The sequence below is a fragment of the Capra hircus genome, unplaced genomic scaffold (assembly GCF_001704415.2).
Source record: "Capra hircus breed San Clemente unplaced genomic scaffold, ASM170441v1, whole genome shotgun sequence".
NCBI lineage: Eukaryota > Metazoa > Chordata > Mammalia > Artiodactyla > Bovidae > Capra > Capra hircus.
The window spans coordinates 174,517-241,037 of record NW_017189818.1 but is presented as its reverse complement, the minus strand read 5'-3'; the positions used below and the strand labels follow the sequence as shown (position 1 = coordinate 241,037).

Sequence of the window (66,521 nt, the reverse complement as noted above, 5' to 3'; positions counted from 1 at the left end):
AGGATGTTGGTGATAGGAAAAACTAGGAATAATTCTAAATTCGGCATCGAGGGCAATGTAAATGGATAAAGTGCAGTGGATCATAGTCATCTAGTAGGTTAAACACAAATGCAGGGGGGACGCGGGGAAGGAAAGAATGACAGCTGTTTAAGTTGATTTCAAAAAGCAGTCCTGATGCTATAACGGCAAAATGGCAGAACAGGACATAGAGTAAGCTAACAAATTGTAAAACTACCCTCTCTGGCACACAAGTCTGCATGTTGTTTGGTGTGCCGTGTTGTGTGTGTGTGTGTGTGTGTATACATAACTAAAAGTATTTTGTAAGAGTCTTGCAAAAGGACAACACAGCAACATCTACCACTAGCTGGGGAGCAGTAAGGGGATTGAAGTGGGGTGAAGAATTGTTTTCCAATGATTTATCATTTGTTCTCCCGTGCACTTGATCCTGTTCCGTAGCTTCCCAGAGCTGAGTGGCCCTGACACACGAGCGGCGTTCGCTTCCTGGGATTCTTGTAAGAACCTTTGACTTCAAAACAAATTTCCGCATCCCCCTAAAGGCCTTATCCACTCTTTCTCACCCTACCTTCCTCTCTTTTTGCATTCAGACTCCTGTTGTAACATGGCGCTTTCCCCTGACACACCCGCTAATTCTTGGATGGTTTCGTTAGAAAAGAATCCTGGACTGTGTCAACACCTCTATAACCCACCATTATCTGATTCCCGCTGAGGCTATACCTGTAAGAGCTTATCACTTACAGAAGAAGGTTTACAGAGCAGAGCAGATTGGGTGCTACATCAGAATTCAGTCCACACTACCGCTATGTCAAGGCAGACCCTGGCAAGTGATTGCCATGCTGCTGCTTAAGTCCTCTCGGAGCCCCACAATGACACTGATGTCAACACGATTAGAAAGGGTTAAGGAAAGGATAAAGCCAAAGACTAATTAAGCAACCCGAAGCACCGCATGCTTAAAAACATTAACGATCACTGTGTTTCAATTTCCGCTCCTTCCTTCCGCCCAAAGAAGAATCCTCGAAGGCCATGTTTTCAAGCCACCTTCTGTGGCTCTCTCCGACGGACTCTGCTGCCTGGTTCCTGCTCCTCACCTTTAGCAAGAAGAGCCTTGCTCATTCAGCTTCCGTGACCACCTTTACCCAACACTTACTCCTGCCTGTGTACGCCCCACCTCTCTGCCCTGTTTCCCATCACCGACCGCACAACGCCTGTGTGTTTACTCTAAAGCTCATACCTTTCACTTTACCTTTGCTCCATACTGCTGCTAGTCTTCAGAACTGACTACATTTCCTGCGCTCGTGCTCAACTAGGCTTGTCATCATTTTTTTTCTCTCATTTCAAAGGGCAAAGAGTTGGTTTTAGTAATTTTTACTATCAGAGGTGAACATGTGCAACATGGTATATTCAAATAGTGCACCAAGTGAGTGGAGTGGAGTGAACTGTGCTCAGTCCGTGTCCCTGAANTTGGGCATGTGTCCTTATACACATGAGATACCAGTGTTTCTCTAGATGTGCCAGGCAGTGAGTTATAGAGAGAATGGCCATTTTCAGTTGTAATACTTTTAGTCTGAGGTTAGTATTGTTGCTTATGACCCACAAGCTGAATGACCCTGAGCAGTTGCAGACCCTCTCAGTTTCCTGTCTGTTTTGCTCACCTATAGAAGGAGATAATAGTACATAGTTCAATCAGGATTGTTTTCATGGCTTACTTGATACTTATATATGGCTTTGTGTGTGTGTGTGTGGTACACATTTAGTTTTATTGTAACAAAGCAACTTGTATACTTTTTTTTTCAAGCTTCCTGTTTTAATTTAAAAAAAGCACATATTGACAGCCACATGTGAGTGCCAAGTGATTAAACAAACAAACAAACAAAAAACATAAACAAAACCAAAAGTGATCTATCGTGCATCTAGGAAAAGCAAACTTCTTGGCTTAAGAGAAATGAGGTGTGGTTGTGTGTGTGTGTGTGTGTGTGTGTGTGGTGTATGTGGGGATTTTTCAGGAAAACCATTTCAGTCTAGGGTAGGGGTGGGGCGGGACACAGACCATTTCTAGTGACTGGTTTTGTTTCACCAGAAGTAAACAGAGTATTAGGGTAATTTTTTTTTAATAGTAACAATTATACTCAGTAAAAAATCTTTTCACTGAAGAAGGAAAAAATCTTTGTTTACAGTGAGACAAGCTACCCGATCAAATAACCATTTTAATTATTTTTACATAGCTTTGGTTGACTTTATAAATTCTCATGTTCACACACAAGTTAGATTTTTGTTTACCAAACTTCCTTGATGACAAGGGTCATCTCTGGCACCTGTTAAACTTTCCACACTCACATGCTTCATTCCAGACTCCCAGGAAAGCTGAGCAGCTAACAGGTGTCCATGACTCTTGTCGTCAACAGAAGCACTCAGTTCAGGGGCGGGACTAGAGTCCTCTGCTTTGCCCATTCCTGCCCACCCATCCTCGAATATTTTTCTATGGGATTAAAAACCTCAAATGTGCTCTAATACTAACTATTCATTTTCTCCTGAACATCAAAAGACTTGTCTCCAGGAATGAACATGAACAGATTGAATCCATTTGTGAAAAGGATCGGGTCTCTGAAGACACTGAATTTAGCCTGACTTTTGTCACGAAACAGCCCTGGGACCTCTGGCAAAGTCCCTTCATTTCTCTGCGCCTTGATTTCCTCTTACAAAGAGTGAGTCCCACCTATCTTCTGGACCCAAATGTCTCCTTTCATACAAAATTCCTGCCCAGTCTCTGAAGGTCTCTCAAAGGCTGGGTGGCTCTAATACCTCTTGAAGTTTTCCAGAACCACTCAAACCTCAAGTAGTTAATCTGTAAATAAATGTAAATGAGGGGACCTCCTATTTGTTATGCAAATAATTACTGGGGCGGGGATGGAGACCCTTAGTTGTTTAAGTTTGGGATTCTTGGGAAGCAGCTGTGAAACTGGTCAAAGCTGCAAATAAGAAGGCTTTCCCATGGAGACTTAACAGCCTTAACTTAGCATCTTCCTGAGCCAAGCTGAGGATTCCAAGCTTTTTTTGCTTTTAAATCTCCAAGCATAGGGTCTTCTAAAATGCTTCACTGTGTGACTTGGATTTTCGCAAGAAACTAGCTTCTGCTTTGGCAGCATCACCTTCATACTTGCTTCTGGCCACTCACCAATCAGTAACTGCCCTCTTGCTTTGCCAACAAGAAAAGATAAAGTGTGTGCATTCGTTTGCTTTCCATTGTTTCTACTTTCTCTTCCTGTTATTATCTCTTATTGAAAAGAGAACACCCCCTCCCCATTCTCAATACTTCAAAAAGACCTGAAATTTTGGCATAGCCTTGTTCGATTGTGTGTTTTCAAAGCAAGTGACCAAAAATTAAAATCTCAAAAATAAAAAAGAAGGTCATGGTCAATGCCAGTGGGACTGTGAGGCAGAAATAGAAAGAAGAGGTAGGGCTTGAAGTGGAAGAACATGGCAGGGGCTAGGGACCTGGCTGCCTGGCACCCCAAAGGAAAGCTGTCAGTTACAATAGGAACCTTGGCTTAAAAGGCTAAGTGGAGTCCAATCCAGCTGTAGTGGGGAATACTATTCAGTACACAGCCATGGATTACTGCAAAGGAAGGGCAGAGAAACGGTGTGTTAGCCATGGATCATTGCCAGTCACTGCCAGCTCTCACTTTCTCACTGGTCTAACACCAAAGTCCCAGTGTGGCTCATGGTCCTGACTGTTATGCTCCGAGCCCGTATCTCTGAACCGACCGAGAGAGCAAGTCTACCACAGTATTGCAAACGCAAGAAGGGAGTTTGTTTATTCCTAGCGCGCTAGGGCCCAAGTCTCATCCCATACAAGGGAATCTGACAAGAGCCGCGAACAAAGGAGTATGGCGGCTTATATACAGGCAGTTCTTTGTCTCAGTTACAGGAGTAGCTGGCATTACATGATTGGCCAGGCAGGATGAGCGCATATCCTGTCTCTTTCTGGTAAACATGACTCAGGTCCTAGAGACCGTCGTTTGGTCCCTAACATTCCCCCCTGTCCTTAGATCATATAGAGGAATCTTCCTCTTGGTCCTGAGACACAGTTTGATATTGTTGTCGAAGCACAAACAGCTGTACGGTATTTATGCGTTCCTTTACAAAGGCTACAAGTCTATTGATAATGCATGGGCCAAAGGTAAGCATTAGTAAAAGTACTAGCAGGGGTCTTAGCAAGGTGGAGATTAAGGTAGTCAGCCAAGGGGATTGTTGAAACCAAGATTTAAACCATCTCTGTTGAGCCTCACGTTCTCGTTTACGTTGGGCTAGTCCTTTTTTCACTTTGGCCATAGATTTTCTAACTATTCCTGTATGATCCGCATAGAAACAGCACTCTTTTCCTAGGGCAGCACAGAGTCCCCCTTGTTGCAGAAAGAGCAGATCTAATCCCCTCCTGTTTTGCAGAACTACTTCAGATAGACAGGTTAGAGATGATTTTAAATGACTAATAGATTGGCTCTAATACGGGTAATGTCTTCATCTATGGCCGCTCTCAGGGAGTTAAATCTTTGGCCTTGCAGGGACAGAGCTGTTATTCCGGTTCCAGCCCCGGCTATTCCAAGACCGAACATAGTTGCTATGGTTATGACGGTAAGAGGTTCCCTCTTAACTTTATAAGTTCTTTTCGGAGGATTTAGAGTTAATTTTTGGGCCCAATAATCCATATATTGCTTTCTCTGGTCGGTACAGAATCTTTGGCATGACAGCCACCATAACACAGAATTCTTTTTTGGGGTCAAAGATTGAGCTATGCAGGCATGGAGTTAGCCCCGTGTGTGAACAGACTTACCATCTCCCCATTTGAGGTATTAACCGTTTAGCTACAGGCAAATCATCAGGCTCGATGACATGCACACAAAGTGGAGACTTTGCTGGTAACACCGTGCCCATGCATAAGCCCTTTTCCCATACCTCTTTCATCGTCAGACCCACCTTTCGGTCCCCCCAATGACATTGAGGAGGATCGGTGCTGTTGGCCAAGTCATAAGAGGCATTGAGGCCTACTGCTTCGTAATAAGGGGGAATTAAGTTGTAACATAACCAACAAGATTTAGTTGCCTCAGGATGGGTCTGATTCAGGGTGGCATAAGCTGCCCTAATCAGCTTCCATAGGGGATCTATTTTAGCGAGCGCTTCTGCTTCAGGACTCACTGCCAAAGATGTTGGCATGGAAGTCGTTAGGCGGGGGGTTACAGCCAGCTTTTTTACTTTGTTGGGCCCGATACTGTGTACAAGAATTGGCTCTAAGACCTGGCTCACTACTATAATCCCTTTCTCATCAACCCCAAACCCTCCTGATTCCCTCGTCTGTAGTCCCCAAGATAGGCCAGAGATCCAGGTCCCCTCTTTTTTGCTTTTTTTCTGGATTGAACCTTATTCTGATTTGTGCATAATTGCAACTTTTACAGCTAAAAGTTGGATCTCCAAGGACCCTAGGGAGGGGCTTGGCGAATGAAAAATTAAGTAAATCTCGATTTTTTTACTTTCCAGCGCCGAGGTCCATCATTAGAAGTAACACAATCCCAAGTTTTACAATAAGAGTCTTGTTCCCCCCCACAGGTCTTCCAGTCATGTCTGGGTGCGCCTGGGCATGCCCAGAACCCTTGTTCTCGGAGATAACCCCTAGCCCAAGGCACATTTACCATCAGCTTAAGGTCAAAGTACGAGTCTGGCCACCATGTGTTTGGTGGATGTATTGCGGTAGTGGAGTTTAGCACCTCTCGTGTTAGTCCATTTTGCAGCTTCCAGGTGATTTTGACGGGTTGATGCGGGTTCACGCTGGCAACTCCGGAGCAGAGTAACTGGGTCATCCACAAGAGGGCCCAGCCGAGTTGTCCTGGTCCTGTTGGCGCCTTCGAAGCTTTGGCCTCAAGGGGTTGGACGGGTGCAGAGATGCTTCTCATTTTTTTTTAGCGTCTTTTTGCTCTGCTGAAGCAGCTGGGCATACGTGGTTGCAATGCACCCAAGGCCCGATACCGTCAACCTTTAGGGCAGTTGGGGTGGTAAGAAGAACAACATAAGGACCCTTTCATTTGGGTTCTAGTGCCTTGGTTTGGTGCCTTTTGACCCATACCCAGTCTCCTGGGCCAATGTCATGTGAGGGAATAGTTCCCTTATTTTGACCCACATGTATTTCCTGGAGCAGTTTCCAGACACGAGAGTGCACCTAGCTTAAGGCCATCAAGGCCTCTTGGAGTTGCCCCAACGTGGGAGGCGGTAGTTTCTTTCCTTTAAATATTGGACATACAGGGGGAGGTCTCCCATACAGAATCTCAAATGGGGTCAGATTAAGTTGATAAGGAGTATTACGCGCACGGAAGAGGGCGAAGGGAAGGAGGGTCATCCAGTCCCCGCCAGTCTCTATAGCCAATTTAGTTAAAGTTTCTTTTAGAGTCCGATTCATTTTTTTTTACTTGCCCTGAGCTCTGTGGACTGTATTTGCAATGTAACTTTTATTTAGTCCCCAGGGCTAGGGCAAGGCTCTGAACTATTTGACTCACAAAGGCAGGTCCATTATCAGAGCCGATGGTCACTGGCAGGCCAAACCTGGGAACTATTTCTTTTAAAATCTTTTTTGCCACTATCATCGCGGTTTCTCCCTTTGTAGGAAAAGCTTTTACCCACCCTGAGAAGGTATCCACTAACACTAACAAGTACCAGTAACCGTACTTGCCTGGCCTTACCTCGGTGAAATTTATTTCCCAGTGTTGCCCTGGTCCTTTTCCCCGATACCTCAGTCCTGCATGTTGTCCTTTTCCTGGCCTCATTTGTTGACACACCTTACAAGCATGCACTATGTTCTTTACAGTTGTCTGGTGCCGGGGAAATCGCAGGCACGCAGTTTGAAAGAGCATCAGAGTCTTTTTCCTCCCAGATGAGTAGACAAGTGCAAATGCTCACATAGTTGCCGTCCCAACTGAGCAGGGAGTATCAAGCAGCCGTCTGAGTCTCGGTACCATCCATCTTTATCTTTTTGAAGGTTGGTGTGTTTTTGGATCCAAGCAAAGTCTGTGGATGAATACTCAGGGGTTGGGGGCAGAGTTCCCATACCTGGAGGTGGAAGTCCGATCGCCAACACAGGGGTGATGAAATCTTTATCAGCTACTTTTTGAGCTGCCAGGTCTGTGGCACGATTCCCTCGTGCCGTGGGGCTGTCACCCTTCTGATGTCCAGGTACGTGTACTATTGACACAGCCCGAGGCATCTGTACAGCCTCTAAAAGTCTACGGATTTCAGGCAAGTTTTTAATTTTTTTTTTTTTTTAGCTGTCAAAAACCCCCGTTCCTGATATATCGGGCCCTGGATGTGTACCGTGCCAAAAGCATAGCGACTGTCAGTGAAAATAGTTATTTTTTTTCCTTTGGCTCTCTCTAATGCTTGAATCAGGGCAATTAACTGCCTTTTGTGCTGAGGTATCCGGGGGAAGGGCCTCTGCCCATATCATCCGTCCAGAGTCATCTACTACTGCGGCTCCCGCCCGTCTCTGTCCATCTTTTACATAACTGCTGCCGTCTGTGAACCATCTTAGCTCACTGTTATCCAGTGGAGTATCGGTTAAGTCCTTTCGCATTGCTGTTACCCCGGCCAGTATCTCATCACAATCATGGAGGGGGCTATTTTCCCCCGGATTGGGCAAAAGAGTGGCCGGATTTAGAGTGCAGGGCGTTTGGAAATGAATCCGTGGGGTGTCAAGTAGCAAGGCCTGGTAGTGCATCAAGCGGGCATTAGAAATCTATTTACCTGGGGGTTGCTTTAAAACTCTCTCTATGGCATGAGGAGTGTAGACCAAGAGTCTCTGTCCATAAGTCAGTTTTTCAGCATCGTGGACTAAGAGCGCGGTGGCCGCGATGATACGGAGGCAAGGTGGCCATCTGGCTGCCACTGGGTCCAGTCTCTTGGAAAGGTAAGCTAGAGGTTGCTTCCATGGTCCCCATCTCTGTGTTAGTACCCCTTTTCCTATCCCCCGCTTTTCATCTACAAATAATTGGAAAGGCTTAGATGGATCAGGGAGGGCAAGGGCAGGAGCCTCTAGCAAGGCTCGCCTGAGCTCTTGGAAGGCCTCTTTCATTGGCTCAGTCCATTTCCAGTCTTTGTTTTCTTTGGTCCCCTCATATAGGGGCCTGGCCTTTTCTGCAAACCCCAAGATCCATAACCGGCAATATCCCACCATTCCCAGAAATTTTCTCACTTGTCTAGGGTTAGCCGGCTCAGGGATCTGGAGGATGGTTTCTTTTATAGCCTGCATTAGCCACCTCTGGCCCTGTTTTATCTTACAACCGAGGTATGTAACCTCTTGCTTGGCGATCTGGGCCTTTTTGGCACTAGCCCGGTAACCTAAAGTCCCCAAGGTTTGGAGAAGGTCACCTTTTGCCTCTTGGCACTCTTTCTCTGTAGCTGCCGCCAGCATAAGGTCATCAACATATTGTAATAAAACAATGGTAGGGTGTTCAACCCGATGCTCACGGAGGTCTTCGTCCAGGGCCTCATTAAATAATGTGGGCGAGTTTTTGAAACCCTGTGGTAAGCGAGTCCATGTCAGCTGCACAGGGGTCTGACCACCATCTTCCTGCCATTTGAAGGCAAAGATCTCTTGGCTTGTGGGGGCAAGAGGCAAACTAAAAAAGGCATCTTTTAAATCTAAAACAGTGTACCAAATGTAGTTTGGAGGCAAGTTGCTTAGCAATGTATAAGGGTTAGGAACCATAGGATGAATATCATTTACCCGTTTGTTGACTTCTCGTAGATCTTGAACCGGTCTAAAATCAGTTCCCCCAGGCTTTTTCACAGGCAACAGGGGAATGTTTCATGGGGACCGGCACCTTTTCAGGACCCCAGTGTCTATGAGGCGTTGTATATGAGGAGTAATTCCTTGTCGAGCCTCCTGACTCATGGGATACTGTCGTACCCTCACCGGGGAAGCACTGGCTTTCAGTTCCACAATGATAGGGGGCCTCTGTTTGGCTAGTCCCATTCCTGCAGTTTCAGCCCAGGCCTGAGGGTATCTTTGAACCCATGGTTGTACTTCGGGGCTTATTGTCGCTGGGGCCTCTGGCAAGTAGAGTCTGTATTTATCTTTTAATGCCAGAGACAAGACCTGAAGAGGATGCCCGGTCCCATGTAAAACCGACACTTGTCCGTGGTCGAAATGAATTTGGGCATTTACTTTAGACAGTAAATCCCTTCCCAACAAGGGCGCTGGACACTCAGGTATCACCAGAAAAGAATGGGTCACCTGGTGGGCCCCCAAGTTCATATGCCGTTTTGTAGTCCATCCATATCGTTTAGTCCCGGTTGCTCCCTGCACCCAGCTACTTTTTTTAGACATGGGTCCATCTTTTTGGTTTAAGACTGAGTATTGGGCTCCCGTGTCCACCATGAAGCCAACCAGTTTCCCCTCCACATTTATAGTTACCCAGGACTCGGGGAGGGGCTTCGAGCCCTGACCCCCCTAGTCGCTATCCTCACCTGCGTAGAGGATATGACGGTCTGGAGAGGGAGTCTCGTTTTGGGGGTTCTTGGGCTCTTCTTTTAGATTTTTTTTTGGGCATTTATCTTTCCAATGTCCAAACTCTTTACAAAATGCACATTGGTTTTTCTCAAGCTTATGCCTTGTCGTTTTTTTTCAGTTTTTGAGTCCACTTTTTCCCCTTCTGGAACCTGTTTTTGTTTTTAACCCCAGCAAAAAATATCTGGGCCAGCTCTTTTTGATTTTTATGGTTTTCTTCAGCTCTAAATTCTCTTTCTTTTCTTCTAATGCGGTCCTCTCTCTCTTCTGGGGTCTCTCTATGATTAAAAACTCTCTCGGCTGCCCTCACTAGATCTTGCAAGGATTGTTCATGTAACCTCTCTATCTTTTGTAATTTTTTTCTAATATCGGGGGCTGCTTGATTTACAAATGCTAACATAACTGCCGCTCGTGACTCATCTGCCTGTGGGTCCATAGGGGTATACTGTCTAAAAGCTTTCATTATCTTTTTAAGGAAGGCTGCTGGGCTCTCATTTGGTTCCTGCCTCACTGAATTTATTTTGGCCAAATTAGTCAGCTTTTTGGCGGCCGCTCTAAGGCCGGCCATAAGAGTCTGACGGTATACCCAGAGACACTCCCTACCTTCAGCACGTTCGAAGTCCCAGTTGGGTCGCACCAAGGGGAACCCCTCCTCAATGAGGTTAGGCTGTATTGTGGGCCTCCCATCCACCCCTGGCACATTCTTTCGAGCTTCTAACAGGATCTGCTCTCACTCTTCTGTAGTGAAAAGCACCTGTAACAGTTGCTGACAATCATCCCAAGTGGGATTATGAGTAAAAAGGATAGACTCTAACAGATCAATAAGACCCTGCGGTTTTTCAGAGAAGGAGGGAGTCTGGGTTTTCCAATTGAACAAATCACTAGTGGAAAAGGGCCAATACTGATATGCCCGCTCTCCACCCTCTCTGGCTGGTCCCGCCCGGACCGGAAATGCGTGAACAGTGGAGGAGGGGACTTCCGGGTCTTCTTCCGCTACATTGGCCATTTCTCTTGTTTTTCCCCGAGTTCCCTGGGCAGGGCCCCCTTCTCTGGGATGAGCTGAAGGCTCGGTTCTCTTCCTGGCTTCTCCCGATGAAACCTGTGAAAGCAAGGGCGGATGTAGATCCGCATACGGGGGTGGGAACAATTCGGTCTCCAGATCTATCAGATTAGGATACAGAGAAGATTCTTGGAATACCGGCTTTGGTCGATTTTCGTCCTTTTTTTTTTCTTTTTCTTTGGAAGCCTTCATTACTAACACCTGTGGGCTTGGTGAGGTTGGAGTTGGGGAAGAGGGACAGGGAGGTTTAGGAGGAGTGAGAACAAAGGGTTTAAGCCATTCTGGCGGGTTCCTCACTAGATCCTGCCAGACCAGAATGTAGGGAGTCTGATCTGGGTGCCTGGCAGGACTAGGAGTAAGCACCCTCTCTTTAACTGCCTGAATAATTTGGGGATTGAAGGTTCCCTCCTGTGGCCATCCGACGTCAAAGGTGGGCCACTCGACAGAACAGAAAGTCACCAGTTTGCTCTTCTTTACCAGTAACGAAAGATTCTGAGCTCTAGACTTGAAATCAGAGAAGTGGTTAATCATAAGAGATAAAGGAGTAGAAGTTGTTTGTCCCATGATCACAGAAAAGTACACTGGGAGCCAACAGAGCACACAAAGAGCAGCGCAGACACCACAAATAGACAAACAGATAACAAACAAAAGGTGGCCACCGACAATGCACTCAATCTTACCTGCAGGATGTTCACAGAGCCAGCTGCCTCCCCAGCACGAAACTAGGCCCCGGCCTTACGCTGACTTAATCCAGTATCAGAGCCAGCTGCCTCCCCAGCACGAAACTAGGCCCTGGCCTTACGCTGACTTGCCTCTGCACTTTACAGCCAGATGCCTCCCCAGTAAGATACTAGGCCTCGGACTTAATCTGGGCTTTTGCAACGTTAGCACCGGTGCTCAGAGCTCTTATCTCCTAACGAGGTTACTTCCTTCTACCAGGAGAGTTGTCCTCCCCGGCGGGACTGAGATCCCGGACGAGCCCCCAGATGTTATGCTCCGAGCCCGTATCTCCGAACCGACCGAGAGAGTAAGTCCACCACAGTATTGCAAACGCAAGAAGGGAGTTTGTTTATTCCTAGCGCGCTAGGGCCCAAGTCTCATCCCACACAAGGGAATCTGACAAGAGCCGTGAACAAAGGAGTATGGCGGCTTATATACAGGCAGTTCTTTGTCTCAGTTACAGGAGTAGCTGGCGTTACATGATTGGCCAGGCAGGATGAGCGCATATCCTGTCTCTTTCTGGTAAACATGACTCAGGTCCTAGAGACCGTCGTTTGGTCCCTAACACTGACAAGGGAGGGCTCTCAACTTCAAAGGGGTTCCCAAAGTCACTATCAGAAAGGCCCCATTATACAAATCCAGGCTAGAAGTTTTCAAATATCAAATCCTTAGAGGCAAAGTTAGGGACCTTCCAAGGCACAACATCTCTTTTCTCTTCTCCGACTGACAGTCTCAACTCTTCTTCTTATTAGGAGACGCATGCAAAATACAGATTGAAACTCATCATCATCAAATTCACCAAACAAATAGACTGGAAGATTCCTCAAAGCCAAACTAAAAACACTGATTCTTGACCCACTCAGTCTGGAAGTTTACGACACAGGATGCTTACACCTGCTACTGACCCTGCCTTGTTGGGATGGTGTGGCATCCTCAGGGAAATTACAGAGGAGATGCAAGACACCTCATAACAATTCCATAAGACACTACACTGGTACTAATAGTCAGGTTTATTCTCCCTCCTGCATATGTAGGGTACTCAGAATTACAGAGAGGGACATGTATGCTATTTTCTTCAGCAGTTGTGTTGTCTGGGAAGGGCTGGGTGCAAATAAACTCATTCCAGGTTCTTAATAGAGTTTGAGTGCAGTCACTTTCGAGTGAATCAAAACTGGAAAGGGCTGGGCTGACCGAAGGATCTCCTTCTGGAACCTTCTGAAGAGAGGCTGTGGTTCCTTTCAGGGGCTTAGCGGTGGTTGGGGAAGCCAACTAAGGGGGAAAGCCCTGCTGACTGGTGCTCACCTAGCCAGGCTGGATGCAAATACCTAGGGGGAACAAACAGCATTCAGAGTTGGAACAGGGAAGCTGGTGGTGCCCTGGAGCAGGCAGAACCCCTGCACATGTTACAGTCAAAGATGGGGTGGGGAGTGGCTGGCTGGGGGTGCTGGGAGGGGCACTGGGATGCAGGATGCAGCTTTAAACCACGTGACTGCTGGCTTCTTGCCCAGAGGCCAGACTCGATCCTCAGACTCTCGGGCTTCTATAGACCTTGGCAGGAAGAAAGGGGAAGGCATGGGTTGTGTGCCCTGCAGACATGTTAAGGGGGAATTAGAGAAAGGGAGGCTGTTTAAAACTGAGCATCATCTTTCCTTTCCAGTGAAACAAAAAGAAAAATTTTAAAATAAACAGGAACAAAATTACAACAGAGAATGTCAATTGCAAATAAGATCCAACAGGTTCTTCTGATTCTCCCATTGAGTGGCAGGGCTCAGGTCTTCGTTAGGAGATAATTTTATTTTAAAACTGTCATCTTAAACTGCAAGGATGTCCATTAAACATCATAAGTAAACATCCCAAACGAGAAGCCATGTTGTTAAAATGCCCACTTAACACACCCAAACATCTCAAAGCCACCCTTTGCTGACCTTCTATAATCCCATTTTTAAAGTTTTTTTCTTTTTTTAAACAAAAGAAAGTAGATACATGTTGGCAAATGCTAACTGTCCATATTCACATAGAGACACAGTGTAACCTCTGAGCCCAATATACAGAGAAAGGAGGAAAAAGCTAGAATTCTATGCACAACTACACAGAGGCCTAGTACCCTCCCACTTCCAGCAGAGCTAAGGGAGCAGGTTTTTCTTTTTTTTCCCACAGAACATGGTGGTGTTGATTCTATACAGTTTTTCTTAAGAAGGGATAACAATGAATTTGGAACAGAAAGGGGTAGAGATTATTTTCCCATTGAATTCTGCTCAAGGTATTTCCTCCCCCAAATAAGTTTTGAACTATCATGTAACAATTGAACCTCCAGTCTATGTCTGATGCAGGATACAGCATGCTTGGGGCTGGTGCAAGGGGATGACCCAGAGAGATGTTATGGGGAGGGGAGTGGGAGGGGGGTTCATGTTTGGGAACGCATGTAAGAATTAAAGATTTTAAAATTTAAAAAATAAAAAACTAAAAAAAAATAAAAAATAAAAGAATTAAAAAAAAGGGAGAAAAGAGACCTCAAAAACAGGGCAACTGAGCACAAGAAGAGAGGAAAAAAAAAAAAAAAGACTGAAACTTGCTCCTAGGGACTGGAGAAAATTTAAAAAGGTTGGAATCCATCAGTGTTCCATTAGTCATCTTCCTCTCCTTCCTCCCCTTCATCATCATCTTCATCTTCTTCACCTTCTTCACCAGTACCTTCCAATCCTTCTTTCTCTTCATCATCCTCGTCATCTTCTTCTCCTTCCCCTTCCTTGTCATCCATGTCAGGAACCAAGTAGTACTGTAATGGATTTGGCCAAATATCATCTTTGATGACCTCTCCTAACTCGTCTGCACCTGCATCAGAATGATCAGTAAACCAGGTGAAGAAGCTTTCTGGTTCCTCATGCTATCTCTTCCTGCTGGCTTTATTCTGTTTGACTTGATCGTTTCGTCAAATCCTTTCCAGATTTTCAGTTGATTTCAGTGGACTTTGAAGATGGATCACCACTCTCATTCAGATGAAATTCTTTGGAGAGAATTTTATTTTCAAAGTAAAGGGTTTTGAAGGGTTTTCATCAAAATAAAAAATCTCATGTATACTATCATGTAAGAATTGAATCGCCAGTCTATGTCTGACGCAGGATACAGCCTGCTTGGGGCTGGTGCATGGGGATGACCCACAGAGATGTTATGGGGAGGGAGGTGGGAGGGGGGTTCATGTTTGGGAACACATGTAAGAATTAAAGATTTAATTATTAAAAAAAAATAAAAAATAAATGTTATGTCTTTCACCAAAAAAAAAAAAAATCTATTCTGTAACCTGATGTAATGTCTTCAAATTCTGTCACTTCAACTCTTGTCGAATAATGCTGCGCCTCTTCACCCTTCTCCCCAAGCAGAGAAGACACTTGTGGAAGGTTAACAAATGTCACCCCAAAATTTGGGGTTTGGGTGATCAATTCCGACCTCCTCTGGAAAAAAAAAAAAACAAAGGTTGGCGGAGTTGGTAATATTTCTGTCCTACTTTCAAAAGTATTAAATTCATTATGTCTCTATTTCATTTTGTACTTCACCAGTGTGTTCAATTGCTTCTTGCTGCTTTTTTTCTGAAATTTCGGGGGCCCCATCGCGGTTGGATTTGAGCTCCTGGGTACTGACTTTGGCTGCAGGCTCTGACCTGGTGCTGCTCCGCGGTCAGGGTAGGGGCGAAGCGGGGATGGGGAGAGAGGGGAAGGCGCAGGGGGCAGCCAGCAGCGTCCCCTTAAAGCCACACGCGCGGGCACTCCAACGATCAGGCCGCTTCCTTCCGGCGCTCTGTTGCTCACTCGCTGTCCCTCCCCATGGCTCGCCCTTGTGGCCTGACGATGAGGGAGGGACTGGGGCTACGTGCAGGGCCGCGGCCCCGGCTCCTGCTTCCAGAGGGGAGGCGGCGCAGGCGGGCAGGCGGCTAGGTTCCCTCACTCGCTCTCCAGCTTGCTGCTCAATCTCTGGAGCTGCCTCCTCCTCCACATTCTCCTCAGGGCGAGAGGGGATGTATGGCTTTAAGAGCAGTACCAGAAGCAGAAGTGAATGTTGCCCACTTTGCTAGCACAGATTCTGCCAGATAACCGCACCAAGTGTCCCTCCAAAGTTTAATATATGCCCCCTCCAGCAGTGCACACAGGCACTGGTTTCTTCATGATCTTGGTAAATTTAGCAAATCTGATGAGAAAAAATGATTTGTGGTTTGAGTATGCATCTCCCAATTATTGATGGTGAGCATTAGAATTCCCTCCCATTTGGATTAAGTCAGGGATCAGGAAACTATGGCCTATGACCCGAATGCAGCCAGGCAGTAAACGGTATCGGAGCAGATTAGTTTACATATTGGTTAGGGCAGCTGTCCTGCCACAAGTCTGGAGGCCAGGCAAACTGCAATGGATCACTTAGCCTACAGAGTAGAAACTATTTCCTGTCTGCCCTGTCACAGAAGAGCTTTCCAAAGCTGCTTTTTGCCTATTTGAGTCTGCTCCTTCACTGAGCGGGTTGTTAGCTACATTTGGGAATGTGAGCTTGCAACTATTCTCTGCCCCAGCAGGCTTCACAGTGACCAGTGCATTTCGTCCCCACAAGCCCAAAACGGACGGGCTGCCACTTCCCTGAAACTAAGGCTTGAGACTGAGGAACCGGAAGAGGCGGGGCCAGAGCCCTGGAACCTATAATTCAGCTCCCCTCCCCCACAACCACCTCTTCATCCGCGATCCTGCCCGAACCACGTGCCCTCCGTCCTCATTGGCCGGAGCCCTCAAAAAACCGGGCACCCGGCACACGCTGATTGGTGGGCTGTGGCACGCATGCACCCTGCTGTTGTTAGGGGTAGGGTCTTGGCTCCCATTCCGAGGGCTTCTAGCAGCTAGGCTGTGAGGGTTGTGGAGTCTGCTCTGTTGAGAAATGAGCTCGTCCGACGATGATGAGGTATGACTGACTGGGAACAGGTCTTGCTCCAGGGCACAGGGAGGGTAGTGGTGGGGACAGGACCAACTTAGTTGGGTTACCAGGGTGGTGCAGGCGACTGTGTGTCCTGGGTAGAGTGGCCCAGATGAGGGCACTCCAAGGTGGTGAGGGCACAGCCGTTTGGAGGTTGGGGGAGGAGGCCTGGGGACCGGGGAGGTCTAGGAGAGCGATTGCTAGAACATGGCTCTGGGTCTCCAGGGGCCGACTTCACTGGACCAGCCGCCCTCAGACCTGGAGCCCTCCGACCTGTCCTCGGACGAGTTCCAGGAGACACCACACATGAAGGTGGGCATCTTCCACAAAGAAGGCCAGCTCAAGGCCGGGGGCTTGGATGCTTCTGGAGGCAGGCCCCGCCCGACAGGCTGCCCTGAGCAGGCGGGGCACTTACCTGTGCTCCATCCAACGCACAATAGCTGCCACCATGCAGAGGCAGTTCACAAGAGTTCAACATCTATTCTTCCAACAAGCCGTCTAAGAAAGCGCCGAGCGTGGGCAGCGGGAAGTGAGGGGGCAGGCCCGGCCACCTGCCCCAGGTCACCCCATGGAAGAAGGGCCCTCAGGAGAAATTGCCGGGTGGCGCCATCTCCAAAGTCATCCTGGGGAGAAAGCCCCAGGCCTGCCTCTCAGAGGGTCCTCTGGCACTAGACAGCTTCCCTCCCATCTCGGGCCTGCCAGTCCTTGGCAGAACTGAGAAGTATTCCTTGGTCCCTCCTGGGGCCAGACAACCCAAGCAAAACACTGGGAAGCCACCAGGGGCCAGCAGGGACTCTGACCTGGTGGTCCAAGGAGATGGCAACCGAGGCAAAGAGCCGGCCCCAAAGAGCCAAGTGAGTAGGCGCCCTTCCCCTCCCCTTCCCCTTCATGCACTCCACCCTGAAGCTTGCAGGGGATCTTTTGCTCTTTGAGATTGTCATTAGGATGCCCAGTGGGGCTGGTGGAGGGAGGGTGCTGGCAGCCAGTGAACACTGACTAATCCCTCAAATGTTGGGTAGCTCCTGATTCCTGCTGCCCTCCTTGCAGTGGCCCTGAGCTTTCTCAGAGCCCCACTACTCACCCTGGCTGACTTCTGGAGAGCATTCTCAAGAGTTTAGCTTTTTACTTATCTGTTCCCTACCTTGACCTTCCCCTACACACACACACACACACACACACACACACACACTCACAGACACACACACACAGACTTCTCAAGAGTTCAGGTTTTTCCTTCTTAAATATTCCCTGCCTCACCATGCCCCTACACACACACACACACACACACACGCACACACAAGTTCTCAAGAGTTTAGGTTTTTACTTCTTATCTATTCCCTACTTTGCCCTGCCCCTACACACACACGCACACACACACACACACACACACACACGTTCTCAGGAGTTTGGGTTTTTACTTCTTATCTATTCCCTACTTTGTGCTGCTCCTACACACACACACACACACACACACACACACACACACACACCCCTCATGAGTCAGGAATGTGTGTTTTAGCTATCTTGCCTGTCCAAGCATCATGGAGGATACAATATCCGGGACCTGGATACCAAGACCTCTCAGGTTCCAGGAAATTCACTGCTTTTGGCCATGGCACAGGAAGTGTCAAGCCCAGAGCATCTCCACCTTCAGGTGAATCTCCAAAGTTTGGTTTCTAGGACACAGGAGAACTCTTCTCAGACACTCCCAGGACCCCAGCCTCGTTCCCAGACCTCTCTGCCTACCCCAACATGTCTCCCATAGGAGACAGTGAAGACAGGGCTGGCTTGAAGCCAGGGCTCCTTGGAAGGCAGGCCCAGAGCTGCTGAGCAGAGCAGGGACAGCTTGACCACGGATGAGGGTACCGCCTTGCTGCATACACTGCTAGGTGCTTCCCGCTTGTCTTCTGAGCTTAGGAGTTGAATTTTATGTTCTCTTTTAGGTTTCTGGAGGCCACTTCGTCTGTCCCAAGAGGAAATGAAGCAGCCACCACCTGGAGCACACAACTTCCCTCAAGTAATGCTCTCTTGTCTAGGAAGCAGGGTAGGTATGTGGGTTAAACACACTTATCTTGTCCCTGCCTCACCTCCAAGGTGGGAGACTACTTCCTTTTCATGGGAGGACTCATCCTAGTGTACCCACGGGCTTTGGGATGTGGGGTCAGTACCAGGGAGGGATCTGGGAATGAAGGGAAAAAGGGTGAGACCATACTAACAATTTCTGTATCCCTTGTCTGCTGGTCTAGTGTCCTGTGCTGCAGAGAGAAATTGACAACCTTAAAGATCAACTTGGTATGAGTGGCCTCTGCCTGGGCAGAGGGAGACCAGAGCATCCTAGTGCAGAATGTGTAGTTTGGGTGGGGGGCTGGGGGTATAGGCTGCTACCCAGGGATCAACATTCTTGTGTAAGGAGGCTCTGCCAGACCCAGCCCTGGAGCCTTCTGTGCATTTTCACCTCTCTCTGCCTACCTATCTACCTATTTCTCCATGAAGACATGTATTGTTTGAACCACATGTGCACTTTGCCAACAAGTCCTAGAGATCTTATTTTAGTTCATTTAGAGATACCACATTTATTTTCTCTAACTGCTGGTAGGCAGAGAATAGACATGTTTTCACAGGATCTGAATGATTCGGATACATTCTGGAGTGTGAGAACTACTTGCACATCTTGTTCTCATTTGGAAAAACATGTCTATTTTTAACCTGAGTGATGGGTGGATGAGTTAGTCGCAGGGCTGGGTATCACTAGGTTTTGGGGGAGGTCCAGTTTCAGGGTTAGGCTTGTCCCACGAGAAAGAGGGGATTTCTGAATCCCTGTGCCTGGAATGCCTAGGTATGCCTTTCTCTGTTTCAGTGGTCTTGCAGCGCTTCACTGAGAAGTTCCAGACCCTTTGAAATGAGTGGGACATGTTCTCTCCTCGCCCAGTCTCTGTGTGAGTGGGCTGAGGGCTCCACCCTGACTCTGCTCCCTGTCACAGGCTGAACACAGCATCCCCTACATGGAAGCAGCTGGTGCTTCTTGAATCCAGAAGCTCCACACTGGGTCCCTTGTTCTCCTTGCCCACTTCTCATCAGAAGGCCCTGCCTTGCTGCCCTACCAGGGTGTCCCTCTTTCCTGAGGGTTAGCACAGCCTTTGCCCCTCATATGCTGCAGTTTTGAATTAAAAAACTTGACAGATTTGGTGGTCTGCCTCCTTTCTGTGGGGAAGCCTGGGTGGGCCCTAGTGGACTGGGTCTGATTGGTGTGTGGCTCTGCTCCTATGTGCACCACACTGTTCTCCTCCCTCTTTTCTGGGCCTTGTGGTGTCGCCACCTCCCTCTCAGCAAGAACCAACTGCCTTCTTCCAAAGCCCAGCCACACTCCTCTCTCTGCACTTAGATCTTACCTTCCTGTTCTCCCCTTGCCTCTGTGGTCATTTGAGCAGCTGCTACACAACACAGTTGACTTTTCCCCCTTCCCAGGGAAGTTGCTCAGTCATGTCCGACTCTGCAAACTGATGGACTGTAGCCTACCCAGCTCCTCCATCCATGGAATTTTCCAGGCAAGAGTACTGGAGTGGGTTGCCATTTCCTTCTCCAGGAGATCTTCCCGACCCAGGGTTTGAACCCAGGTCTCCCACATTGCAGGCAGGTGCTTTACCGTCTGAGCCACCAGGGAAGCCCAGTCCTTTTTCTGGATTCATTATCTGCCATTGGTACTCCAACATCTTAGCCAGCACCACTGTGTCATCATTGTTTCCCCTTTGATCCTTACCTATCACTTCTTGTTCTTTAGTTCAGTAGAGGGTGGAGGCAGAAGTCACAGCACAGCAAGGTGCAGAGCAAAAGTGGGGACAGGAATCCATTTTGCTGACTCTGAGCCAACTTTAGGGAACTGCCTGCAGTTCAGTTCAGTCACTCAGTCATGCCTAACTCTTTGCAACCTTGTGGACTACAGCATGCCAGGCTTCCCTGTCCTTCATTGTCTCCCAGAGCTTGCTCAAACTCAGGTCCAGTGAGTCTGTGATTGCCCACAGGTGGTTAGAAATGGATGGTCAGAGGGTCCATATCTTCCATGCCCCAGCCACCATGACTAGTCTGGGTCCAGGTCCCACTCTGTCCCCCGTCAAGGCCCATATCACCCCAGACTGCCCAATGTTCCCATGCCTGTGGGCCTGAGCCCCTGCACCTGTGTGCCAACCCCAGTGCATCCCCTTTGCTCAGACAGACTCCACTGTTCCATCATACTTCACTTACATAACACGAGCTGAAATATGAAGTGATTATTTCAAACAACAATAGCACTGTATCAAGCATGGCGTGGCGGGGGGGGGGGGTGCGTGTCCTGACAACAGGGCCATGGGAAAAGGTCACACACCCAGGAAGCCAGTCACACCTAATGACATCTAGGGACAAGGGAATCTGGATCTATCTCTAGCTGAGTGGTAATGTGCACAGGTAAAACTTGAAAGACATTTATTTCCAAAAGAAAGAAGGTGAGACTCCATACAGGAAGGTGATCTGAAGTCGACTAGTTGCAGAGAATGGAGGACACACAGTCTCTGGTTCACAGAATCAGATGAAGCCCCCTGGTTAGGAAGAACACAAGCAGTCTCCCTCAGCAATGGGGCAAGGTCATTGGTTGGCCCATCAGACAGCCACTGATGTCTGATCATTAGACAGATGATCAGACCTCTGGAGAAGGCTCACATGTCCTCACATTGTCGTCTGTAGCCACTGGCTATGTTATCTAGAGGTCTCTCCTTACCCATCTATCTCCTGGAGCCACTCCTTAAGTGAGACTCTGAGGGATCGCCCTTCTGGGAGGCCACCCAGTGCTGGTGCAGCAAGGTGGGTACTTTAGGGTCTGATGAGTCACTGGCTTTGTAGGCCCAGCTTGCAGTTTCTTACTTTTCAGCTGGTTCACACACACAGTTAGACAGCTAATTTAGACAGTTTTCAAGTCTGAAGCATTTTGTTTACTGGTCTCCATGCTGGCCTGTGCCCCTCTCTGACAAAGACCATCAACTGTCTTGAGTGAAAGTCCCTCAGTCGTGTCCAACTCTTTGCAACCTCGTGGACTATAGAGTCCATGCAATTCTACAGGCCAGAATACTGGAGTGGGGAGCCTTTCCCTTCTCCAGGGTGTCTTCGCAACCCAGGGATTGAACCCAGGTCTCCCACACTGCACGCGGATTCTTTAGCAGCTGAGCCACCAGGGAAGGCCAACGATACTGGAGTGGGTAGCCTATCCCTTCTCCAGCAGATCTTCCCTACCCAGGAATTGAACCAGGATCTCCTGCATTGCAGGTGGATTCTTTACCTACTGAGCTATCAGCGAATCTAGAGAGTTCTTAAGCCTGAAGCCTTTGTTTACTGGTCTCTGTACTGGCCTGTGCCCCTCTCTGACAATGACCAGGAGCTGTCTTGAGGCCATCTGAAACAGTATGCTTAGATGCAGATGAAACATGTTTAAGTTGGCCTCCACTGCTTGGTTGGCTTGCATAGTCTCATCTCCTCCTCAGGAGGCTGATTCCAAGCCATCATGTCAAATTGCTGGCATTCAACCTTCAGAAGCAGTTAGCTTTCTCCACCTGTAGGGTTCTGATTTATTGGGCTCTCAATCACCAAAGGTTTCAGGTCTCAGGCATCCCAGTTGAGAAGAGCATCACCATTAGAAGAACTGCAGTCCTTTCCAGCTCTGCTTGGAGACCACCCACTGTAGCCTGAGTTCCCCTTTCTTTTGTAAGGGATCTCTGAAACTAGAAAGACCATTAACACATCCCCAATATTTTGATTCTTTCTATCACTTCCTCCAACACTTCAGCCTTGGACAGCCTGTCGTCCACCTCCCAGAGTCCTGTGGGAAGCAGCTGCTTTATCAACCATGCTAGGAATACTGAACATAAAACAAACTGCATCCATTTAAAGTGTATTCCTTGGTGATTTCAGAAAAGCACATCTGCCCATGAAACCAGCACCAGAGTAACATCCAGAATGTTCTCATCATCCCTGTGGTTGTCCTTTCCCATCACACCCAACCTGCAGCAACCTAAGTATGTTTCACTCTAGATGTGTTTGCATTTTATATAAATGGATCATCCAATATATAGTCTTGTGTGTCTGAATATGTACTTTGAGTAAAAGCACTATGAACATTTGTGTCCAAGTTTTTGTGGAGACATATAGTTTTCCCTCATAGCTCAGTTGGTAAAGAATCCACCTGCAATGCAGGAGACTCCAGTTTGATTCCTGGGTTGGGAAGATCCACTGGAGAAGGGAAAGGCTACACACTCCAATATTCTGGCCTGGAGATTTCCATGGACTATACAGTACATGGGGTCGCAAAGAGTAGGACAGAACTGAGCAACTCCACTTTCACTTTCACCACCTACCAAAGAAAGGCTGTTTGCACTGGACAAGGGATGTTTTCTCTCTTTGTTGTATGGTAAAGAATGGGCCTGCCCCAAGGGGTCTCTCAGTGACTTTCCAAACCAGTGGTTAAAATGGGAAACACCTTTTCTAAATATAGTTCATTTTAAATCCTTGCCTTCCCTGTGGGTTGGGAGGAACACACTGAAAACAGGAAAAGATTTCTCCTTCCCAAGGGTGATTACATCATTTGTCTCTAAAAAATGAGAATTGTCCTCACAAGGTCCTAGGAGTCCTTGAAGCTCCTTGGTTTTCATTCTTCCAACAGCACTACCAACCTCTCCTTGCTACCTTCACCTGCCTCATGCCCACAGATTTTGCTCTCCTGCTTCAGGGGATCAAGGCTCCAGTGTGCTTCTGAGTTCCTTCTCAGAATCCTCCTGGTGAGAGGTGGGTGAAAAGGACAGCTTGTTTTCACTGGAAGCCCTGAGACCAGGTAGAGAGGCTGGATGCACATCTGGCTATGAGAAGGTGAGTCTTGGCAGTTTCCAGCCCTAGAATCAAGATAACCTTTATCCACCTTTTCCTGCTGGGCTGGTGAAGTGAAGAAGGCCTTGGAGTAGGACAGCAGCCACTTCCTGGCACACTACAGGAGAGATACTGATGTGTGTTGTAGGAGCTCCAAGAACAGAAGACTCTTGGCACAATGATAAGCAGCTTGGAAGAAAAGCAAGGAAGGTTCCTGGGCAGGGGCTTTAACAGGCATCAGGAGTGCCAGCTAATGTTTCCTCAGGGACTGGGGATTGAGCAAACCCCTTCCCTGACAGAGGAGCAGGTTGGGACTGGCACTGAGAACAGAAGCCCATATATATGGTGGGGCTGCTGAGCTAGCCCTGATCACCCTGTGGCATGTTGGGGGGCTTTGGGTTCTCTTTCAGGGTGTCAGGGCTGTGAGCAAGAGCAGTCTTGTGCTCCCTGCACAGCCAGGCAAACTGGGCCTTCCAGATGATCTTGACCAGGGTTTGCCAAGGCTGAACCTCCAAGTCTCCAACTCAGCAATAAGGCCCTGAAGGCAGCCACATAAAAAGCACAGCATGGAATAAAGTCTGAAGCAACGCTGGCCATGCACCCAAGAGGAGCCTCAAGAGGGTGTCAAGGGCCCCTGGTTTTCTCCTGTGACAGGTCCCAAGTGCAGCTGTGTCTGTGACATCTGACAGTTAATCAGGCTCTCTGAGCAGCTGACACCTCTGACCAGGCTCATGGACCCCATCATGCCAAGCCCAGGTGACACAAGAAGACTTGTAATTGAGTAGACTCATCACTGGGGACTTGACAGGTAGGTGCCAGTACAGACACCCAAGGGGTAGAGGCAAGTTCTGGCAAACCTTTCATCCTCTTATTGTAAGATTCTGATACCTTTCAAACCTACGGTGGGGGAGACATAGAGTGTACTCCAGACCCCAGACATCGGGGGCCACTGGCTCAGCTGACTTTCACGCTCCAGAGACCTCCCCTTTCTGCATCATCCATGGAGGGAGCAGGCCGATTGATAGCTGCTCTTGCCTCCACTGCAGCTACACCTTGCACCCTTCTCTCCTTCTTGGAGGAGCTTTATTAAGATGGCTTTCTACACTTGTTTGTGCTTCTAAATCTTCTCTATAAAACACACAAGAGGCAGGGTATGGGCATCAGGCTGTATGAAAATCCACAAATTTAAATACCATGGCTATTTAAACCAGTACCATATAGATATATAAAAATGTATATCTAGACCTTCTTGCTGTTTCTCATTTTTTAGTATTATGAACAATGCCAAAATGAATATCCTACTATAGTTGTTTTTCTGTACTAGATATATTAGAAGAGGAATTGTTGGGTCAAAGAGTAAGCTCCTTTAAAGAGTTTAACAAATTGTCCCCCCAAAATGTTGCATCCATTCACATCCTAACCAATTGTGTATGAAAGTGATCATTTTCATACATCCCACTGCAAGCAGAATAAATTCAGTCTTTTACATCTTTGCCCATGTAGTCACTCAAGTCACAAGTCCACTTTCCTTTTGATTTTATTTATTTTACTTTACAATATTGTATTGGTTTTGCCATACATTGACATGAACCCGCCATAATGTAACCGAATACGAAGGGCATTTGGCCAATGGTATCTCTTCTTGGAGAATTGCCCATTCATATTGTTTACCAGTGTTTTATTTGGGACAGTAATATTTTTCACACTGATGGGTAATTGCTCTTCACATGTTTGAAATATCAAATATTTGTCATAATTGGAAAATACATTCTCTCTACTTATTTTATCTTTGTATGTGGTCTTTTCTATGTACAAATTTGAACAATTTAAATATGTTTAAGTGATCTTTTTTTTCATTATGCTTTCTGAATTTTGTTTCCAACCAACAGCCCTGCCCATTATAAAATTATGAAAACCTTCATTCAAAGCAACTTCTAAGACTTCATATTTTTTATCTATTGGGTGAGACAAATATTTATGTATTTTGTAAGAAATGACATAGAAATCTAGGATTATTTTCTCTCCAAAGTGTTGGTCAGGTGTCCCAATACCATTTCCTAAATAATCCATATCTCCCCACTGAAGTGAAATGTCATTTTCACCAAATTCTAAATTCCCATCTAGGCTTATTCTTGAAAATTTGTTCAACCAGTTAATATAGGTTGCATGATTCCAGGATGACCTCTCTGAGGAAACTACCTGAAGAAAACTGTAGGGAAGGTAGGGGGCAGAATTAGGAGACAGAAGGACAGAGAAACAGAGACAGACAAACTCTTAGAAAAGAAATCTTTTGCAATACTGAAAGGAAAGCTTACAGAACTATTAGGTGGGTGACATTTTGAATGGATCTCTGGTTCCCTGAATCTTCTCAATAATCTCAGATATCCCCATGGCAACTGTGAGGAAACCACTCTATTAAACTGTGCTCTTACTTTCATGACAGAGACACAGTTGGGATGGAATCCAACTACAAAATTGCAATTTATTAACTCTAAGAATCCTTTTCCAAATTGAGTTTTCTGGGCACCCCACACTTTGGCTACATGCACTAAGGGGACCCTATCAGCAAGGTCAGGTAGAAACTCGAAGGTTCCTTCTAGGTGGGGAGGAGATAAAGTCAAGATCGGAGTTGTGGCTCCCAGGCTCTAGGTTACCTAAGACCATGATGAGTGACTGTTTGTCCTGCAGTCACACTTAAAGATGGCTTCATGGAAGCCTCTACTCAAACCCCAGAGTTTGCTCTCAGAGAACACACAGCCGCATTTGCTCAGTGGTAACAGCTGGGTTCTCTGCTCCCTTCCCTTGCAATGTGAAGGGAGTCACTTGGCCTTCTCGCAACTTGACCAAGTAAGTAATTGCAAATCACCCCCAAACAGCTTGCGTTTCTTGAGTCTGTTGCTTGAAACTCACTTGTGCAGGTCTGCATGACTTGGATCTCTTTGTAAGTGACAAAACATAGCTGTGAGTAAATGAAGTAGGCTCCCTGGAGGGACATGGAGGACCTCATAGTATTGAAGATAGGGGCAGAATAACAAAGCACCAGGAACTTGGGGTCCCGTGCAGTTCCCTATGCATTTTTGGATGAGCTTTTCCATTTATGCAAAAAAAAAATGCTGTTGAGATTTTGATGATGATTGCATTTCTGTAGACCACTTTGTGAATATTGTCATCTTAACAATATTAAGTCTCCCAATCCATGTACATGGAAAATCTTTCCATTTAATTTCAGTTCAGTTCAGTCGCTGAGTCGTGTCCAACTCTGCAACCCAATGTTCCACAGCACGCTAGGCCTCCCTGTCCATCACCAACTACTGGAATTTACTCAGACTCATGTCCATTGAGTTGGTGATGCCATCTAACCATCTCATCCTCTGTCATCCCCTTCTCCTCCTGCCCTCAATCTTTCCCAGAATCAGGGTCTTTTCAAATGACTCAGATCTTCACATCAGGTGGCCAAAGTATTGCAGTTTCAGCTTCAACATCAGTCCTTCCAATGAACACTCAGGACTGATCTCCTTTAGGATGGACTGGTTGGATCTCCTTGCAGCCCAAGGGACTCTCAAGAGTCTTCTCTAACACCACAGTACAAAGCTTCAATTCTTCGGCATTCAGCTTTCTCTATATTCCAACTCTCACATGCATACACGACTACTGGAAAAACCATAGCCTTGAATACACGGACCATTGTTGGCAAAGTAACGTCTCTGCTTTTTAATATACTGTCTAGGTTGGAGAATCCCAGGGACAGAGGAGCCTAGTGGGCTGCCGTCTATGGGGTTGCACAGTCGGATACGACTGAAGCGACTTAGCAGCAGCAGCTAGATTGGTCATAACTTTCCTTCCAAGAAGTAAGTGTCTTTTAATTTCATGGCTGAAGTCACCATCTGCAGTGATTTTGGAGCTCCCCCAAAATAAAGTCAGCCACTGTTTCCAATGATTCGCCATCTATTTGCCATGAAGTGATGGGACGAAATGCCATACATAATCTTAGTTTTCTGAATGTTGAGTTTAGAGCCAACGTTTTCACTCTCCTCTTTCACTTTCATAGGGAGGCTCTTTAGTTCTTCTTCACTTTCTGCCATGAGGGTGGTGTCATTTGTATACCTTTGATTATTAATATTTCTCTCATTTATCTTGATTCCACATTTAGCTTCATTCAGCACAGTGATATAGTCTGCATATAAGTTCAATAAGAAGGGTTACAATATACACCCTTGATGTACTCCTTTCCCGATTTGAACCCAGTTTGTTTTTCCATGTCCAGTTCTAACTGTTGCTTCCTGACCTGCATACAGATTTCTCAAGAGGCAGGTCATGAGGTCTGGTATTCCCATTTCTTTCAGAATTTTCAACAGTTTATTGTGATCAACACAGTGAAAGGCTTTGGCATAGTCAATAAAGCAGAAATAGATGGGGCTTTTTTTTTAGAATTCTCTAGCTTTTTTGATGATCCAGCAGATGGTGGCAATTTGATCTATGGTTCTTCTGCCTTTTCTAAATCAGCTTGAACATCTGGAAGTACATGGTTCATATATTACTGAAGCCTGGCTTGGAGAACTTTGAGACCTCTATGACTAACATCCAAAAAAGATGTCCTTTTCATTATAGGGGTCTGGAATGCAAAGTAGGAAGTCAAGAATCACCTGGAGTAACAGGCAACTTTGGCCTTGCAGGACAGAATGAAGCAGAGGAAAGGCTAATAGAGTTTTGCCAACAGAACACACTGGTCATAGTAAACACCCTCTTCCAACAATACAAGAGAAGACTCTACACGTGGACATCACCAGATGGCCAACACTGAAATCAGATTGATTATATTCTTTGCAGCAAAGAGGGAGAAGCTCTATACAGTCAGCAAATATAAGATGGGGAGCTGACGGTGGCTTGGATCATGAACTACTTACTGCCAAATTCAGACTTAAATTGAAGAAAAAGGGGAAGAACACTAGACTATTCAGGTACGAACTAAATCAAATCCCTTATGATTATACAGTGGAAGTGACAAATAGATTTAAGGGACAAGATCTGATAGACAGAGTTCCTTATGAACTATGGACAGAGGTCTGTGCCACTGTACAGGAGACAGGGATCAAGACCATCTCCAAGAAAAAGAAATGCAAAAAAGCAAAATGGCTCTCTGAGGAGGCCTTACAAATAGCTGTGAAAAGAAGAGAAGTGAAAGGCCAAGGAGAAAAGGAAAGATATATCCATTTGAATGCAGAATTCAAAGAATAGCAAGGAGAGAAAAGAAATCCTTCCTCCGTGATCAGTGAAAGGATATAGAGGAAAAGAACAGAATGGGAAAGACTAGAGATCTCTTCAAGAAAATTAGAGATACCAAGGGAACATTTCATGCAAAGATGGGCTCCATAAAGGACAGAAATGGTATGGACCTAACAGAAGCAAAAGATATTAAGAAGAGGTGGCAAGAATACACAGAAGTACTGTACAAAAAGATCTTCATGACCCAGAAAATCATGATGGTGTGATCACTCACCTAGAGCCAGAAATCCTGGAATGTGAAGTCAAGTGGTCTTAGGAAGAATCAGTACAAACAAAGCTAGTGGAAGTGATGGCATTCCAGTTGTGCTATTTTAAATCCTGAAAGATGATGCTGTGAAACTGCTGCACTCAATATGCCAGCAAATTTGGAAAACTTAGCAGTGGCCATGGGACTGGAAGAGGTCAGTTTTCCTTCCAATCGCAAAGAAAGGCAATGCCAGAGAATGCTGAAACTACCACACAATTGTACTCATCTCACACGCCAGTAAAGTAATGCTCAAAACTCTCCAAGCCAGGCTTCAACAGTACGTGAACTGTGAAGTTCCAGATGTTCAAGCTGGTTTTAGAAAAGGCAGAGGAACCAGAGATCAAATTGCCAACATCCACTGGATCATCAAAAAAGCAAGAGAGTTCCAGAACAAACATCAATTTTTGCTTTATTGACTATGCCAAAGCCTTTGACTGTGTGGATCACAATAAACCGTGGAAAATTCTGAAAGAGATAGGAATCAGACCACCTGACCTGCCTCCTGATAAATCTGTATGCAGGTCAGGAAGCAAAAGTTAGAACTGGACATGGAACAACAGACTGGTTCCAAATAAGAAAAGGAGTATGTCAATGCTGTATATTGCCACCCTGCTTATTTAACTTATATTCAGAGTACATCATGAGAAATGCTGTGCTGGATGAATCACAAGCTGGAATCAAGATTGTCAGGAGAAATATCAATAACCTCAGATATGCAGATGACACTACCCTTATGGCTGAAAGTGAAGAAGAACTAAAGAGCTTCTTGATAAAAGGGAAAGAGGAGAGTGAAAAGGTTGGCTTAAAGTTCTACATTCAGAAAACTAAGATCATGGCCTTGGGCCCCATCATTCATGGCAAATAGATGGGGAAACAGTGCAAACAGTGGCTGACTTTATTTTTTTGGGCTCTAAGATCACTGCATATAGTAACTTCAGCCATGAAATAAAAAGACACTTACTCTTTGGAAGGAAAACTATGAGCAACCTACATAGCATATTAAAAAGCAGAGACATTACTTTGCCAGGAAATGTCCGTCTAGTCAAGGCTATGGTTTTTCCAGTAGTCATGTATGGATGTGAGAGTGGGTCCATAAAGAAGATTGAATGCCTAAGAATTGATGCTTTTGAATTGTGGTGTTGGAGAAGACTGTTGAGAGTCCCTTGGACTGCAAGGAGATCCAACCAGTCCATCCTAGAGGAAATTAGTCCTGAATAGTCATTGGAAGGACTGATGTTGAAGCTGAAACTCCAATACTTTGGCCACCTGATGTGAAGAGCTAACTCATTTAAAAAGATCCTGATGCTGGGAAAGATTAAGGGCAGGAGCAAAAGGGGGACAACAGAGGATGAGATGGTTGGATGACATCACCGACTCAATGGACATGAGTTTGAGTAAACTCTTGTAGTTAGTGATGGACAGGGAAGCCTGGTATGCTGCAGTCCATGGGGTTGCAAAGTTCAGCCACACTGAGCAACTGAAGTTAACTGATTATGTAGAGTTACTTAATTGAATTATGTCTGTGTGTTGATCTCATATCCACAACTCTGATGAATTAAATAAATAGGTCTACTAAGTTCTTTATGTGGATTCTTTTGTTCAGTTCAGTTCAGTTGCACAGTGGTGTCTGGCGCTTTGTGACCCCACGGACTGCAAAATGCCAGTCTCCCCTGTTCACCAACTCCCATGGCTTGCTGAAACTCATGTCCATTGTGTTGGTGATGCCACCCAATCATCTCATCCTCTGTTGCCCCCTTCTCCTCCCACCTTCAATCATTCCTGGTATCAGGGTCTTTTCAAATGAGTTAGTTCTTTCCATCAGGTGTCCAAAGTATTGAAATTTCAGCTTCAGCATCAATCCTTCCAATCAATATTCAGGGTTGATTTCCTTTAGGCTGGACCGGTTGGATATCTTTGCTATCCAAGGATTTTTTAGGATTTTATATATAAGATCAAATCATCTGTTAGTAGAGTTACTCATGATTCTTACATTCCATTTTAGGTGCTCTTTCTTCTTATTTAATTGCAGTGGCTAAAATTTCCAGTCCAATGTTGAGCAGAAATGATGAAAGTCAGCATCCTTGCCTTGTTCCTGATCTTTTTTAAGGCAGGTGTTTACAGTCATAAATTTCCCTCTGAGCACTTCTTTCAAAGTATACCATAAGTTTTGGGGTGTTTTTTTTTTCATTTTCATTCATCTCAAATTATTTTCTAATGTACCTGTAATTTCTTCTTGATTCACTGTTTGTTTCAAGACTATGTTATTTAATTTCCACATATTTGTGAATTTTCAATTTTTCTCTCTGTTACTTGACTTGTGGTTTCCTTTCATTGAGGGTACAGATCACACTATGGATTATTTCAATTTTTTAAGCTTTCCCAAGACTTTTTTTGCCCAACACATGTTCTATTCTGGAGAATATTCCATGTATTCTGCTGTTGTTTGGTGGCGGATACTGTATACATATGCTAGGTCTAGTTGGTTTTTTATGTTGTTAAAGTCCTCTTCTTCTTTACTGATCTTCTGTTTGGCTATTCTACCCATTATTAAAGGTAGAGTATTGAAGTCTCCAACTGCCATTGTAGAACGGGTGTCTCTCCCTACCATTCTGTCAATGTTTACTTCAAACAATTTAGGATTTTGTTGTTAGGTGTAAACTATGCTTACAATAGTTATATCTGTTTTATTAATTTATCACTTTCATCATTGTATGATCTTTGTCTTTTTTGATAAAGTTTGACTTAAAGTCTAATTTTATCTGATATTACTACAGCCACTCTAGATCTCTTTTGAGTATTATTTGTACAGAAAGCTTTTTCATCTAACTTTCAACCTACTTGTTCTTTTGGTTCTAAAGTGAGTTTCTTGCACATGATGTGTAGTTGGGTCACATTTTTTAGATCCATTTTTTCTCATCTCTAATTTTATTTGGAGCAGATAATCCACTTACATTTAAAGTAGTTATTGATAAGAGCTTCCTTTCACCGATTTGTTTTCCTTGCATATGTATTATATATTTTATCTCTCAGGTCCTCCATTACTGACAAACGTGGGTTAGATTGGAATTTTCTAGATACTTACCATCTTGAGTCCCTTCTCATTTATTTCAGTGTATATGTTCTTAGTGGTTTCCCTGGAGAGTACAATGAATATCTTTTATCAATATTTAGAAGAATCTAGTTTGAAGTAACTCAACTATTGAAGCAAAGTTGACATTAATTCAAACTAGGTTGTTCTAAACCCTTTTATAATGTTATTGCCACAGTTTATATCTTTCTACATTGTGTGCCCATTGGCATTGTTTTATAATCGTTGTTTTATGTTTTTGTATTTAATCATATATGAAAAGAGAGAAGTTATAAACTAAAATACATTAATATTAACTTTTATGTTTACTTATGTATTTACTTTTGCTGACATGCTTTATTTCTCAGCACAACTTGAAGTTATTGTCTACTGTCCTTTCATCTCAATCTAAAAATCTCCCTTCAGCACTGCTTGTAGAGCTCATCTACTAGAAATGAATTATCTCAGATTGAATTTATCAGGGAATGTCTTAATTTGTTGTTCTATTTTGGAGGAAAGTTTTGCCAGGTATGGAGTTCTCAGGTGACAGTTGTTTTTTTTTCTTTCAGAACTTTCAATATGTAACCTGATTGCCTTCTAGACTTCATGGATTTTGATGAGAAACTGTCACTCTTATGAGGATCAATTTGTACAAAAAAGTTGCTCCTGCTTTGCTGTTTTCAAGGTTCTCTCTTTGGTTTTTGATAGTTTGATCACAATCTGTCTTGGTGTGCATCTTTTGTTTTTATCCTTTTTGAGATTCATTGAATTTTTTTGATGGAGAGCTTCATCATCTGCCTATTCTAGAGTCAACATTCTAAAATCAGGTTTCAATCAGTTTTGAAGTTCCTCTGGATTTTAGATATGTAAGTGCACATCAGTATGCCTAGTGGAATCACACCACATGAACATTTAGCCTTTGTGGATTCTGTGACATGGACTTGAGAAGGAGCGACAAAGACAAAGGGACATAACTTCTTAGACATGCCCTCTTAGACTTCTTATGACAAGGTCTCATGAGCCTTGAGCTCCTCACTGTGATTGTGCCTCCAACATAGACCATCACACACACCTCCTGAAAGACTTCTAAACATGCAAGCAGTATAATTTGGGAGATTTACACTTGTTTAGCATTGAAAGAAAGACACAAGTAAAGCTCCCATACCCCAGAGATAACCACTGTCAGTTAGTATTTTGGAGAACATCTTTTTGTGAATCTTTCTGTGAATATAAACACATAACATATATATCTATGTATCCATCTATGAAAGAGCTATGTCTAAGGACACACACACACACACACACACACACACACACGCACAACACACACACAAAGAATTTGTCCTAGGGGTCCTCACCCAGACTTTCCTGACTAAAACAAAAAAACCCTTAGGGATCCAACCAACGCACTTGGTGACAACTCAACTGCCCTTGCTGTCTCCAGCCACTCTCCCCAAAGCAGACCTTCCATTCATTGCTGTCTGGTTCTTCTTTCCTCCTGGGAAAGCAGAGATGCCTGACTGAGGAGGTAAGTCACAAAGAGAGCCACAGCTCGCCCCTTCTCCATTCTGTGGTGACCAGACAGCCCCACAAATAAGTCATGTCCTTACTACCCCAGGCTGGAGCTCCTTGGTCAAAAGTAACCAGTATGGTTTTAACCTTGGTTTTAACCACTGAGGGAGGCTGCAGTATGTGATTCCCCAGATTGCCTCTGGTCTTGTTGACAGATGTATTTCCAATGCTACCTACAGAAACCAGAAGCCATGGGGAGAGGCAACTGAACTGTCATCTCAGAATTCCTCCTCGTGGGACTGTCAGAGGTGCCCAAACATCAGCCCCTCCTCTTCTGTCTGTTCCTGTCCATGGACCTGGTCGCTGCGGTGGGGAACGTACTCATCATCCTGGCCATCGGCTCAACCTCCTACTTCCACACCCCCATGTACTTCTTTATAGACACCCTGTCCAGTGTGGATATCTGCTTCACCTCCATCACTGTACCGAAGATGCTGCTAAACATCCAAACCCAAAGCCAAGCCATCCTCTACGTGGCATGCCTCACATAGATGTATTTCCTAATTTTGTTTCCAGAGCTGGACATTGTCCTTTGGCAGTGATGGCTTATGACATATTTGTAGCTATATGTCACCCTCTCTACTATGCCACAACCACGAGACCCCAATACTGTATCACATCGGTGCCTTTGGTTCTGATAGTCACAAACATCTATCCCTTGATCCACACTGTCCTAATGAGCACACTGTCATTCTGCACAAGTGTCAGAATCCACCACATCTTCTGTGAACTCTATGCAAATTCACAACATCTTCTCTGAACTCTATGCATTGCTAAAGCTCTCCTGCTCAGTGAGTTGGTGGTTTATACTGTGGGGAGCTTTCTTTTTGTCACTCATTTGTCTGTATCTGTGCCTCCTGCATGCACAATTTCTCAGCCATCCTGAGACTTCGGTCTTCCCAGGACAAGCTGAAAGCCTTTTCCACTTGCAGTCCCCACTTTGCTGTGGTGTCATTATTCTATGGGCCCCTGTTTGGAGTGTACCTGCTCCCCTCTTCCTCCTACACAGCCAAGGACTCAGTGGCCACGGTGTTATATGTGGTGATACCTCCCATGTTCAGCCCCTTCATTTACTGTCTGAGGAACAAGGACATGAAAGGGGCCCTAAGGACCTCCTGGGCTGGAGAAGGCTCTTGTCTCAGTAACAGCAGTTTCTGCTTGGTCACAACAAGACAAAGGTGGCTTGTCTTCTCTGTGCCTTCAGGTGGGAAGGGACTGTCTACCAGACAGATGTGATCAGATGCCCAACTCAGCGCCAGATTTCTGCTGTCCTCACACCCATCTGCTCATTCAGCCACTTGTCCCTGAGTGACTCTTGTGTGCCAGGCCATGGGTGGAAAGGCGGGACAGCCTGTCTTCAGTTCAGTTCAGTTCAGTAGCTCAGTCATGCCTGACTCTTTGCGACCCCATGAACCACAGCACACCAGGCCTCCCTGTCCATCACGAACTACCAGAGTTCACCTAAACCCCTGTCCATTGAGTCGGTGATGTCATCCAACCATCTCATCCTCTGTTGTCCCCTTCTCTCCCTGCCCTCAGTCTTTCCCACCATCAGGGTCTTTTCAAATGAGTCAGCTCTTCACATCAGGTGGCCAAAGTACTGGAGTTTCAGCTTCAACATCATTCCTTCACATCAGGTGGCCAAAGTACAGGAGTTTCAGCTTCAACATCAGTCCTTCCAAAGAACACCCAGGACTGATCTCCTTTAGTATGGACTGGTTCGATCTCCTTGCAATCCAAGGGATTCTCAAGAGTCTTCTTCAACACCACAGTTTAAAAGCATCAATTTTTAGTGCTCAGTTTTCTTTATAGTCCAACTCTCATATCCATACATGACCACTGGAAAAACCATAGCCTTGACTAGACGGACCTTTGTAAACAATGTCTCTGTTATTTAATGTTGTCTAGGTTGGTCATCGGAGAAGGCAATGGCAACCCACTCCAGTACTTTTGTCTGGAAAATCCCATGGGTGGAGGAGCCTGGTAGGCTGCAGTCCCATGGGGTCGCTAAGAGTCGGGCATGACTGAACGACTTCACTTTCACTTTTCACTTTGATGCATTGGAGAAGGAAATGGCAGCCCACTCCAGTGTTCTTGCCTGGAGAATCCCAGGGATGGGGGAGCCTGGTGGGCTACCATCTATGGGGTCGCACAGAGTCAGACATGACTGAAGCGACTTAGCAGCAGTAGCAGCAGCAGGTTGGTGATATTTTTCCTTGCAAATAGTAAGTGTCTTTTTATTTCATGGCTGCAGTTACTATCTGCAGTGATCTTAGAGCACAAAGAATAAAGTCAGTCATTGTTTCCAATGTTTCCCCATCTATTTGCCTTGAAGTGATGGGACCAGATGCCATGATCTTTGTTTTCTGAATGTAGAACTTTAAGCCTACTTTTTCACTCTCCTCTCTCTTTCATCAAGAGGCTCTTTAGTTCTTCTTCAATTTCTGCCATAAGGGTGGTGTCATCTGCATATCTGAGGTTACTGATATTTCTCCCAGCAATCTTGATTCCAGCTTGTGCTTCCTCCAGCCTAGCATTTCTCTTACTCTGCATGTAAGTTAATAAGCAGGGTGACAATATACACTCTTGACATACTCCTTTTCCTTTTTGGAACCAGTCTGTTGCTCCATGTCCTGTTCTAAATGTTGCTTCCTGACCTGCATACAGGTTTCTCAAGAGGCATGTCAGGTGGTCTGGTACTTCCATCTATTTCAGAAGTTTCCACAGTTTATTGTGATCCACACAGTTAAAGGCTTTGGTATAGTCAATAAAGCAGAAAGAGATGCTTTTCTAGAATTCTCTTGACTTTTCAATGATCCAGCAGATGTTGGCAATTTGATCTCTGGTTCCACTGCCTTTTCAAAAACCAGCTTGAACATCTGGAAGTTCATGGTTCACGTATTGCTAAAGCCTGGCTTGGAGAATTTTAAGCATTGTCTGCATGAACATTTAATTTTCCATGAATTCTATATGTCTTTCTAGACCATCTCAAACTCTGAGTGCCCCGTGAATTTTTACCTCATCACGAGTAATGGAGTGGTTTGTTTTGTGTTGGGCAGGCACTGTTTTGAATGAGTTTATGTAATGATTCAATGTTCCAAATATACCGTGATGGAGAAGCTGGAATAGTCCCCATTTTCTAGATGAGGAATATCATGAGGCAAGAGATGACGTTCCCACCTTCTGCTTCTGGGGGAGAGATGTTTTCTCCTCAAGACATGAAAATCGGCCATGAGGTGCTTCTTTCACCCAGTGGCAGAAAATACACGTGTTGAAGAAGACAGGAGAAGGGGCAGTGGGGCAGGGGGTGGTGCCTCAAACTCCTGGGCTGGTCAGGGCTAGTCAATACCTTTCTCAAACCACAGAGCTACCCGCTACCTTCATTAAAGACATTCCCTGTGCAAGTGAAGTGAATGGTTCACCCGCCTTTCTCCACAAATAAACATGACAACCATCATAACTGTGTAGCTGGGAGCCTTTCCGGCCAATGGACATGATGGCCATCAGGCCCAGGTGCTCTGCTGAGATGGGCTTTTCAGCCTTCTCTACAGACAAAGGTGGGGTCTGTGTCCCCGACAATTGAATCTAAGCTGGATTGTGACTGGTTGTTCTGATGGAGCGTGGCAGAAAGTGATGCTGTATGACATCCAAGGCCGAGTGGCAGATGGCAGTGCTTCTTCTGGAGTGGTTCCAGGGCAGTGGGATCCCTGAGCTGCCTCTGGGAAGACAGTATCCCGTGAGGCCACTGCACTGGGAGGAAGTCAAGCTCCTCTAAAGTGCTCTGGTCCTCAGAGCCCAGCCTTTTGTGCATCCCAGATGGCAAACATGTGAGTGAGGGTGCCCTCAAAGGATTCCATGACCACCTGCCTCAGGCTTCCCAGCCAAGGCCTCAGACATCACGGAGCAGAGAAAACAGTCCCCTCTGTGGCCTGTCCTAATTCCAGACCCACAGACTCTATGCACACAACTTGTGCAGGTTTTAAGCCACCACCTCTTCAGGGTAAACTCTTATGCAGCCACAGTAACTGGTACACATAGTGATGACTACAATAGCAGCAACACAGTAAAGAGTGGTGGCCAACTACTGAGGCTTTCAATGCCTAAGTCAAAGATCTCTCTTGGTAAATGTCACATTGCATTTGAAAATATGTGGGCTATTTTCAAATCTCTTTTGATATTGGTTTCTAACAATTCAGTGATATTACAGCAGAGTCTGTTGAACTTTTGCCCCTGGCTTTATGTTCCTATGGGCTTCCCTGGTGGTTTCCCTGGTGCCTCCCTGACAGTAAAGAATCTGCCTGAATTGCAGGAGACTCAGGTTTGATCCCTGGTTCAGGAAGATCCCCTGGAGAAGGAAATAGAAAACCACTCCAGTATTTTTGGCCTGGAGATGTCCATGTTTGATATTGAAACTCCAACTAAAAATCTTTATTTCTCTACTGAAAATTAATTGCAATATATAGCAGAACTGTATGTACATTTGTTCTGTATTTTCCAAGTCTCCTGTAAAAATATTATCATGCTTTCATAATTAAAAAAATAATGAAGTAACAAAGAAAAAAATGGTGGCCAACATTTACGTGACACTGACTTTGTATGTATTCTAATTATATCTACTTTATTCACGCTCACCAGTCAGTTCTCATGACAACACGCCCAGGTAGGTATTCTTACTAACTTGAATTCCCAGACTACAAAGCCAAGGTCCAGAGCTATTACCAAGGAGAGTACAAATCAAAAACTCAATGTGATATCATCAGAGTTTTTCAGAGTGGCTGTCACCAGGCAGACAACAGATAACAAGTGTTGGTGTGGATGTGGAGAAAGGGAAGACATGTACATTGCTGGTGGGAAAGTGAAGTGATGCAATCACTATGGAAAACAGTATAGAGGTTTCTCAAAACGTTAAAAATTGAATGGCCATATGATCCAGCAATCTCACATCTGAGGATTTATTCAAAGAAAACAAAAGCACTAATGTGAAAAGATATATGAAGTCCAATGTTTGTTGCAGTGCTATTTACAGTAGCCAATAAGTGGAAGCAACAGAAGGATCCAGTATCAGACGAATGAACAAACAAAATGTGGTGCGTGTATCAGTTCAGTTTAGTTCACTCGCTCTGTCATGTCCGACTCTTTGTGACTCCATGGACTGCAGCACACCAGGCCTCCCTGTCCATCACCAACTCCTGGAGTTTATTCAAACTCATGTCCATTGAGTCAGTGATGCCATCCAACCATCTCATCCTTGGTACATATATATCTCAGCCATAAAAAATGAAATCTTGCCATTTCGACAACATGAATGAATCTAGAGGGTATTTTGCTGAGCCAAAGAAGCCAGACAGAGGAAGACAAATACTGCCTGATCTCTCTTATATGTGGAATCTAAAAAGAAAAAAAAAGGAAAACAGAATCATAGAAATAGAACAAATGAGTGGCTTGTGGAAGGGTTGAGTGTGGGGAAAATAGGTGTAGAAGACGAAGAACTATAAAATCTCCAGTTATGTAAAAAGTAAGTCACAGGTATGTTTACAGGTTAGCTCAGCAATTGTACCCAGCTGACTGTCTGGAGAGAGTTTCCTCGTGGAACCCAATGAATACCTGGCACTTAGGAGATGGCACTGAAATTGGAAGGCCCTAGAGTTGGTGGGCAGAAGATGGGAGAGAAGGGACAGACAGTGGGAGAGAAGCCTGCATATGGACCGAGGGTCCCCCTGGAGTCTGCCACAGACCACTGACCTCCACAGGACTGTGAAGAAAGCACTCAAGGTAAAGGAAAGGGCCACTAGAGAGGATAAATGGTAACTCTGCCCAGCACCCAAGCTGGACAGGGACTGGTGACTGTCCCCACCGGTCACAGTGACAAACCTCATAATTTCAGGAGGCCTAGGGCACAGAGCTCACACCACTCTCGGCTGAGTAGTGTGGGGAAAATATGAATCCTACACCAAAAGGACGGATGTGAGAGTTGGACTATAAAGAAAGCTGAGCGCCAAAGAATTGGTGCTTTTGAACTGTGGTGTTGTGGAAGACTCTTGAGAGTCCCTTGGAATTCAAAGAGATCCAAGCAGTCCATCCTAAAGGAAATGAGTCTTGAATATTCATGGGATAGACTGATGTTGAAGCTGAAACTCCAATACTTTGGCCACCTGATGCGAAGAACTGACTCATTTGAAGAGACCCTGATGCTGGGAAAGATTGAAGGCAGGAGGAGAAGGGGAAAACCGAGGATGAGATGGTTGGATGGCATCATTGATTCAATGGGCATGAGTTTGAGGAAGCTCTGGGAGTTGGTGACAGACAGGGAGGCCTGCTGTGCTGTAGTCCATGGGGTCACAAAGACTCGGACACGACTGAGCGACTGAACTGACACTGAAAGGTGCTCTGGTCCCACATAGCAAATCTTCAAAGCAAATATCAAAAGCTTCCAACTATTTCAAAGTCACTTCACAGCATCCCAGATCAGAATACAAAGACTACCCAGAACCCAGTGTGAAATCATAATGCCTGACAGCCAATCTAAATTAACCAGGAATGCCAAAAACTGGGAGAGTCCAACACATAATGAGAGAAATGGAGCAATAAGATGCATCCAGATTGGAGAGAAAAAGAAAAACTGCCTTTATTTGCAGACATGTACACCCGTATAGAAAATCTGATGGAGTCTTGAAAAGAATGACTAGTCTAATGATGGAGTTTAGCAAGTTTGCAGGATGCACCACATTGTAGAAAGAGCTACTGTAAGAATGCACACAAATTAAAACTAAGAGGCTCAATATTCCCTGTTGAAAATAAGGGGAGAGGTGGCCCCTCCTTTCCTTAAATCATTTGCTTTAGAAACGTGTAAGTTGTTTCTGTGTACCCCTTTGAAACTATGCATATAATTTCATTTTCTTTTTTTATGTTTTGTCTGCAGCATGAAAGAGGAAATGGCAACCCACTCAGGTATGTTTGCCTGGAAAATCCCATGGATAGAGGAGTCTGGTGGGCTACAGTCCAGAGGATCACAGAGAGTCGGATATGACTGACTGACTGAGCACGCACGCACACACTGCACCATGATCTGCATGCAGGATCTTGCTTCCCTGACCAAGGATCGAACCAGTACGCCCTGCAGTTGAGGCACAGAAGCCTAACCACTGGACAACCAGGAAAGTCCCTGAAAGTATGACTATACTTTTCAAGGCCATAAAAGTCTCCTGTTCTGCTTTACAACCCAGAAATGTCTTTTTCAAGGACCTAGCAAACATCTCTTTGGAATGTAAACGTAAATCAAGAGAGCACTCTCTTTCAGTTTCCATGGGAGGGAGACACCTAACTTCAGTGGGCACCTGGCTCCCAGTTGTGAAACTGGCTCCTGTCATAAAGATGAGAGGCTAATTTTTCACTAGTATAAACCAATTGGATTAATATGCTTTAGATGCTGTAACAGAATGCCGAATCACTCCCCTGATCCACACTGGGTGGACTAAAGGACAGAAAGTTATTTTCTCACAGTTCTGGAGGCTACAATTTAACAATCAGGGAGCCAGTAAATTTGGCTTCCAGTGAGGACCCTTTTTCTGGGCTGTAGACGGCCGCCATCTATATTGCCTTGTGGCCTTTCCTCAGTGCACATGTGGAGACAGAGAGATAAGAAAGGTGGGGGTGCGGTGAGAGGGAGAGAGAGAATGCATGTGCTCTCAGGTGTCCTCTTAAAAGAACATGGAAGTGTTTGTTTATGTGTGCATGTGCAAGTGTGCACAGTCAGACGAATGGTTGTGAGACCAGGGCCTCATTCTTTTGGTAGAAATTTGAAATATATTTGATTTACAATGTTGTGCTCTTTTCTGGTGTACAGCAAAGTAATCCAGTTATATATATTTTTTCATATTATTCTCCATTATAGTTAATTATAAGGTACTGAATATAGCTTCATGCACTCTAGTAGAAACTAATTGTTTTTCTATTTCATATACAGCAGTCTGTAAGTGCTAATCCCAAACTGCAAATGTATCCCTACCCAGCCTTTCCCCTTTGGTAATGATGAGTTTGTTTTCTATGCCTGCAAGCTTCTGTTTCTGCTTTGTGAATAAATCTTTTGTATCACATTTTAGATTCCACATATCAGTCATATCATATGATACTCGTCTTTCTTTCTCACTTTCCTTCGTATGTTCATCTCTAGTGCAGAGTTCCATTCATAGGACTTCATGTAACATTAATCATGTCCTTGAGAGCCCTCTCTGCAAATAGAGCTGTGTGTGTGTGCATTATGTCCGTGTGTATATAGTCTGTTGTGTCTGACTCTTTGCGGCCCCACAGACTGTAGCTCACCAGGCTCATCTATCTGTGGGATTATCCAGGCAAGAATACTGGAATGGGTTGCCATGCCCTTCTCCACGGGATCTTCCTGACCCAGGGATTGTACTGCCGTCTCTTGCATCCTGTGTGTCGGTAGGTGGATTCTTTACCACTGCTCCATGTGGGAGGCCCAAATAGAGCCATACTGGTTTTAAAGACTTCAAATATGAATTTGGAAGGGGCAGCAGATGAGGTGGGTTCAAATCTAAGTCCCAAACATCAATTAACCAATACATAAGAGTCACCGCACTTGCTGGGCATACTTAAGATGAAGGAAAAGTGAGACCTGGTGGTGTGAAGTCCTCTTACATGAGGACAAGTAGGTAAGGAGTCAGATCTACTGGCTATACAGAAGGCTGAGAGTTCTGTCTGTCTCTGGAATCTCTCAGGAGATTGCCTGTGACGTGCCTCAGATTCTGCTACCATGCCAGCTCAGTAAGACACCTGTTTTTATTCTGCCTTTGTGGAGTTGACTTCTGGGGTGGCAAAAGACTGTGTTCTACTTTTTATTTCTCAGCTACTAAAGTCCTTGAATCAGAGACAGGAGAGAGGGCAGGGTGGCTGGGGAGCAGGTACACTATGGAATGTCCACCTCAAAGGGGGTCAAACAATGGTTTCAAGATACAAAAGGACTTCACAGGACAGGGAAGCCACTGGAAAGTCAGTACTGGGCTTCTCATCACCCTGTCTTCTCCTCAATTGCCATCATTTACTCTTCTTGCACTTGCCCAGTGCCACGTTTGCATTATTCACACAGATGCTCCTTGAAGCCTCCAGCAGGAAAAGCACAATCCCAGTCTCTTGCCGCAGCGCTGAGGCAGGTGTGGTACCATGGCTAAGAAAACTGGAAGCTTCAATGTTATTTTTCAGAGAACTATAACAAATAATTTCACAATTTGTAGAGAAATACTAAAAACCTCAAATAGCCAAACAATCTTGAGAAAGAAGAATGGAACTGGAGGAATAAACCTGCCTGACTTCAGGCTATTCTACAAAGCTTCAGTCATCAAGACAGTATGGTTTTGGCACAAAGACAGAAATACAGATCAATGGAACAGAATTGAAAGTCTAGAGATAAATCCACGCACCTATGGACAGCTTATCTTTGACAAAGGAGGCAAGAATATACAGTGGAGAAAGGACAATCTCTTTACCAAATGGTGCTGGGAAAACTGCTCAACCACTTTAAAAGAATGAAACTAGAACACTTTATAACACCATTCACAAAAATAAACTCAAAATGGATTAAACATACAAGTGTAAGACCAGAAGCTATAAATCTACTAGAGGAAAGCATAGTCAAAACACTCTCTCACATAAATCCCAGCAATATCCTCAATGACCCACATCCCAGAGCAATGGAGACGAAAGCAAAAATAAACAAATGGGGCCTAATTAAACTTAAAAGCTTTTGCATAATGAAGGACGGTATAAGCAAGGTGAAAAACAGCCTTCAGAATGGGAGAAAATAAGAGCAATAGAAACAACTGACAAATAATTAATCTCAAAAGTACACAAGCATCTCATGTAGCTCAATGCCAGAAAAATAAACGACCCAATCACGAAATGGGCCAAAGAAATAAACAGATATTTCTTCAAAGAAGACATATAGATGGCTAACAAATACATGAAAAGATGCCCAACATCACTCATTATCACAGAAATGCAAATCAAAACCGCAATTAGCTACCACCTCACGCTGGTCAGAATGGGTACAATCAAAAAGTGTACAAACAATACATGCTGGAGAGGGTGTGGAGAAAAGGGAACCCTCTTACACTGTTGGTGAGAATGCAAACTAGTACAGCCACTATGGAGAACAGCGTGGAGATTTGTTAAAAAAAAAAAAAACTGCCATATGACCCAGCAATCCCACTGCTGGGCATACACATGGAGGAAACCAGAATTGAAAGAGACACGTGTACCCCAATGTTTATCACAACATTGTGTACAATAGCTAGGACATGGAAACACCCTAGAGGTCCATCCTTAGAGGAATGGATAACTAAGCCGTGGTACACATACACAATGGAATATTACTCAGCTATGAAAAAGAATGAATTTGAATCACATTTAATGAGGCGGATGAAACTGGATCCTATCATACGGTGAAGTTAAGTCAGAAAGAAAATAACCAATATAGTATATTAATGCATATATGAAGGCGATGGCACCCCACTCTGGTACTCTTGCCTGGAGACTCCCATGGACGGAGGAGCCTGGTGGGCTGTAGTCCATGGGGTCACTAAGGGTCAGACACGACTGAGCCACTTCACTTTCACTTTTTACTTTCATGCATTGGAGAAGGAAATGGCAGCCCACTCCAGTGTTCTTGCCTGGAGAATCCCAGGGACCAGGGAGCCTGGTGGGCTGCTGTTTCTGGGGTCGCACAGAGTTGGACACGACTGAAGCAACTTAGCAACTTAGCAGCATGGCATTTAGAAAGGTGGTAGCGATGACCTTATATGTGAGACAGCAAAAGAGACACAAATGTAAAGAACACCTAGAGAACAGCATTGAAACATGTATATTACCATATGTGAAGTAGATCACCAGTCCAGTTTTGATGCATAAAACAGGGTGCTCAGGCCCTGTGCACTGGGATGACCCTGAGGGATGGAATGGGGAGGTAGGTGGGAGGGGTGTTAAGTATGGGGAACACATGTACTGCTGCTACTGTTGCTGCTGCTGCTAAGTCGCTTCAGTCGTATCTGACTCTGTGTGACCCCATAGATGGCAGCCTAACAAGATCCCCTGTCCCTGGGATTCTCCAGGCAAGAATACTGGAGTGGGTTTGCCATTTCCTTCTCCAGTGCATCAAAGTGAAAAGTCAAAGTGAAGTCACTGGTCGTATCTGACTCTTAGTGATCTCATGGACTGCAGCATACCAGGCTCCTCCATCCATGGGATTTTCCTGGCAAGAATACTGGAGAGGGAGCCATTGCCTTCTCGAGAACACGTGTACACCCATGGCTAATTCTTGTCAATGTATGGTAAAAACCACTACAGTATTGTAAATAATTAGCCTCCAATTAAAGTTAATTAATTAATCATTTAAAAACATAGAAGCTTGAATCAAAAGGGCATAGATTCAAATCCAGCCTCTCTCTGGATTTGAGATCCTAGCTGAGAGAACTGAAGAAAGTTACCAAGCCACTCAGCTTCAGTTACTCAACTCCAAAAGGTATCATGACTATTAGACATGATAACGTAGGTAACGTGCATTAACATAGTGCCTGCAAAAGATTTTAAATTTTAATTATATTTTCTCAAGATTACACTAACTGCCTCCTCCCTCATTCTGGGAACACTTAACCAATTGTTCCAGCACTTTTTCTTGGTGTAAAACAAGACCAGTAAAGCACAATTTTTTACGCTAGTGTTACTGGATTCTTTGCTCATGAAAATTGAGGTGTTTTGTTTGCTTGACTATGGCAGGAAACAGATCTAGTAGTAAAAAGGAGTGGGAGGAAAATAGCATTCTGGTGGGGGCAGCTCATTTTCTGAAGAGCAATTCTGTATTGTAGATATACCTCCCAGAATCTATATTAAAAGCAGAACCATTCATACAGAGACTACAAGAATCCCACTGAGATATTATGTCTAATGGGGTAAAACTGAGGACAATTAAGTCTTGAGCAATTACATTATAATGCACCTTTCACGCATCAGTTCAATGTGATGTTTGAAGAAGTTTTAGACAGAGGTAAAGCTCAGATGTTAGATGAGAAAACCCTAGAAAACAGTTAATGCCAAACCTTGAAATCCTTACTCATTGATACAACTGTTGTATACGTTGAATGTACACCTACAACTCAAAACTACCAAAGTATTCCAAAAGGTAGACAGTGGCCAATGCTGAACAACAGGACCCAAATACTTTTTATTTTCTTCCATTTCCTAAATTGCCTTCGGTTGCTTTGTGATGCTTGACTATCTGGACCCAGAACCTCCGTTCCCACTCAAGGACAGAGGCAAGAAAATCTGGCCAATGAAAAGAAACTCAAACATAGAACATAGCTCAGTCTTCCTATCTGTGGTAACCAGTATTTAAACACCAATCAAAACAAGAGGTCAGAGGGTGTTCAATATTCAGTAGGGGCCAACAATTAGGTTCCCAATCAAGTGGCAAACAGTGCAAAAATCCTGGGCTAGGGAGGGGCTCACCACTTAGGACAGGACATTCCTGTGGCCTCAACCTCCGTTTCCCAGCTGAGAATTCAAAAAGAAGGGGACACAAAGTGCTGCACTCCCCACTTTGCACTCCCCAGTGTGTCCATCAAAGTGGACATCTGGCGTGACAACTGCAGTGGTTCAGCCCCAACTCACCAAAGACTGAGGCCTCCACACGTGCACAGGCTGGGCTCGGCACAGGCAGAGATGGGTGCACCACCCCTTCCCTAGTCCTCTTGTCCAATAACAACATCAGATCACTGCCAGTCACCACCAGCTCCCTCTCAACAGCTTCGGGGTCGAGGTCAGCATCCTGGCTCAGGTATCTGATGACCACGTCCACATCCGGGTAGGACAGGGTGGACACCGAGAGGGTGCTGGCATATTTGGTTAAGGGCCAGCTCATGGGGCCATCCTGGTTCTGGCCCTCAGGTCTGGCTGAGGTCCTCCTAACCCCAGATCACCTTGGGGGAACTGTGCACCACAGACCATCAGGCCACCCACAAGTCCCTCTGGCCATATGGCCGCAGCTCATGGGCTGCTAGTTTTGGACTCCCTTGGTCCCCGACTTCCCTTCTGTATCCCAGTGGCACCCCCTACCCCGCAGCCTCTGAAGCTTTTAGGGCTCATCTTACTGTGCTACTCCGCCAACCACTGCCCTACCACCCCAGTAAACCTGCAGGCTCCTTGGAAAGGATACAATCCAGCACCGGGCCTTGTGGGCTCCACCCAAGGCCAAAGCCTCCACAATTTGAACTGGGAAGTTGATGTCCCCAGGGCCTGGTGGGCCGCCCCAGCCATAGTGCCCTTCTCTGCAGCCTGCTCTCATCCTCCAATGGATCCGTGGGCTCCAAAACCATGTGGCATTTTTTCAATACACTCTCCACTGCCCACAAAACCCACACTGCTGTCAAAGGACTCCATGGCCACCACGGGTCCATCCCAGAGGTCAACAGGAGCTGAAGAGAGACTGAGCCCCTCATGAAGTCCTTCCCCTTCTGTGAAAGGATGCCCAGTGTGCCTGCACAGACTCTTCTAAGGGTGCCTCCTCGCATCAGATTGGTTACTGCCCAGCGTGCCCGGCTATGCATGTGCCACTAGGGAGAACCTGTGAGGCCAGAAGGACTCAGCTCCCTCATGAAACCAAGCCCATTTCAGGTCGCCCCAATGCGCCTGTGCACACAGTCCCCTCCTGTGCTCGCCCAGATGGAGTGGAATGGACACAGCCAAGTGTCCACAGAGATGCCACTGAGAGAAGGATCGTGGCTTTCTACTCCCAAGGCCTTGACCAAGACTCCTAAACATTTTAAGGTAATAAGGGTTAATGTCCCTCCCCGACACCCTCCAACATCTCCTCACAATAAAACTCAAAGTAAAACACACACAGAAGGGGATGAGTAGGACCTCCAAGAAGAGGGGTCTTCCCCAAGTTGGGGGATCAGGAATGATGGGTGTCCTACTGAGCCCACCATGGAAGCACCACCCTCAGGACCTCATCTAGACCCTAGTACATCCCAAAGGCCCATCTCCTAAATCCAGCCCCTGGGGCTTAGGGCTTCAATATGGGAACTGAGGGTGGAAGAAGGACTCGGACACTCAGTCCACAGGCCAGTGTTACTGGCTTTCCTATCTATGCTCACATGAGCCTTTCCCGTAAGGAGACAGTGACTGACCAAACCAAACATAGAAACCATCTCTCTCCTGCCTGATAACCCACCTTAGCTATACAGACAGGTGTGACAGCCAAGGCCTCACAGGTCCCCAGCTGAGGGACAGATGGAAACAGGAAAGGAAGACTTCCTGACATAACAGCATTAAAGCAAGACAAAGACATGTGCCCTAAGGAAGTTCCTGGAATCAGAGGAGCTGTGGAGGTGACATCAGCTGTGGTGACCTATGGTCATTCTATTTTCTCTCCAATTCTGCTCAGGGGTGCACTCCCCTTGGGCGGGCCCAGGCTTCCCCAGCTGTCCTGGCCAGTGGCGTGGACCCTCCTTCTCCTGGGCCTACAACATCCCTCACATCTCAAAGACAAGAGTTGACAGGGCCTCTCTAGGATCCTCTCACCCATTTCCAGGCCACTCCTCCACCTGAGGGGCTGGTTCCCATGTGTCCCCAGAGGCTGCGCAGAGGTGCAGGTGTCACTCAAGAGGCTCCCACCCTCAGGCTTCCAGTGGCACTGCTGGAGCTTTAACAATGGGATCTCCACACACAGAAGGGGCCCTGCCTTTGTTGATCTCTGTGCTGTACACCCCCAGGACAGTTGACTATAAGCCGCCAACAAAACGCCACCACCACCAAGTTCCTGGCTGCAAAAAAGATGCTCCTGGTCAGCTGCCTTAAGCAGCGAACTCCCAGGGCTGCAACCTGCCTCTCACCACACACAGGCACTCTACTCTGAGTCTCTGTACCTCCCACGAGGGGCACCCAGACTCCCATTGCATTTGCCGCCCACACCATGTACAAGGGTAACTAGCTGGCCCAACCTGGACCCATCTAGAACTCACATTCCACAATGCAGCTTTGACTTTGCCCGCATGCACCACAGAAGGGGTTCACTAGACAAAGGTAGCAGATGGTGAGGGGATGAACCACACAACCCACCAACATCTTCCCTCTGACTGTTGCCGTTCATTCAGTCATGTCCGACTCTTTACAAACCCAAGGACTGTAGCACTGCAGGCTTCCCTGTCCTTCACCATCTCCTGCAACTTGCTCAAGTTCATGTCCATTGACTCGGTGATGCCATCCAAACATCTCATCCTCCATCGTTCCCTTCTCTTCCTGCCTTCAAATGTTCCCAGCATCAGGGACTTTGCCAATGAGTCACCTCTTCAAATCAGGTGGTCAAAGTGTTGGAGCTTTCATTTTATAGAAGTCAGCTAAAATGCATCAATTGGAAAGAAAGAAAGAAATATGTATTTATTTACAGAAAAATGATTGTCTATGTGCGAAGTCCAATGGGACATATAAAAGAGCTATTACAATTAATTAGTGAGTTTAGCAGTGTTTCACAATACAAGGATACTTGCGAGAGGACTTGGACTGCCAGGAGAATAGACCAGTCAATCCTAAAGAAAATCAACCCTGAATATTCATTGGACAGACTCATGCTGATCCTGAAGCTCCTATACTTTGGCTACCTGATGTGAAGGGCCAACTAACTGGAAGAGATCCTGATTTTGGGGAAGATTGAAGGCAACAGGAGAAGGGGGAGACAGAGGATGAGACGGTTAGATAGCATAACCCACTCAATGGACATGAATTTGAGCAAATTCCAGGAGATAGTGGAGGACAAAGGAGTCTGGTATGTTACAGTTCATGGGGGCACAAATAGTGGGACATGAATTATACTGAAAAACATGATTTAGGTGTTAAAAATGAAAAGTGCACTTGTTTTGTGGAGTCCAACTCCTTGTAACCCCATGAATTGCAGCCTGCAAGCTCCACTGTCCAGGATTTCTCCAGGCAAAAATACTGGAGTGGATTGCCATTACCGTCTCCAGAGGATATTCCCAACCCAGAGATTGAATCTGGTCTACCACAATGTAGGCAGATTCTTTATCATCTGACCCACCAGGGAAGGCCTCTGGTAATTTATCTTAACATTTAATAACTATAAAATGAGAAAATATTCCAATATTAATACTGAATGAGAGTATACAAATTTCTTATTCTCCCACTTCTTACACTGTCTTCAATTACGTTGTACTCCTTGAATATCTGGATCTCAGAACCTCCCCTCCAACTGAAAGACAAATGCAATATCAGGAAGTGCAGAAGCTAAAAATAAAGTCAGAGACAGCATAATAGCTCAGTTTTATTTTCTGCAGTTAACAATCACCAAACAAACAATATGGACACTGAGCCCCAAGCAGCAGCACAGACATAAGATGAAGCCCGATCGAAGTACTGCAGAAAGCAATCCCCTGGGGAAGGACACTTGAAGCTAGGGCACATAGGCTAGGTTTAAACCCCTCTTCCATGCTGAGAAACGGGGGCCCCAAAGGGCTGCAAGAACTGCATCACCAGGGAAAGCTGCTCCAGGCAGAAAGCGATGGACCTCTGGAGCAGGCCAGGGTCTTCAGCAGTCAATCGGCTAAAAGGGAGGAAAAATGAAATTCAAGTTCCCGCAAGATCCTCCCTCTGTTCTCACACACCGACAAGCCCAGAGCACCACACTTTTCCTTTAGGCTTAACCATCCATTATGGCTCCTCCTGGGACCAGACTGAACCTAGCCACCACCCACCACTCCCTCCCCGGCCCTGGCCCCCGTTAGAACGCACAGAACCAGAATGCGGTCATTAACATATAGCTCCTTTCGAATCGGCCCTCGCAGTTGAGTACGTGGAGTCAGGAAGTGGCGGGCAATGTCAGCTTCCGCGTGTGATGAGAAAGGCACAGTGAGGCTTCTGGTGGACATATGGTTAAGGCATCATCCGCATTTCTCATTTTGCCTGTACGTCAGGATCCCTGCTACCTGAGACCTGCCTTCTCACACAATGATGCCGCCTAGCAAGTCCGGATCTCTCAGCCTATACCCTGAGTACACCCTGGATATCACCGCACAACCCTATGGATCTTCAGGTTGCTTTTCCTCACCACCATCCACACTACTCACTTTGCCTGTACGAAAGGATCCCTGCTCACGGAAACACACCTTCTCCCACAGGGCCATTGCCAGACACCGTGTATATCATTGCCCGACTCTCTGGTTCCCTTCAGGTTGCTTTTCCTCACTATCTTCCCCTGGCAGCCTGACCACCCCTGACCCATATCCTCCAGCCCCACAGAGTACTCTCCTCCTACACTTTAGCACTACTTGCAACCCCCAAAACCACCCTAGCCCACACCCCGGCTCCCGCGGCCCCCTGCCCCACCAGGGTTCCTGGAATAGGATACAACCGGAGGTCTCGGTTACTCAGAACTGCGGCTCCAGGTGCAGCATCTCCACTAGGCCCTGGAGCGTGAGGTGGCCCCGAGATCTGCAGAATGGCACCAGCTGCGCCACCTGGCTCTCCTGCAGCGCTGGGGCCTCTGGGACCAGCCAGGTCACCTGCACCTCCATGAACTCCACGACTGATGGCGTCACCAGGGCAAGCTAGGTCTCTAGAGTTATCCTGGCCACCAGCACCACTCGGCTCACTGTGGCTGCCCAGTGCTGTGCCCACTGCAAATTCTATGGCGCCTGGGTCTTCATTGGTTGCCCTGGTGGCTCCTCCACCATGTGCATCGGACTCCATCTTGAACCCTCTTCCCCTCCCTCCGCAGCGGGAAAGACTGAACCCTCCCTACAGAACCCAGGCGTGAACTGTGACCTGCAACTCAGCATAGGCAGAGCGCCTGCGCACACTCACCCTGGTCCTGCCTCTCAATTGGTTCCCATTGACTATTTGTTCCCGCGATGACTGCAGGCTCTCGGGCAATGGACGCCCCCTGCTGTAATTTCATGCATTAGTGTGCCATGTCGCCCCCTTCCGCCTGTGCGGACACACACCCATGTGGTCTGGGTGCCTTAAGTCAGCCCTGCCTTGGCCCAGAAACCTGGTAAACGGCTTAGTGGTGTGGGGGGGTCTGGGTGTGTGTGTGGGGGACAGCTCCTCAGTGCGCATGCTCAAACAGACACTGCCGCACTCCGCAGCACACGTGAGTTTCTGTTCCAAGCCTGCAAACCCCAACTGAGCCCCTGTCCCTGTGCACCTCCAAGTCTGTGCCTTTGACAACCCGGCCACGCTCACAGGTGACCATCCTGCCGAGCGCAGGTCCTTGTCATCAACTTCCGGAAGGGAGGGGGCCCCCTTGTGTCACGCCTGGTCTGTCCCTCTTGTGTCCCACACGTAGCTCATGTGTGCATTCGTGTGTCTCTAGGCAGGTGCAACACATGGGCATCTGCCTGTCCATGTCTGTATGTGTGCCTGAGAAAGAGAGTGCCTGTGCACAGGTACTAGCACATGTGTGTGTACCTGTGTGTGAGAGACCACGTGGTCAGGTGCATGCACATGGGAGTATAAGTGTGTTTGTGCACAGGGTCATGCACATGGGCGCGTGTGTGTGTGTGAAAGAGAGCACGTGTCAGAGGCATGCACATTGACATCTCTGTGCTTTGTTCATGCGCAGATGCCTTTTCATGGCAGTGGACGGGGAACCCGTCTTGGAGTCCTGAGACTAGGAATGAGGAGTGGGCTGTGCTTGGCCGCCTGGCGAGGGAAGCAAGGACTGCTGTTCGACTCACTGGAGATGGTATGGGGCTGGGCCTCTTGGGGCTGCAGGCACACAGATGGCCAGAAGCACCGATGTGAACAGCCTCACACAAGGGCTGCTGGAAGGGCATTGGCCTCCAGGAAACCCCTAGTCACATCGCCTATGCTGGCACAACTCTCACGGGCTTTCCCCCTCCAGGAGCAAGGTCTTGCATCTCTCCGGAGGGCTGTAGTGCCCTCTTCCAGGTGCCCTCAACTGGGAGGTGACCCTGTGTCTGCTGGCCTGCTGGGCGCTGGTCTATTTCTGTATCTGGAAGGGGTCAAGTCAACAGACACAGTGCAGCTGGGGGAGATGATAGGGCTGGGGCACCACTATCTGGTAGGTGGTGTGCGTCTGCCAGGGAACCACTGGTGCCATGGGAGGTGACTGGATCAGGGCCACTGCCCAGGGAGGGGACAGGTACTTCAGTCAGTCCACTTGATCCTCACTGCCTGGCTGGATAGGCCTCTCAGCAGACTCCAAATCCAAGGCGAGCAGCCTTCCCCACCCACAGTGGAGGGACTAGATTTTCCTCTATTATCACCTTAGTTGTAGGAGTTTTGTAGGTGACCTTGATCAGATTAAGAAAGTCTGTTTGTAGTCCCAGTTTTCCAAGAGTTTTTAAGATAGTGGTTCTGAAATATTGTCAAATGCTTTTACGGCATCTATCCAAATGATCTTATGGTTTTTCTGCTGTGTTTTCTTCATATGATGAATAACACTGGTTGAAGATATTTTAATGCATAACCAATCTTTCATTCTTGGGATAGATCTTTTTTGGTCCTAATGTTTTATATATTGCTGAATTAAATTTGCTGACATTTCATTTTTTGTGCTTAATGAAAAATATTGGTCTATGGTTTTCTTTTCTTGCAACGTCTTCATCCAGTTTTGGTGTTTTGGAAGGCTGGCCTCATAAGATGATTTGAGAAGTGTTTAATCTCTACTTTATGAAAGAATTTGTATGGGCTTGGTGATATTTCCCCTTTATGTATTTCATAGCATTCACTAGTTAAGTCACATGGGCCTGGAGTTTTCTGTTCCAAATCTTTGATAGACCTAGGGATATTTAGGGTTTTCACTTTCTTCTTGAGTTAGTTTTGGGAATTTTCGTCATTCAAGTAATTTGTTAATTTCATCTATTTTTACATATTTTTTGGCTTTTCTCTTTTTAAATTAATTTATTTATTTTAATTGGAGGCTCATTACTTTACAATATTGTAGTGGTTTTTGCCATACATTGACATGAATCAGCCATGGGTGTACATGTGTCCCACATCCTGAATCCCCTTCCCACTTCCCTCCCTATCCAATTCCTCAGGGTCTTCCCAGTGCACCGGCCCTGAGCACCCTGCCTCATGCATCGAACCTGGACTGACGATCTATTTCTCATATACATGTTTCAATGCTATTCTCTCAAGTCATCCCACCCTCGCCTTCTTCCAAAGAGTCCAAAAGTCTGTTTTTTTTTAATCTCTGTGTCTCTTTTGCTTTCTTGCATATAGGGTCATCGTTACCATCTTTCTAAATTCGATATATATGCATTATTATACTGTATTGGCATTTTTCTTTCTGACTTACTTCACTCTGTATAAAAGGCTTCAATTCAATCCACCTCATTAGAACTGATTCAAATGTATTCTTTTTAATAACTGGGTAAAATTCCATTGTGTATATGTACCATGACTTTCTTATCCATTCATCTAAGGATGGACATCTAGGTTGCTTGCATGTCCAAGCTATTGTCAACAGTGCTCTGATGAACATTGGGATACATGTGTCTCTTTCAATTCTGGTTACATTGGTGAGTATACCCAGCTGTGGGATTGCTGGGTCATATGACAGTTCTGTTTCCAGTTTTTTTTTAAGGAATCTCCACACTGTTCTCCATAGTGGTTGTACTAGTTTGCATTACCCCAAACAGTGTAGGAGGGTTCTCTTTTCTCTGCACTCTCTCCAACATTTATTGTCTGAAGACGTTTTGATAGCAGCCATTCTGACTGGCCTGAGATGGTACCTCATTGTGGTTTTAATTTGTATTTCTCTGATAATGAGTGATGTTGGGCATCTTTTCATGTGTTTGCTAGGCATCTGTATATCTTCTTTGGAGAAATGTCTGTTTGCTTCTTTGTCCCATTTTTTGACTGGGTCGTTTATTTTTCTGGAATTGAGCTACATGAGCTTCTTGTATATTTTTGAGATTAATTCTTTGTCAGTTGCTTCTTTTGCTGTTATTTTTTTCCCATTCTGAATGCTGTCTTTCATCTTTCTTATGGTTTCTTTCATTGTGTAAAAGGTTTTCAGTTTAATTAGGTCACATTTGTTTATTTTTGCTTTCATTTCCATTGCTCTGTGGATGGGTCATAGGGTATCCTGCTGTGACTTATCTCAGAGAGTGTTTTGCCTATGCTTTCCCCTAGGAGTTTTATAGTTTTTGGTCTTACATTTAGATCTTTAATCCATTTTGGCTTTACTTTTGTGTATAGTGTTAAAAAGGTGTTCTAGTTTCATTCTTTTCCAAGTGGTTGACCAGTTTTCCCAGCAACATTTGGTGAAGAGATTGTCTTTTCTCCATTGTGTATTCTTGCCTCCTTTGTCGAAGATAAGATGTCCATAGGTGTGCGGATTTATCTCTTGGCTTTCTGTATTGTTCCATTGGTCTATATTTCTGTCTTTGTGCCAGGACCATATCGTCTTGATGACTGAACCTTTGTAGTAAAGTCTGAAGTCAGGCAGGTTGATTCCTCCACTTCCATTCTTTCTCAAGATTGCTTTGGCTATTCCAGGTTTCATGCATTTCCATACAAATTGTGAAATTATTTGTTATAGTTCTCTTAAATATACCATTGGTAGCTTGACAGGGATTGCATTGAATCTATAGATTGCTTTGGGTAGTATATTCATTTTCTGATCTACGAACATGGTATATTTCTCCATCGATTTGAGTCATCTTTGATTTCTTTTATCAGTGGTTTAAAATTTTCTATATATTGGTCTTTTGTTTTTTAGTTAGATATATTTCTAAGTATTTTATTCTTTTCGTTGCAACAATGAATGGGATTGTTTCCTGAATTTCTTTTTCTGTTTTCTCATTGTTAGTGTATAGGAATGCAAGGGATTTCTATGTGTTAATTTTATATCTTGCAACTTTACTGTATTCATTGATTAGCTCTAGTAATTTTGTGGTGTGTTCTTTAGGGTTTTCTATGTAGAGGATCATGTCATCTGCAAACAGTGATAGTTTTACTTCTTCTTTCCCAACCTGGATTCCTTTAATTTCTTTTTCTTCTCTAATTACTGTGGATAAAACTTCCAAAACTGTGTTGAGTACTAGTGGAAAATACTTTTCAGTTTTTCAACATTGAGGATAATGTTTGTTGTGAGTTTATCATATGGCTTTTATTATGTTGAGGTATGTTCCTTCCTTGCCTGCTTTCTGGAGGGTTTTTTTTTTCCATAAATTGATACTGAATTTTGTCAAAGGCTTTCTCTGCATCTATTGAGATAATCACATGGTTTTCATCTTTCAGTTTGTTAATGTGGTGTATCACATTGATTGATTTGTGAATATTGAAGAATCCTTGCCTCCCTGGGATAAAGCCCACTTGGTCATGTTGTATGATCTTCTTAATATGTTGTTGGATTCTGTTTGCCAGAATTTTGCTGAGGATTTTTGCATCCATGTTCATCAGTGGTATTGGCCTGTACTTCTCTTATTTTGTGGTATCTTTGACTGGTTTTGGTATTAGGGTGATTGTGGCCTCATAGAATGAGTTCGGCAGCTCACCTTGCTCTGCAATTTTCTAGAAGAGTTTGAGTAGGATAGCTGTTAGCTTTTCTCCAAATTTTTGGTAGAATTCCTGGTGAAGCCATCTGGTCCTGGGCTTTTGTTATTTGGAAGATTCTTGATTCCAGTTTTGATTTCCATGCTTATGATGGGTATGTTAAGATTTTCTGTTTCTTCCTCTTTCACTTTTGGAAGGTTATACTTTCCTAAGAATTCATCCATTTTTCCTAAGTTATCCATCTTATTGCCATTTAGTTGTTGATGGTCGTCTCTTATGATCCCTTGTATTTCTGTGTTGTCTGTTGTGATTTCTCCATTTTCATTTCTAATTTTGTTGATTTGGTTCTTTTCCCTTTTGTTCTTGATGAGTCTGGCTAATGGTCCATTTTATTTATCTTCTCAAAGAACCAGCTTTTGGTTTTGTTGATTTTTGCTTAGTCTCCTTTGTTTAATTTATTTCTGACCTAATTTTTATGATTTCTTTCCTTCTACTAACCCTGGGGTTCTTCATTAATTCTTTCTCTAGTTTCTTTTGGTGTAAAGTTAGGTTATTTACTTGATGTTTCTCTTGATTCTTGAGGTATGCTTGTATTACTATGAACCTTCCCCTTAGCACTGCTTTTACCGAGTCCCATAGGTTTTGGGTTTTCCTGTTTTCATTTTCATTTGTTTCTATGCATAGTTTGATTTCTTCTGTGATTTGTTGATTATTCCAAAGTGTGTTGTTTAGCCTCCATACATTTGTATTAATCTTACTGCATTGTGATCAGAAAAGATATTGAAAGAGACATGTGTAACCAATTATTCATCGCAGCACTGTTTACAATAGCCAGGAAATGGAAGCAACCTACATATCCGTGGCAGATGAATGGATAAGAAAGCTGTTGTACATATACACAATGGAATATTACTCAGCTATTAAAAAGAATGCATTTGAATCAGTTCTAATGAGGTGGAAGAAGCTGGAGCCTATTATATACAGTGAAGTAAATTGGAAAGAGAAACACAAATACAGTATATTAACACATATATATGGAGTTTAGAAGGAAAATCCCATGGATGGAGGAGCCTGGTGGGCTGCAGTCCATGGGGTCGCTGAGGGTCGGACACGACTGAGTGACTTCACTTTCACTTTTCACTTTCATGCATTGGAGAAGGAAATGGCAACCCACTCCAGTGTTCTTGCCTGGAGAATCCCAGGGACGGGGGAGCCTGGTGGGCTGCCCTCTGTGGAGTCACACAGAGTCAGACATGACTGAAGTGACTTAGCAGTGGCAGCATGGAGTTTAGAAAGATGGTAGTGATGATCCTATATGTGAGACAGCAAAAGAGACACAGATGTAAAGAACAGACTGTGGGACTCTGTGGGAGAAGGCGAGGGTGGAATGATTTGAGAGAATAGCAGTTCAACATGTATATTAACATATGTGAAATAGATCACCAGTCCAGGTTTGACGCATGAGCAGGGTGCTCAGGGCTGGTGCACTGGGATGACCCTGAGAGATGCAGTGGGGAGGGAGGTGGGAGGGAGGGTCAAGATGGGGAACACATGTCCACCAATGGCTGATTCACGTGAATGTATGGCAAAACCACCACAATATTTTAAAGTTATTAGCCTCCAATTGAAAAGAAAAAATAAATAGATAAAAATACAGATACTTATAAATATTTGCTGTAATTAAAGAAAGAGTATAGGTTTAAATGTTTTTTTAAACTCTGTACTCGAGAGTTTATGATAAAAATTATTAGCACACTGTCCTTTTGCTGTGTTTTCATTTTAAAGACTTTTTTAAAGATAACAGATCTTTGCTTATTACATTTATAAAATGTAAAACATTAAGTATAAAAACAACAAACAGAATTGAATGTAGAAAAAAAAAGATGCTTGGAATGATTTCATTTTTTTTTTTAATTTACAAGGCAAGATTTATGACCCGCGATGTAATCTATCCTAGAGAATCTTCCGTGTGCACTTGAGAAAAAGGTGAAATTCATTGTTTGGGGGTGGATGTCCTATAGATATCAACTAGGTCTAACTGGTCCATTGTATCATTTCAAGTTTGTGTTTCCTTGCTAATTTTCTGTTTGGTTGATCTAGCAGTAGAGGTCAGTGGGTTATTAAAATCTCCCACTATTATTGTGTTACTGTTTATTTCCCCTTTCATTCTTGTTACATTTGCCTTACTTATGTAAGCTCTCTTATGTTGGGTGCATATATATTTATAATTGTTATATCTTCTTCTTGGATTGATCCTTTGATCATTATGTAGTGTCCTTCTTTGTCTGTTTCCACGGCCTTTATTTCAAAGTCTATTTTATCTGATATGAGTATTGCTACTCCTGCTTTCTTTTGGTCTCTATTTGCATGAAATATCTTTTCCCAGCCCTTTCCTTTCAGTCTTCACTCCAGCCTTCACTTCCAGTCTCCATTTGCATGAAATATCTTTTTCCAGCCCTTCACTTCTAGCCACAAACTTTCAGTTTTTGACCCTTTGTTTGAGGTGGGTCTCTTGTGGACAGCATATATATGCGTCTTGTTTTCATATCTATTCAGCCTGTCTTTGTCTTTTGGTTGGGATACTGAACCTATTTACATTTAAGGTGATTATTGATGAATATGATCCTGTTACCATTTACTTTGTTGTTTTGGCTTCGAGTATAAACCCTTTCTGTGTTTCCTGTCTAGAGAAGATCTTTTAGGATTTGTTGAAGAACTGGTTTGGTGGTGCTGAATTCTCTCAGCTTTTGCTTGTCTGTAAAGCTTTTGATTTCTCCTTCATATTTAAATAAGATCCTTGCTGGGTAATCTGGGTTGTAGGTTTTTCTCTTTCATCCCTTTAAGTATGTCCTGCCATTCACTCTGGCCTGAAGAGTTTCCATTGAAAGATCAGCTGTTATCCTTATGGGAATCCCCTTGTGTGTTTTTTGTTGTTTTTCCCTTACTTTTAGTATGTGTTCTTTGTGTTTGATCTTCATTAATTTGACTAATATGTGTGTTGGCATCTTTCACTTTGGGTTTATCCTGTTTGGGACTCAGGGTTTCTTGGACTTGGGTGGTTATTTCCTTCCCCATTTTAGGGAATTGTTCAACTATTATCTCCTCAATATTTTCTCATGCCCTTTCTTCTTGTCTTCTTCTTCTGGGACTGCTATAATTCAAATGTTGGGGCATTTACAATTGTCCCAGAGGTTTCTGTGTTTGTCCTCATTACTTTTAATTATTTTTTCCCCTTTTTTCCTCTATGCTTCATTCCTTTCCACCATTCTATCTTCCACATCACTTATCCTATCCTCTGCCTCAGTTATTCCGCAGTTGGTTGCCTCCAGAATCCTTTTGATCCCAGTTATTGCGTTATTCATTATTGATTGACTTTTTTTACTTCTCCTAGGTTCTTGATAAACATTTCTTGCATCTTCTCAATCCTTGTCTCTAGTCTATTTATCTGTAACTTCATTTTGTTTTCAAGATTTTGGATCATCTTTACTATCATTATTCTGAATTCTTTTTCAGGTAGACTCGCTATCTGCTCTTTTGTTTGGTTTGGTGGGCATTTAACATGCTCTTTACCTGCTGCATATTTCTATGCCTTTTCATTTTGTTTAGATTGCTGTGTTTGGGCTAGCCTTTCTGTATGCTGGAAGTTTGTTGTTTGTCTTTATTGTGGAGTTTTCTGCCTGTGGGTGGGGTTGGACTAGTGGCTTGTCAAGGTTTCCTGGATAGGGACGCCTGCATCTGTGTTCTGGTAGGTGGGGCTGGATCTCTTCTTTCTGGAGTGCAATGAAGTGTCCAGTGTCGTGTGTTTTGGGGTGTCTATGGGTTTGGCCTGACTTTGGGCAGCCTGTATTTAAATGCTCAGGGCTGTATTCTTGCATTGCTGGAGAATCAGCATGGTATTTCTTGTTCTGGAGTTTGTTCACTCTTTGGTGGAGCTTGGTTTCAGTGCAGGTATGGAGCCTTTTGGATGAACACTTATCCCTGGAGTCAGAAGATTTCTGCTGTTCTCAAGTTTTCGATTTAAGCCTCTTGCCTCTGGCTTTCAGTCTTATACTTACAGTAGACTGTAGACTTCTCCATCTGTATAGCACAGATGATAAAACATCTAGCTTAATGGTGAAGATTCTCCATAGTGAGCAGCATCCAAGATGGTTCACAGAGTTACATGAGGAAGACAGGACGGAGGAGAGTGAGAAGGGTGACCAGGATCAGATGAGGGGAAGTCAAAGGGAAGAGTGCAATCTAGCCAGTAATCAATCCCCTAAGTGCTCTCCAAAGTCTGGAACACCCAGAGATGTCCACAGAGTTACATAGAGAAGAGAAGAGGGAGAGGAGAGATAGAGGTGACCTGGGGATAAATGGGAGAGTCAAAAGGGGAGAAAGCAATCAAGCCAGTATCACACGCCTAAGTAAAAATGGGTACTGAAGATTAGATTCTTAAAGGTATAAAATTGATAAAAAATACAGAAAAGCAAAAATTAAAACTCTAGAATAGAGGTTCAGTTCAGTTCAGTTCAGTTCAGTCGCTCAGTTGTGTCTGACTCTTTGTGACCCCCTGAATTGCAGCATGCCAGGCCTCCCTGTCCATCACCAACTCCCGGAGTTCACTCAGACTCGCATCCATAGAGTCAGTGATGCCATCTACCCATCTCATCCTCTGTCGTCCCCTTCTCCTCCTGCCACCAATCCCTCCCAGTATCAGAGTCTTTTCCAATGAGTCAACTCTTCACATGAGGTGGCCAAAGTACTGGAGTTTCAGCTTTAGTATCATTCTTTCCAAAGAAATCCCGGGGCTGATCTCCTTCAGAATGGACTGGTTGAATCTCCTTGCAGTCCAAGGGACTCTCAAGAGTCTTCTCCAACACCACAGTTCCAAAGCATCAATTCATTGGCACTCAGCTTTCTATATATTCCAAATCTCACATCCATGTATGACTACTGGAAAAACCATAGCCTTGACTAGATGGATGTTTTTGGCAAAGCAGTGTCTCTGCTTTTTAATATGCTTTCTAGGTTGGTCATCATTTTCTTGCAAGAAGCAACTGTCTGTTAATTTCATGGTTGCAATCACCATCTGCAGTGATTTTGGAGCCCCCGAAATAAAGCCTGTCACTGTTTCCACTGTTTCCCCATCTATTTGCCATGAAGTGATGGGATCAGATGTCATGATCTTAGTTTTCTGAATGTTGAGTTTTAAGTCAACGTTTTCACTTTCCTCTTTCACTTTCATCCAGAGGTTCTTTAGTTCTTCTTCACTTTCTGCCAGAAGGGTGGTGTCATCTTCATACCTGAGGTTATTGATATTTCTCCCAGCCATGCTGAATCCAGCTTGTGCTTCATCCAGCCCAGCGTTTCTTATGATGTATTGTGCATATAAATTAAATAAACAGGGTGACAATACACAGCCTTGACATATTACTTTCCCTATTTGGAACCAGTCTGTTGATCCATATGTAGTTTTCTCAAGGGGCAGGTCAGGTGGTCTGGTATTTCTGTTGCTTTAAGAACACTGCAAAAAAAATATCACTGGCATGTGTGGAGTGCGCAAAGTGTATGTACCACACGGATTGTGCCCCAGGTCATGAGGGCCTGTGCATTACCAGTCTACACTGTTCAGTCTCCAGGTTGCTCTGCAGGGGTGCTCTCCATAGTGGGTCCTGAACTTCTTGCACTTCTCAGGACTGAGATGATTAGGTTCTGGTTCACAGGCCTTCCGCAAGGGCACAGACTTGGTTGGGCATCCATTTTTTGCCCTTCCCAGGCCTGAACTGCTCAGGTCACAGGTGTTTGGCAAGTACAGACTCCCATGTGTGCCGTACATCTTAATCACCTCCCCAGTCCCAGTGGCTTGCTTTTCCATGTGCACCATGAAAGCACTGTCTTTGGTGTGCCCTGTTTCTCTTCTGCAGAGCTGATCTCAGGCTCTGACCAAGGCAGATATCAACCATCCAGATCCCAGGAAGACGTGGTTAGCAACTGGGAACCTACTCACAGTTTGGTGGAGGACGCCATCTCTGAGGCTGAGATTACCCCTTGCCTTCCAGCTCCAGCTGTCACCCACATGTCTCTCTGCCTCCAGCGGGCAAGTACCTGGTCCAATACTGCTAGCTCTCCTCTGGTATTGGCTCAGTCCTTGTTCTGTGAATGGCCCAGGCTGCTCATTAAGTCAGAGCTCTTCCCAGGAAAGTTCTTTGTGTGTGTGTGTTTCTCTCTCACTCTTTTTTAAAAACTCTCTCTGCCTATCCCAGAGTTTGGGTTGCTATCTCTCGTTAGCTCCCTCAGGTTGTCCTCAGGGCATCAGGCCGAGTCCTTACCTTAAGCCCCCAGCCTGTGCCTTCCTGTCCAGCCCCCACTCACAGGTGGTGGATGTGAGCATCTGGGGTACTTCTCCGCTGGCAGTTGTGCTTAAATGCATATTCTGTTATTTTTTTTTGCTTCCTCCAGGTTATGTTGCCCTCTGAGATTCCAAAACTTCTCAGACACCCGCCAGTGAGAGGGATTCCTGCTGTTTGGAAACTTCTCCTCATGACTCCCTCCCAGGATGGGTCTCCATTCTTAATTGTTTTGCCTCTCTTTTTGGCTTTTATATTTTGTCCTACCTTCTTTGGAAAAGAATGAGCTGCCTTTCTGGGTGCCCAGTGTCCTCCACCGGAGTTCAGAAGCTGTTTGTTGTAAGTTGCTCAGCATTCAGATGATCTTTTGATGAATTTGTGTGGGAGAAAGTGGTCTCCCTGTCCTATTCCTCCATCTTAGGAACACCCCTAAATTGGCAAATTTATTCCCAAACATTGTTCCTAATGTGTTGTGCTTAGTCGTTTAGTCATGTCCAACTCTTTGCGACCCCATGGACTGTGGCCCACCAGGCTCCTCTTTCCATAGAGATTATCCAGGCAAGAAAACTGGAGTGGGTTCCCATGCCCTCCAGGGTATCATTCCAAGCCAGGGATCGAACCCAGGTCTGCCACACTGCACGCAGATTCGTTACCAGGAAAATCCAAGCATACAGGAATGGGTAGACTTTCTCTTCTCCAACGGATATTCCTGACCTAGGAGTCTAACCAGGGTCTCCTGCATTGCAGGTGAATTCTTTACCAACTGAGCTATCAGGGAATATAGAGAGTTCTTAAGCCTGAAGCCTTTGGTTTACTGGTCTCTGTACTGGCCTATGCTGCTCTCTAACAATGACCAGGAGCTGTCTTGAGGCCATATGAAATAGTGTGCTTAGATCCAGATGAAACACGTTTAAGTTGGCCTCCACTGCTTGGTTGGCTTGCATAGTCTCATCTCCTAAGGAGGCTGATTTCAAGCCCCCTTTTCAAATTGCTGGCATTCAACATTCAGAGGTGGTTAGCTTTCTCCACTTGTAGGTTTCCGATTTACTGGGCTCTCAGTCACCAAAGGTTTGAGCTCTCAGGCAGAGAGCATCACCGTTAGAAGAACTGCATCCCTTCCCAGCTCTGCTTGGAGACCACCTGCTTCGCCCGAGTTCCTCTTTCTTTTGTAGGACTTCTCTGAGAGTAGAAAGATCATCAACACATCCCCAACATTTTGATCCTTTCTATCACTTCCTCCAACACTTCAGCTTTGGACAGACTGTCGTCCACCTCCCAAAGTCGTGTGGGAAGCAACTGCTTTATCAACCATGCTAGGAATACAGCACATACAATGAACTGCATCCATTTAAATTGTGTTCCTTGGTGATTTCAGAAAATTGAGTCTGCCCATGCAGCCAGCACCAGAGTAACATACAGAATGTTCTCATCATCCCTGTGGTTGTCCTTTCCCATCACACCCAACCTGCAGCAACCTAGAGGTGTTTCATTCTAGATATGTTTGCTTTTTATATAAATGGATCATCCAATGTGTGTCTGAATATGTACTTTGAATAAAAATACTATGAACATTTGTGTCCAAGTTTTAGTGGGGACATACAATTTTCCCTCATAGCTCAGTTAGTAAAGAGTCCACCTGCAATGCACGAGACCCTGGTTTTCAATGCGACTCCAAAGTTGGTGATAAGGGGGCAGGAATGGGACAAATTAAAATGCCACAAAACTCCCTGTTGTTACTGAATGAGATTCAATACAATGATGCTGAAAATGCTAGCCTGTGGATCACTTTGAGAACCACTGGATGAACAGATGTATGGGATGAACATTGAAAGGTTGTTGTTGAATCACGACACTGGGATTCTTGGCCCCCAGAGGAGAAGAATTCAATCCGGGGCCAGAGACAAGGCTTGATCACTCAGAGCTTTTGTGTAATAAAGTTTTATTAAAGTATAAAGTATAAAGTCTTTTCAAGCATCACCACACCAGTATAAGAGCCTCCTCTGGTCCACTAAGAGCCAACGTTACCAAAGGAAAAAAAAAAAAAAACCCCTTGCAGTCCCAGTCTGAGTATCCCTTAACCTCAGAGATGTTCTTGGGGCTCGAGCTCCATCTAGCTTCTGAACTTTTGATTTTTAGCGAGGCTAGGCACTTTTTTGACTACCAATCCAAGTTTGGGACCTAAGCCACAGTACATAGTAACAGTATAGACCACAAGTCCCTTGAAAGTCTAAGATCCGATAGATTAGTTTAGTACTTCTAATTCCCAAGGAGTTATGGAATGGTCAAAGACACCGAAAAGTTTGACTGAGAAAAGAGAGTTCGGTCCACATGCTTTGCCCATTCTGGTCAGTTCCCGAAGGAGACATTGGGTGCCTCTTGGTATTGGCAGGTCGGTATAAACCCCCGACAGGTTTCTGCCATGAGCCGTATGAGATCACCGTGGAACCACAGAGCAGGGCTCTTCACTTGCTTTGCGCAGGGCGTGTCATTCATTCACACAAGCACACGGTAGAGTTAGTAAAGCACAGCAGAAAACGTGTTTGCTAAGAGAACAAAGAACTAGAGCTGCAAGCATCCTTACCTTGTCCTGAAGGATCTCGGAGAAGCCCCCAAGATGAAAGGTTGTTGTTGAATCACAACGCCGGGATTCTTGGCCCCCAGAGGAGAAGAATTCAATCTGGGGCCAGAGATTAGGCTTGATCACTCAGAGCTTTTGTGTAATAAAGTTTTATTAAAGTATAAAGGAGATAGGGAAAGCTTCTGACATAGGCATCAGAAGGGGGCAGAAAGAGTACCCCCCTGCTAATCTTCAGCTGGATGTTATATAGTCACTAGCAGTCTGTTAATGAAAGAAAGGAATGTCTCAAAACTCAGAATGGCACCAGGCCCCTCACCCATAGGATGCATTTTGGGATAATCTTGGCACCAAATGGTTCATCCTGGGCCATAAAATGATTAACTTGAATCTTGAAGAAGGGCAGATCACCACACAAATATTTTCATTTACATAGATTAGAGGAACAATATCGGAGTATAACATATTGGTTTGTCAAGTAGGTTCTGAGCCAAAAGGCGGAACTGACTTGAAGACAGAGTTTGGGGTAAATGTATAGTACATTAGCATAGCTTAAGATAAACATTTCCATAAGAAAAAGGCATTGGTTATCTCTAGGTTTGAGAATAGTTAACTTTAGGTGAAACCAGGTGTCATGGCAACACAGAATTTTAAGAGAAACTTCCTTTTAAATTTGTATAGAGAAGGAAAAAATATCGCTAGTTTGTTTCCTCCTGCTGCTTAAGAGAGATAAAAATGTCTGACACTTGCAGGCTATTTCCTCTGTTTGGAGACCCCTGGCCTTCCTGCCTGTTACCCTCTCACCATCACTTCATGGAAAATAGAAGGGGAAAAGTGGAAGCACTAACAGATTTTATTTTCTTGGGCTCGAAAAACACTGTGAATGGTAACTGCAGCCATGAAATTAAAAGACACTTGCTCCATGGAAGGAAAGCTATGATAAAACTAGACAGTATATTAAAAAGCAGAGGCATCACTTTGCCAACAAAGGTCTGTATTGTCAAAGCTACGGTTTTTCCAGCAGTCATGTACAGATGTAAGTGTAGGACTATATAGAAGGCTGATTGCCAAAGAATTGACATGTTTGAACCGTGGTGTTGGAGAAGACTCTTGAGAGTTCCTTGGACGGCAAGAAGATCATACCAGTCAATCCTAAAGGAAATCAACCCTAAAGATTCATTGGAAGGATTGATGCTGAAACTTAAGCTCTAATACTTTGGCCACCTGATGCAAATAGCCAAACCATTGGAATAGTCACTGATGCTGGCAAAGATTGAAGGCAAGAGGAGAAGGGGTTAACAGAGGATTAGGTGGTTGGGTGGAATCACTGACACAATGGGCACGAGTTTGAGCAAATTCTGGGAGATGGTGAAAGATGCAGAAGCATGGCATGCTGCAGTACATGGGATCCCAGAGTCAGACATGACTCAGCAATTGAACAACAACAGTCCTCTACTACAATAGGAACACACAACTGGCCTCTTTTTTCTTCGTTACTAAGTTCTGATCACTGAACCAACAGGTATACAAGAAGGAGGGATGTTTTCCCTCTTTGTTGGATGGTAAAGGATGGGCCCACCCCAAGGGATCTCTCAGTGACTTTTCAAACCAGTGCTTACAATGGGAAACACCTTTTCTAAATATAGTTCATTTTAAATCCCTGCCTTCCCTGTGGGTTGGGAGGAACACATTGGAAAAAGGTAAACATTTCCTCTTCCCAAGGGCAATTACATCA

At 45.0% G+C, this 66,521-nt stretch overlaps 1 long non-coding RNA gene and 1 pseudogene across 1 annotated transcript; one reads left to right on the top strand and one right to left on the bottom strand.

The window, feature by feature from the left end:
• Positions 1-13,950: 13,950 nt before the first annotated feature.
• LOC102187756 lies at positions 13,951-16,736 on the bottom strand (annotated as a pseudogene).
• A 1,508-nt stretch (positions 16,737-18,244) lies between these two features.
• LOC108634690 lies at positions 18,245-19,433 on the top strand. The gene is made up of 3 exons (XR_001917677.1): positions 18,245-18,330; positions 18,533-18,578; positions 19,144-19,433. It is a non-coding gene; the product is annotated as an uncharacterized LOC108634690 (long non-coding RNA).
• Positions 19,434-66,521: the final 47,088 nt, after the last annotated feature.